The 58,542-nt window shown below is 40.3% G+C and overlaps 7 protein-coding genes and 1 long non-coding RNA gene across 14 annotated transcripts; 5 read left to right on the top strand and 3 right to left on the bottom strand.

Moving 5' to 3' along the window:
- Positions 1-3,274: 3,274 nt before the first annotated feature.
- On the bottom strand, positions 3,275-3,833 carry LOC115742515 (glutaredoxin-C13-like). The gene has a single exon (XM_030676848.2). It carries the CDS (start codon positions 3,752-3,754, stop codon positions 3,434-3,436), a length of 321 nt encoding a protein of 106 aa, XP_030532708.2. The 5' UTR covers positions 3,755-3,833; the 3' UTR covers positions 3,275-3,433.
- Positions 3,834-12,080: 8,247 nt separating this feature from the next.
- Positions 12,081-12,592, bottom strand: LOC115742505 (glutaredoxin-C11-like). The gene has a single exon (XM_030676828.2). The coding sequence runs from the start codon at positions 12,510-12,512 to the stop codon at positions 12,204-12,206; it is 309 nt and encodes a 102-aa protein (XP_030532688.1). The 5' UTR covers positions 12,513-12,592; the 3' UTR covers positions 12,081-12,203.
- A 2,381-nt stretch (positions 12,593-14,973) lies between these two features.
- On the bottom strand, positions 14,974-36,596 carry LOC115742413 (BTB/POZ domain-containing protein At1g03010-like). Of its 4 annotated transcripts, none has more exons than XM_030676686.2 (5): positions 36,044-36,595; positions 35,047-35,113; positions 33,619-34,809; positions 32,939-33,526; positions 14,974-14,989 (listed from the first exon to the last, which is right to left on the bottom strand). In XM_030676686.2, the coding sequence occupies exons 1-4, from the start codon at positions 36,133-36,135 to the stop codon at positions 32,987-32,989; spliced, it is 1,890 nt and encodes a 629-aa protein (XP_030532546.1). In that variant the 5' UTR covers positions 36,136-36,595; the 3' UTR covers positions 14,974-14,989; positions 32,939-32,986. The 4 variants fall into 4 exon arrangements, with proteins under 4 accessions (XP_030532546.1, XP_030532547.1, XP_030532544.1 ...); XM_030676687.2 differs by lacking the exon at positions 14,974-14,989 and adding an exon at positions 32,306-32,569 and having other exon boundaries at positions 32,976-33,526; positions 36,044-36,596; XM_030676684.2 differs by lacking the exon at positions 14,974-14,989 and having other exon boundaries at positions 32,835-33,526; positions 36,044-36,594.
- Positions 18,643-20,880, top strand: LOC115742580 (taxane 13-alpha-hydroxylase-like). The gene is made up of 4 exons (XM_030676969.1): positions 18,643-19,064; positions 19,322-19,890; positions 20,162-20,349; positions 20,572-20,880. Exons 1-4 carry the CDS (start codon positions 18,643-18,645, stop codon positions 20,878-20,880), a joined length of 1,488 nt encoding a protein of 495 aa, XP_030532829.1.
- LOC115742414 lies at positions 22,442-26,511 on the top strand. 3 transcript variants are annotated; one of them, XM_048282352.1, is made up of 5 exons: positions 22,443-23,261; positions 23,424-23,881; positions 25,677-25,870; positions 26,070-26,136; positions 26,188-26,511. In XM_048282352.1, the coding sequence occupies exons 1-5, from the start codon at positions 22,520-22,522 to the stop codon at positions 26,251-26,253; spliced, it is 1,527 nt and encodes a 508-aa protein (XP_048138309.1). In that variant the 5' UTR covers positions 22,443-22,519; the 3' UTR covers positions 26,254-26,511. The 3 variants fall into 3 exon arrangements, 2 of the variants coding, with proteins under 2 accessions (XP_048138309.1, XP_030532549.2); XM_030676689.2 differs by having other exon boundaries at positions 22,444-23,261; positions 26,201-26,511; XR_007199233.1 differs by lacking the exon at positions 26,188-26,511 and having other exon boundaries at positions 22,442-23,261; positions 25,717-25,870.
- Positions 23,890-25,663, top strand: LOC125315930. Its single transcript, XR_007199234.1, has 2 exons — positions 23,890-24,637; positions 24,668-25,663. It is a non-coding gene; the product is annotated as an uncharacterized LOC125315930 (long non-coding RNA).
- Positions 28,927-31,977, top strand: LOC115742415 (OVARIAN TUMOR DOMAIN-containing deubiquitinating enzyme 5). The gene is made up of 3 exons (XM_030676690.2): positions 28,927-29,040; positions 29,668-29,787; positions 30,754-31,977. The coding sequence occupies exons 2-3, from the start codon at positions 29,684-29,686 to the stop codon at positions 31,619-31,621; spliced, it is 972 nt and encodes a 323-aa protein (XP_030532550.1). The 5' UTR covers positions 28,927-29,040; positions 29,668-29,683; the 3' UTR covers positions 31,622-31,977.
- A 7,759-nt stretch (positions 36,597-44,355) lies between the features above and the next one.
- Positions 44,356-49,916, top strand: LOC115742526 (spermatogenesis-associated protein 20). 2 transcript variants are annotated; one of them, XM_030676867.2, is made up of 15 exons: positions 44,356-44,650; positions 44,925-44,997; positions 45,122-45,143; positions 45,237-45,315; positions 45,434-45,466; positions 45,749-45,897; positions 46,052-46,208; positions 46,566-46,806; positions 46,949-47,190; positions 47,806-48,069; positions 48,284-48,394; positions 48,646-48,870; positions 48,968-49,171; positions 49,264-49,440; positions 49,528-49,916. In XM_030676867.2, exons 1-15 carry the CDS (start codon positions 44,387-44,389, stop codon positions 49,723-49,725), a joined length of 2,439 nt encoding a protein of 812 aa, XP_030532727.1. In that variant the 5' UTR covers positions 44,356-44,386; the 3' UTR covers positions 49,726-49,916. The 2 variants fall into 2 exon arrangements, with proteins under 2 accessions (XP_030532727.1, XP_030532728.1); XM_030676868.2 differs by lacking the exon at positions 44,356-44,650 and having other exon boundaries at positions 45,132-45,143.
- The last annotated feature ends 8,626 nt before the right edge of the window (positions 49,917-58,542 follow it).

Here is a 58,542-nt window from a genome sequence, read left to right as displayed (position 1 = left end):
CTCAACGTTGAGAACATAGTTGATATTATCATCATCGTTTACTCAACATGTAAACTCACAAGGATTATATTGATCATGAGATTGAGGATAATCGGATTCCCTCATTCCCATTGGCATTGAGTTGTTTGCCCTATCACCAGCTCAACTTCCACTTGCCATTTTTGTCGAGAAAATTGAACGAAAGCAAATTCAAAAAATTGACAGAATTGAGCGGGGATTGTAAGCGGATTGAGAGAATTTGAGAGAAATTATGAGAAAAAATGAAAATGGAGGAATGGTATTTATAAGAAATTTAAAAAGGAAAACAAAAGGAGGAGGGGGAACAATTGCAACAGCCATAAGGGGGTATTTTTTTGTTATGGGCTGTTCGAATCGGACCTAGTCAACGGGCGGGTTCCGATTATTCCACGGGGCCGGTTCCGGGTCCAAACCGGCACGTGGCCATGCCTACCTTTGGGCGTGATCCAGAAGAAAGTGAGGGCGTCACGATAGATGAGGCAAGAAGTAATGGGGAGAGACCTTAGCGACGAATGCCAATGTCATCGCTAATTAGCAACATAATTAACATGAACAATTAGCGATGAATATTTTTGCGACGAAATTAGCGATGAACCTTTAATTTCATAGTTCTGTAGATGAAATGCAATTTTACGACGAACATTATTTTGTGGCTAATTAGCGACGAATTTTTTGCGACGAATTTTTTGCGACGAACCTTTAATTTCACAATTCTGCGGATGAAATTCAATTTTGCGACGAACGGTTTTTTGTTGCTAATTAGTGACGAATTTAGCGACGAAGAATTTTGCTCCGCGCATGAAAATCAATTTTGTGACGAACATTATTTTGTTGTTAATTAGAGACGAACATTTAATTTCACAAATCTGGCATGAAAATCAATTTTGCGACGAACGGCATTTTGTCACTAATTAGCGACGACCAGTTTTGCGAAGAAATTTTAATTTCACAATTTCGTAGATAAAATTAATTTTGCAACCAACGGCTTTTTGTCGCTAATTAGCGACGAATAATTTTGCGACGAACGATTTTTTGTCTCTAATTAGCGACAAATTTTTTTGCTACGAAACATTTTGTCGTCAATTAGCGACGACATTGTTGGTCGTCGCTAAGTTTGCGATGAATTTTTTTTGTCTCTAATTAGCAACGAATTTTGCAATGAATTTTGCAACAAATGCGCCACAAAAATTATTTTCGTTACTATTTTCGTCGTAAATGAGCGACGAATTGTTTTTTTTGGTAAGGAGCGACAAATTGTTTTCATCTCTATGTTTGTCACAAAGTAGCGACGAATTTTGTTTCATCGCTAATTTTTCGTGGCTAAAATGTTGCTTTTTTGTAGTGTCGGTTTATAAGTGTGATAGAAAGTTTCATCGTTTGAGCTAGTTTTGGGATGAGAGAGGCCCAAGACCACCCAACACTAGTATTGGAGCCCACGTTATCAACAAGTCTGGACCCAACAATCACACGGAGAGATATGGAGTTGTTGCTCCTCCAACCCAAGGCCCGATGTATGAGAGAGAGATTATTGGGGTTGTCCCACTTCGGTTGTGGAAGGGGTTGGAGGTCGGTTTATAAGTGTGAGAGACTCGATGTGTGAGGGAGAGATTGTTGGGGTTGTCCCACATCGATTGTGGAAGGGACTGGTGGTCGGTTTATAACCGTGAGGAAAGCCTTATCCTTTGAGCTAACTTTTGGGATGAGAGAGACTCAAGACCACCCAACACTTTTCACGTTGAATCAAACCTTCTTCCTCAAATTGGTGAACACATACACATCACAGTCGCAGATGGCGTCGTCCACGAGCAATGGCACGTTTGGTAACGTTTTCGATTTTCTGTTTTTCTGTTCTTTTGTTTCTCGAAACAGAAAAAGAATAGAAACCCTTATGTAAATGTAAAATGATTTTTGGTTCCCGAAACAAGGTTCTACTTCTCGAAAACAGAAACAAGAAGTTAAAAAAAGTAGCCTTTTTGTTTCCGAGAACAAAAGAGAAATAATGTCATTTTCAAAAAACAAGCTAATTGTAACTTAATACTCATGTTTACAACCACGAGTCCACAAAAGCCGCTGGTTGTTGGTCGCTCGCCGCCTCCACCGACATTTTTATAATTATATAAAAAAATTGAGAATAGAAATTTTTAGGATCGTACAAAATGCATTTCCGTTCTTTCTTTATTCCGGAAATACAAGTTTCGTGTGATTACCAAATGCGTTCTTCTGCTCAGAAGATATCCCTAGAAATAAAATTAGCTTAGAAATTGTTCCCCGAAAATAGAAACGTTTGCCAAATGCACCCTTAATTTCCATTCTCTTGACTCGAAATCGACATTCTCCGATTCTTGCTCTTTCTATATACTTGGACTGAAAAATTGAGCAACACGATTAAAGGGCACACAAAAATTGGACGATACGGGCTGGCCTCTGCTCAATTAATTAGGACATAAGGATTAAGGATGCGCAATAAACTCAAACGTGGATTGTTTTTGCATCTAAAAACTTAGATTGAATCTATTTCTCGAATATCTGGTTTTGGTCTCATCGCTTTAATTTCACTGATTAGCCGCAGTTTTTACGCGATTATGAACAACACGAGTTCTTGCATAACTTTCCAAAATGACAATCGTGGGTCCCCAGCATGAATATGAATAACACGAGTTATTGTGCTTATTTTTTGGTTTTTCTGGAAGCTGAAGCAAATTCTGTCAAATTGATCTATGAAAATTCGTCTAGTTGGCTTGGAATAGGCGAATACGATCACCTCTTGCATAATCACGTTATCCGTTTACACCACATGGCAGTGACATGTGTAATTTCCAGCGTGCGGCCCGACTTTTTCGGTTCGCATCTGAAATTACGAAACCCCATCATGAAATCGTGATCGATTGAAGCCTTAAGTAGTAAAAAAAAAGTGGGATGCTGTATTTCTACGAATTGGATTTCATATTCGAATAACCCTCATAATCGTAAGAAAGTAGGTTTTTCAGCTATGGGCCTAAGATTAGCATACAGACCAAATCCGTCACGAGATAAACTATCGCGGCCCGAAATCGAACATAGACAATAATGGTAAAGAGCATATTTCTTGCAAATTTTTCTCCTTAATTTCTAGATAGAAAGTGGGGTGTGTGTCATCATCCTACTTAGAGGGCTTGGATTAGGTGACGATAACGAGATGGAATGATCTCCACACCGAAACTTACGAGGCTAATTACATTGCAAGTACTAAGGGGGGAAAGAAGGAAAAAGGAACTCCAAGCTCCATGTATTTCTAGCTAAAAAGGCTAAAGCTATAAGCTACATAAAAAGCAAGCCACATAGGAGACCTCAATCTCCCCAACCCAACCCTAGCCACCAATCCCATCTTAGAGCACACCTTGATCAGCTGCCATGCCCGATTTCCGAGTCACTCGTTTCAGGACAGAGCGTGATCCGCGTGGTCCTGATAAGGCGCGAGGAGTGGGAGGAGCGCCCCGCCTAGGTGGAGGGACATGACCTCGTTGGTGGACCCGACGAGGCTCCCGCCGACGAAGACGGCCGGCACGGGCCCACTGCACCCGAGCCGCGCCAGGTACCTCTCCATCTCCGGCCCCTCGGGGTCGAGGTCGATCTCGTGGACCTCGGGCTTCACGCCGAGCTCCCGGAACAGGATGCTCACGGTGTAGCACAGGCAGCACGTGCTCTTGCTGAATATCACCACCCCTTTCTCCGAGGCCAGCCTCACCACCTTCTCCATCCCGAATGAGGGGTACAAGAAAAATGATTGTGCCCCCCCTTTTCCTATTTCTAGAGAGATTAGAGTAATTTGAAGGCAATGAAGATGTACAGTTTACGAGTGGGGACTGAAGAGTTCTAGCATTTATAAGGATATGGCTATGGTGGACTTTCATATCAGTCTTTTGGGAAATTCACCTCGTGTAGATTCCCCTCTCTAAAAAAAAACAGTTGATAAAGTTTGCTTTTCCGAGATAAGGACTACCGTACTCGGCATTGGACGGACGGACTTCACGTATAAAACTACAAACCGATTGCTGGTCCAGGAACCCGGAAAAGGTTTACGGGAGGGTCAATTCTGACTTTTTGACTTTTTCAGTGAACATAAGTGATATCTTTGGATGCCATTTTTTTTTCCCCGAAAGAAAGATCTTCATTTCATATCAAAGAAACGTACACCAATCAAAAATAAAAATAAAAATTTTACAAAGCAAGTAAATATAGAAAGTGAATTAACTTGGTATAATCTACAAAAACTCGCTCATTCCTCAAGGACGGATACGCCATTACGTCCAAGTACCACCGGTGGCTTATCATCGAATCTAGCATCATCATCAGTGATGAACACATACACACACACACACACCGAAAAATCACTCTCCAATAACTACGATTTTGTCAAAAGGCGATACTTGCTTAGGTTGGATGTCCCAAGCACCATCACCTTCCAGAGATAAGAGCAACACAAATAGGTTGAGGAAGCCCATAAGACACCTTGCAAATCTCGGATCTATATCTATATCGGGTTATAAGAGCACCCAAATTTAGTTTTAACTCTAGATCGAGTGAGAATAATTGCATGGACTGTAAGCTGGAATCACATGTATGAGTTGGGTGTATGTAATCAAGTTCTTGAATGCAATGTTCGGACCAAATACTGCTTGCAGCCCTAAAATTAATCCGGATCATGATTAGGTAGGAGGTCTTTGTAACTTTCGAATGAGACCCACCAGATTAAATGTCAAAGTGACCCACCAGATTAAATGTCAAAGTCTATGGTGAGATCACTCAATCATAAGTTTGGAGACAGGGGAAAATCAATCTGGTTCAGTTTTGGGAAAATTGTCCAAAAAGTTCTAAACCTTTTCAAATTTTACTAGTTGAATCCATCTGATTAGTTTTGGTCGAAAATCATCGACGTGGATAATTTTTAGTAAAATCTAATATTTTTATTATTGAAGATCTGGCAAGGGCTGCCTCTCCTGTGACCGGAGGGGCCGCGAATGCCCTCGGCGTGATGGCCTCGCCTAGTTGTTATAATAACTGGACCAATTTTCCCTCTAATAACTTATACAAATTCCTAGAATCGTAACTCTTTCTGCTCTGTCTCCCCTCCACCACCAACCTCCTTGCCGTCGTGCCTCACATGGCTAGCTCTTTCTTCACCACCAGTCATCCATTGCACCCTGCCGCCATCGACGCTCGTCAATGACCAACCACCTCTCTCTCTCTCTCTCTCTCTCTCTCTCTCTCTCTCTCTACGAACGAAAAAGATTACAATGTAACGAAGGTAACTGGAAAACAAAATTTTGTTCTTGGCTGAGAAGTGTGTGAAGTCGCTTTCTTAAGGCGATCATTCTCCCACTACAAAGGGTAAGCAAATCACCTCAGGCACAAATTTAGCTTCTCAATCTCTCTCACTGTAAGCACGAGGATGAAAAAGATACACTGAAGGACGGAACATGGTACCATGTAAGTAGCAAGGAATGTATCTCAATGTCCGCTTGAGAGCTCGTGTCTTTAAACAATACCTACTCCAGTGGCTGCTATATTTAAAACCAGTTAATTTGCTTCTGTTCTTCCTACGTGGGACTCTTTTCCACACATATTCATTACAAAACTCTTTGATGCATTGTCCAAAAATTCTTAGACCTATTGCATTTTTGCCAATGTAGTTCTAAATCTTTCAATTTTGTTGATCGAGTCCTAAACATTTTCAAGTTTTGCCAATTGAGTCCATTCAGCCAATTTAAGACCATGAAAGAAGGTTTATGATTGAATTGGCAAAAATGCAATATATTTAGGAATTTCTAGGAAGTTTTTCCTGTTTGAGAGAGAGAGAGAGAGAGAGAGAGAGAGAAGGGAGTATTGTGATGCATATGTGAGTTATGTTAGAGAAGTCCCACATCAGAGAATTGATGTGGTCTGGAGTAGTTAATATATCCAAGTTGGTCCATAACTCGTTGGCTTAAATTTTTGAGTGAATATGAGTTCAACTGAATATATTGGCGGTTGTAAAGGTATTGAACTTCTATTGCCCCCTTCCAATAGGGGGAATAGTTGCGGGGAGGTCAAGGCGGACACGACGATGATGCGTGGTGGGTAGTAGACCTAATCACGGGTCGTGGGCTGCCCAAGCAAGATTGGCCTGCAGAGCACTTTTGAACAGGTTTGGACAAGGCTTTTTAGTTGTAAAGCCTGGCCTGGATGGGCAATGGCCCCGACCCGACCCGACTTTGGCGGTTCCATTTCACTATCTAGGAGATTCATAAATCTACGAACTCCCAATCTGTAGACGAATACAAGATTCTCAAGGACGTGTACAGCCTGTGAACCGTTTGTTTTGGCACTGTCGGGGAGATACAAACTCGCAACGGAAGGAAAGGCAAGACAAAAGGCAATCCAAAAGCTAGCAAAGAGAAAGTAAAAGAGAGGTAGTGTCAATTCATGGGGAAGAGATTCTATTCCGACAATCAACTTCCCAGAATCCAATGTCCGGGAAAAAAAGAGTTCGGAGAGAATATGAGATGCCGGCTTTCGGTGCGCGAGCAGATTCTTGCTGCGGCCCCCACCTTTCAGGGAAAGATACTCGCCTCGGGTTCGATTCACATGGACATCATTCGTCACCCATGTAGCACGGACACGACATGGGATACGAGACACGATACGCCGACACGCGAGTTCTTAAAAAATAAAAAAATTTGACATGCTGGGACATGTCACATATTAAATATATATTTTTTAATATATTTTTCTGTCAGCATGACAACATAGATTCTGAATAATTTTAAATGTTAATTTTTTTTTTATGTTAAATCGGATTGAAATCAGATCAACGGACCAAACAACTGAACCGGTCCACTGGCCCAGGATACTGATAAGCCAACCCTAAATTCGCCTCTTCTTTTCTCTCTCTTTTCCTCACTGACCCGCTTCCCTCACTCTCCAGCGGCACTCTTTCCCTTCTCACTCGCTCTCCAAGCGTGCTTTCTCTGTCTTGCTCTTGGAGTCGGGTCTTCCTTCTATCTCTCCTTCCCTCCCTCCCTCCGGCAACGCCCCTCTAGGGTTTTTAGATCTGTGGACTTCTCCATGCATTTGCTATTCCAAGGGGAGGCGGTGAGTTGCGACTGAGTCGAGAGCAGTGACATGAGAGAGAGGAGCGCGACAGGTAGAGAACGCGAGAGAAAGAGATTAGATCAGAAAATTTTGGATTTTTTTTTTCAATTTTGACTCACCTACACACCGGACATGCGAGTCCCACGCTTGTCTGTTCGGTTGACCAAGTGTCGGAGCTCAGACATGTGTCGGACACGGAAAAATCTGCCTAATAGGCTAGTCCGTGCTACATAGTTCATCACGATTATTAATCATATGTGGATATCACGTGGATACAATATATGAATAAACCTGCTTTCTCCCTTTCGATACGTATAAAATGTTATTCTTTAAAGTACGAGCACATCAAAGCCTCTCGAAAATGCTCATAACAAGTGTAGCACATGCACTCATGAGGAAGTTTATATCACGATGCACGCACCAGTTATGTTAGAGAAATCTTACATCGGAGAATCGATGTGGTGCGGAGCGATTAATAACTTAATATATCATAGTTGGCCCACAACTCATCAGCTTACATTTTTTCAATGAAAGCGAGTCCAATTAAATATGTTAAACGGCAGCTCCCTCTTTTTTATGGAGCATATGGTTATTAGAGAGCGACATGAAAGAGTAATATTAATCGCGGTTATGAAATTCTGCCGCATAATGAAGTTGATACAATGAACTATAATGTGTTGTTGACGTACTTATAGATAAATTATTGCTCGTTATTGTAAATTAAATTTAGTACTCGTACTTTAGATATTACTAAAAAGATGCAATATCTATAACGACGTTATAAATATCTTAAAAAAAGTTTCCTAAATTATTTCCTCATTCTCGTAAAGTAAAGTTTACTACTTCCACTAGAATTTTCCCTCCAAACTTGTACTTTTCTCGCGAAAACTGTTAGATCTTTATTTAAAAAAGGAGATTTGTTTCATCGAAATTGAATGCAATTAACTTTTTTTTTTTTTTGTCAAAGAGTGCAATAAAAGTCGATTTTAGCATCTTATATTAGATTAAATTGGGAAAGTAACATTATAAGTGCCATAACTTTTATATGACGCTCAATTCAGTGCCATAACTTTTTTCGTAACCTTTTGAGTTCCACATCGGTGAAAAACGATTATTTAAGCGCCTTGGGCAATATATTTCGGCAAAGAGTCGTACATGATTTTTTTTTTAATGGAATTTTTGCATTCAAGGTGTCTTTTTTTATATTAAATGAAGTCCAACGTGGACAAAAGACAAGGCCACGTGGCACTTCCGACTAAATCAAACTTCATTTGAGGAAAAACTGCAAAATCAACCAATGCAAGCGACAAAGATCAAGCTTCGCCACCCCAGGCCACCACCCCAGCAGGCTGCTGCCCGCCTTGCGCTGCTCCCCTGTTGTCGCAAGCTCGTTACCGAGCATTGAACGCCAAGCCATCGAGCTTTAGCCTCCAACCTTGTGCATCATCGCACGTCGGATCTGGGCTCAGAATGTTGGATCCGATGTCGCCGAGCCTAAATTCGGCCTTGCCGGCCATAGGCAACCTTAGATTTGGACCACGACCATCTACAGTGGTCGCGAGCCATGAAGAGAGAGACAAGGACATAAATCGAAGATTGGCCTGGCCGGTGGGCAACGCCTGGGGGTAACTGCCCAAGGATGAGAGTTGGTCCAGACGTATAAAGACTTGATCATTAGAGCGACAGATTCATTTGAACTATCAAGAAAGTGTCATAACATAGTTACAACTCAGAAAATTAATAGCAGGGAACACTACCACAATTCCTTTTCTTAAAATTTTCAGGCCAAAGCGAGGTGGCAAGAAAGTGCTCGATTTTTTTTACCAAATTGATACTCAAGCGATTGTTCGAAAGCACCGAAGTGAGTGCTGCTCGAAAGTTTTAGCACTTGAAGAATGAAGTATGGTCCTCAATTTGTGCCTCAAATGTTTTAAAGTTGGTAATAGATTCGAAATGATCATAATTATAAGTAAATGACATGATTTGAAAGCTCAAACTTTTTTAGAGTTAGACAGTTTAAGAAATGAATGTGTCCTTTCACCGTATTAGTTTTATCCCTTTAAATAATTAACAACGGTAATATCCACAGGAAATTTGATGGCCTCAATCAAATTAATCCATATGGCAAAAAATACCCCACTTTTGCTCATGTCGCTCATCGCAAGCCCCGCCTCTTGAGGGTGCGCATGACAACACTTCTGGAGCAGAAATTCGTTTGGTTATGCAATTTCATTTTCCTGCTAGTGGAGCATTTTTTTGCTTCAAAAGTAATTTTAGAACCATTTGAAGAAGTAAAAAAAAAAAAAAAACTTATCTTCAGAAGTAGAAAGATCAAATTCTGCTTAGAAGCATAAATAAAAAAATCAACTTTTGAAAAATTAACTTCTACTCGGAAGCGGGAGTAGAAAAATCAACTTATGGTCAGAAATTGATTTCTAGAGCGTAAGTGTTACCATACGCGCATTTGCTTACTACCCACCTCCGTGTGAGTTAATCAACTAAGGGCTTGACCTCCACAGCCGTGCGAGGGTGAGCATGGAGCTGTTGTAATGGCTCCCGGCGAAGGAGAGAAGGGAAAAGGACAAAACTAAAGACAAAGGTAAAAGGAAAGCAAAAGGGAGAAAAGAGAGAACCCATAGCTTAAATTTAGTTCATGATGTAAAGTTAATTCTTTCTCTCAAATTTAGAAGATCCCTATGCAATCAAATAGCTAGACGTAAAAGGCAACAGTAGCAAAGACATTGCATTTTCGTTAAATAGATCTCCTTCCAACACACTCTAAAATAATTGTTTTTTTCTTTCTTTTTATTTTTTGGCTAGAGAGGATCGCGGCTCTCGTTAGATTTGGGCGAGGGCCGCCTCATTCGCTGCAAGCCCTTGCTAGATCCGGGCGAGGGCCACCTTGCTCGCGGCCCCAGCGGCATTGGGCGAGGCAGCCCTTGCTAGCCAAAAATAAGAATAATAATAATTAGAAAGAATAAAAAGAGAAAAACAATTAAGAATTCAACTTTTTAGAAAGAATTGTTAAAAAATGTTTATGTCATTACTGGTCGCACCACATAGGACGGTTGACGCCATGTCGGCTATTTTTAGCCAAAATTGGCTAGATGGACACAATTGGTACAAATGTAAAATGTTTAGGACTGAATTGGTCTAATTAAAAGGTTTAGAACTGCCTTGGCACAAATACAATAGGTTTAAGACTTTTTTGGTACTTTTTTCCTATACAACCAAATAGAAAAAAGAGGTCGCCAGTAGCGACGCTGGCAAAGACATGATACTTAAAATAATCTTTATAGACAAGGATAAGATAATTTACATATTGGTGATTTAACAATAGCGAGCACTAATTATGTCATGAGATCAGAATGCTTCTATTTTTGTCTTAATTAGAAGAATGTATGATTTTTGTAGGTGATCCGAACCGTTCAATGGTTCTTGAGATTGAAATTTCTTTAATTGGACCTGAGGTATTTAAATTTCATCGTCCCTAAATCAAATGTCTAAAATACGATGAGAAACTACCGAGATAAAAATTAATTAACTAATTTCTTTGTTTTCTATTAATTTTATTTATTATTATTGTACGAAGGCCCCCTCCTAAGTCACAAAGAAATCTGTTCGCATGTCATCTCGAGGCCCTCTCGGCAGCCCAATAATCCGTGCATGAAACACCTATTCCTAATTTTGCATCCAACCTCGTGCAAGATCGATCGCATATAAGGATCTCAGCAGGCATCCGACGTACGAGCAGATCCCATCTCAACACGATCTCGCACATCGAAACTAAGCCCTTGAATCAGTTGGATCCCAACGCACATTGCGTATATCCAAGTACCTGATCGATTTGAGACAAGCTATTATTGAGAGCGTATAGAAGAAATTCGATACTTTCACTCAAGAGGATAGCTAAGAGTATGCCCAAGTTCGAGTCCGTCAACATATCTACTTGGACCTACCTTCAGTCAAAAGATTATGCCTATGAATTATTAGCTGATTGAGATATAGTAACTGCTCTACAACATACTAATTTTCCAATGTATGGTTTCTTTAACACAACTCACACGTGCATTTCAATAGCTATGACATGCCCTCATATAGAGTCCGTTGATCGAATGGCAGAGACCTTCACTATTTGTGTTCCCGTAACGAGTTTGAATTCGTCCCAACCCAGCTGTAGTTTTGCACGAATTTTCTCAGCTCGCCTCCTCGATTTGAAACTCCGCATTCGCCGCTAGGTACCCGGAGTTCATCTGTGACAGTCCATGAGTTCATACATACGATTCTATGATAGAGTAAGTCTGTTTCACCCACGCATGTCCGACTTGCTTTGATACCATAAGATGTTGGCGGCCGAATATAACGTACGCATCACCTTTGAGGGAAAAGATGATTGATGCATATGCGTTTCGCTACCATATTCTCTTTTCTGGATAGGGAGGAATTACTATGGGACTAGGGGCGAGAGAGACCCACAAAGAAAGTTTCAAAGCATCAATTTTTCTTCTTTTGCATGATGGAACTGCAGCATCTGACCCATCTGATCTCTAAGGAACACACATTTTTCAGAGAGATTTCATTAACTATATGAATCTTACTCAGCCGCGCCTGGTTATATCGAGTTATACCGATAAACATTTTCCGTCATTTATAATTTCCTTCTCCTGATGGGTGACGATGCTGGAAGCGATGCGTTATCGCGAACTTTCGTTTATCAGTATTCTCAAAGTCTATTGCCAGTTTAGTGATAGTCTTAACATACGTACATTGCATGCGTTCACGATAAGTAGATCTTTCCGCCAAGTTTGTTGGGCAGAAAACCTTAATTTCCTCGTCTCTAATGAAACCCTAATCCTAGTAGTAATTTCCATACCGTGAGATCTTTATCCAGATTCTTGCTTTGGTTTGGAGCAACGCATCCATGCATTAAAAAACGAAAACTCACGGGGGAAAAAAAAAAGAGCTTAGCTCTTGATACAACATTTAATTTCTGTTTGGGATGAAGCTTCTCATACATGGCACATGACAAATAGATTCCATATATGGAGCTTATTTGATTTACAAAGTCTGTCTCGCTAGAACCATATGGCCCTCGCGTCTATCAGCATTTGCTTCAAAGACCCGTCGACGTGGTAAGATATGACGTCCTTGGCCGAGCCGATGAACCGGCCGCCTATGAACACGGCGGGGACGGATGGGTTACACCCGAGGCCTCGCAGTGCCCACTCCATCTCCCTCCCGCTCACTTCGCGATCGAGCTCATGGATCGCGGGGCTCGCGCCGAGCTCATAGAAGAGGCTCTTGATGCTGTGGCACATGCAGCACGAGCTCTTGGTGAAGATCACCGCCGCCTTCGCCGACGCCAAATCCTTTACCCGATCCATCACAGCGAGAGCTAAGAAACGACCACTTGGGGAAGGGAGAGTGCTAAGGAAACCCTAGAGAATGCGGAAGAACTCTAATGAATGTGTGTTGGACTTTGCCTTGGTGGACTTTGTTCGCTTCATTGCTCCATATTTATAAGGGCCAGCGAGGGTTGGGGGGTTGAATTTTTTTTAAAATCCCCGCAATGGATAAAAGAGGATTTTCTTTTCAAATATTTGCTTTGGATAAGAGAAAACCTTGTCGACGATTTTCGGTGATTCCGACACACCAAATGCCACAAAGACAAGTTGCGTCGATTCATCATCTCAACATGGCGATCCTCCAAATCAACTGGGAATTGGAATAAGAACAACTCAGTAAAAAAAATTATGTGGCAAACACTTTCGGCTCTGGTTGGCAACAAAGTGTACAAGTATAGTTACTCGGCAGTGCATTAATATATGCTAAATGGGTTCTTTTGGTCTAGGAAGGAAAAAGGGGCAAGGTTCAAGAGGAATATCACGGTCGAACATAAACCTAACTTTATCTATCAGGGATAATTCTTATTTAGCCCGGATATTATCCTCTTTTAGGCTTCTATCTCACACACATATTGTTTGACATTCGTTTCTTTTATTCCACGGGTATTGACACGCAAGCCCATATTCAATAAAATGTGTGCAAGAGCTATTGCAAAAATGCAAAAGACTTAGAACTGAACTAATAAATGTAAAAGGTTTATGACCGAATATGTTACAAATATATCGTTTGACATTCCTTTTTTTGTTTTTGGCCCTGCGTGTATTGACACGCACGCACCTATCGCATAAAGTGTGCACGAGCTATCTTTTCCTTTTATCAAAGTTGAATGAATCTATGTCGAGGTTGCGTCATGTTTTTCGTAGTTGCATTGTCTTGCTGATGTGGAGAAAGATAAGTGTTTATCCAAATAGATGTCCAACTTTTCTCCTTTTTGGTCCTGCAGGAGCTTCCAGGTGGTTGGATTTTGTCAAAGTGGAGAACATCGAATGGGGAATAAAAGTAGAGTATCACATAACAATTGGTAGCGAGAGAGAGAAGATTATACCTCAATGAGTAACCACTTTATCCATCAACTAATGTTTTGAGCAGTATTCAAATCAAGATGCACATATGAGTGTGAGTCGTGTTAAAAAAGTCATACATCAAAGAATTGGTGTAATGTGGAGTAATTAATGTATCTTAGTGACGTATAACTCATGGATTTAACCTCTTGAATGAAGATGAGTTTAACCGATATGCTGATGAGCTCCGACTTGGGTTACCTCTCGGTGATCTCTCCAGGTGAAGGTGTTGGGTGTGTATTGTGCTCTCTAAATAAATGGCATCATAGTGTATGGTTGATTGGTAACGCGCTTACATCATGTACATTGGTGTTTTATGAATTTCTCAAGGAATGAATCTCATGACTAATGCAATTTTCGGGCTGCCTTTATAGTTTAGTCTAGTGAAAGAGACATGTTGCTTAGTCTAGAAACAAGAGAAGGAATTTCTATGCATGGTTCGATTGGACAAAAAAAATCTGTGGTTCGTTTTGGAGAAAAGAGACTGGGGATGAAGGCTTGTGACCCCAAAAACAACAAAATGGAGATTCGAGTCAAGAAATATTGATGTAGAAGGGCACTTGAATTATGAAGGAGCAGATCTAACACATGGAGAAATTGTTGAGATGCACTTGTGAGTTGTGTTAGCAAATTTAATATAAAAAATTTGGTGTGGTGTGGAATAGTTAATATATTCTAGTTAGCTCATAATCCATTGACTCAATTTTTTTAGAGAAAATTGGTTCAACGGAATTTATTGAAAGTTTCGGACCTTTATTGCACGATCCCAAAATTTTGATTAGTATTATTGTGTAGTAGAGATATATATCTTTTATTAAAAGTCCTTGGGATATAAAGTTTGTATGAATTAACACTTTAGAGAGATTATTTATCAATTAGTAAGTAGTGTGCCAAGAAATTCCAAAAAAATTGTATTTATGTTTGATCCTATAATTGGACATCTAATCGCATGCCGCTAAAGCTAAAACCCTCCTCTATTTGGGAGTATTAGAAATTCAGAAGAATTATAAAAAAAAATCCTAAACGTATTGCAATTATGTCAATTCAGTTCTACTTTTTTTTGTCAATTATGTCATAAACCTTTTGCATTTTCAGTCTATCCTGTCAATTTTGGCAAGAAATCACCGACTTGGAGCGACTTGTACCGACGTGGCTCGACCAATGCTGACATAAATAATTTTGAATTATATTTTATAATTTTTATGTATTTTTTCTTTTCTTTCTCTTTTTTCCCTTTCTTCTTTCTCCAACCGATCATCAAACTCAACGATCGGCCTGAGGCGACCTCACCGGCCTCCTGCGAGCTCGCCCTTGTCGGACACTAGGGAAGGTGAGCCTCGCCATTGTTGGGCAAGGTAGGCCCTGTACAAACCCCGTGAGAAGAAGAAGAAGAAAGGAAATGTGATTAAAAAATCCAAAAAGTTACTAAAAATTATCTACGTCGGTGCTAGTAGCGCCAGTGTAGGACGACCGCAGTTTAGGTAAGCGATTTCCAGCTAAAATTGACTGTACGGACTGAATTGACACAAATATAAAAGGTTTTAAGACTTAATTGGCAAAAAAAGGAAAAAAAAATTAGGAAAAAATTTAGGACTAAATTAGCATAATTGCAATAGATTTATGACTTTTTTTGTAACTTTCCTGGGAAATTCTCATAAAGGCAGGTTCGTTACTTGCATAATATTTGAGTTTGTGGAATAAAAAAGGAATATAAATATACACGAGACGTTATTGGATAGACCAAGTAAGATTATGCGATAAAATTATATTTAATTCAACTTATATCGATTCGGCAATAAAATATTATGAACGGTTTGTGCGAGCTTGTATTATGGCAGTGATTTATGATGTACGAGGCTGTTACAATGCACGTGATAAACATGCTACGATGCCTTGCAATTACTCATTCCATTCACTTGCGATTTTATCCATTTCGAGGCAGTCCGAGAGAGGAGGAGGAGAGGGAGACCCAGCTTCGGACTCATAAGGGTTTGTCGGATCGGTCCAAAAACGGAGACTGGCCAAATGGCATATACGATTTCGATTCGCACATTAGGCATTCTATATTCTAATTGCGGTCACTAAATTGTGGAAAATACATGCATGACAGTGCCGTCCGATTAGAAAGCTGCACGGTCAAATCTCAGCCACAAATTGCCGAGATGGAAAGAAAAGATTACAGGTCAAAGTGGGGTGTTCCTCTGATCTGCGGCTGAAGTTTCACCGTTATGCTGTCTGTCATTGTCATGCTAGACACTCTCTTCAATTGTTGATATTCTCAGAAGACCTCCACGCCGGACAACGATCTCCTTAAGAGTCTCCATTGTTGTTCGGATGGCATTGCATTTTTTCGAATAGAGCACATGTCGTCGGTTTACCCAATCTCTCGAATCAAACGGTATGTAAAACCCCTCCGGTAAAATTCTTTTTTACTCCGCTAGAGTATGCTACGATATATCTATTTTTTTCTTATTTGATCTCCATTGAAATTTTCTAGTTCTGGATTGGAATAGATGCCTTCATATCTGATCTTTGTTGGCCATTATCGCCTTCCTCTCGAGAAAGCTGAGAGATTCCTCTGCTATATGGGGGGCCGTGTTGTATCAAGAATCTGCCATGTCTTAATGCACACGTGGCATTTCGTGGATTGGTCGCCTTATACATATTCGTGCCAACTCATTCTTTACGACGTATTATATGGCCATGGCGATGAATGCCCACTTATGGCCATCCTCGTATTTAATCACCTATGTTTGCTATATATTTATATCAAACCATATGTAATTATCTTATAATCACCCATGCATTTATGGGAAATTAGCTGGGTCATTTGGGTTTCATTTATCTCTGGATAATTATACGTTAGGATGCACGGCGTAAGGCCGACATGCACTATGTTCATCAAGACAGATACACATCAGGAGTCTACCAAACGTTGTATGTCGGAATACATGGCCATAATTTGGGATATCTCCGAGAGAGAAGCCCAAGTTCAGGCCCCTTACTATGATCGGGACAATTAGAGTATATTAATTGTTCTACATCATAAAGTTTTCAAGATGCTGGACTTTGCCTAATACCCGCTCATATGTAGGTTCACCTCATCAATACACACTCACCATCTATTCACTAATATGAGCAAAACCTTAAACTAATCCCCTTCCTCTCCTTGCTCCCTCATTGACCTCTCTTTTGCGTTATCAACTCTTATTCGATTATCTGCAAAAGTTCATTTTTTTTTTCCTTCATTTATCAACTTTCGTTATTGGATTACCAAATATTATTCTTTTCTTATGAGAAACATCTTAAATTTATCGGCTCTCCGATGAATTTACCCACTATTAACCTTATATGAAAGACAAAAATCCGTTCGTCAAAATGAAATGTCGAATAAAAATGAAATAATTCACATATGATTATAAAAAAAGGAGCTTGGGCATGGATTTTTTTTCCAACTTCGATAATCTCTTGGTGGAAACAAGATGTAGGTTTGATTGAGAATCAGATCGATTCATTTACAGAAATTAGTTATCCCGAAGATCTTATGGGTTGAAATCCACATCTAAGGACATCGATAGCCCACGTATCCAATATAGCGATTGGCTTTGTCTATCTAATGTGGGCGGCAAGAATAAGATGAGTGATGGGTTTTCTACAATACTTTCTTCGAACAAATTAAGATGGCTCCAATTATTTTAGAAAGTGTTGAAAAACGTGGGAGTAATGTCTACATCCATACGTACTTAACTATGACAAGTCGAGAAAATTACCAAAAAATGTTTTGAAATATATTGTGATTGTGCCAATTTAGTTTTAAATTTACTTTTTTGGGCAAAATTTAGTCTTAAATCTTTTGAATACGTGCCAATTTATTCTATTTCGCCAATTTTGAACGAAAATTATTGACACGGATACCGACCGTTCCTACACGGTGGTCGATGTTGACGTGGACACTTTTCTAACAACACTTTAATGTCTTTTTGAATTTTTGTAATTTTTTTCTTTTTCTTTTCATTCTCTTTACTTCTTTTTTTTGGAGGGGCTAAGGGCGGGCTAGGGTCGTTGGCCACAGGCAAGGGCCGACAACCCTTGTCGAGACCGGGTGAGGGTAGTGGGTGAGGGTAGTGGGTGAGGGCCGCGATGTCCTCATCCGGTCCCGGCGACCCTAGGCGGCCATTAGCCCCTCCCCTCGAAAAAAAAGTAAAGAGAAAGGAAAAATTAGAAAAGCAAAGAGAAAAAAATTTAAAAAAATTTCAAAAAAATTATTAAAAAATATTGACTTCGGTGCGGGTCGTGCCATGTAGGATTGTTGGCATTCATATCGGCGATTTTCGGCAAAAATTTGATCAAATATACTGAATTGACACAAATGCAAAAATATTTAGTACTAAATTGGTAAAAAAAAAATATTTAAGACCGAATTGGCACAACAACAATAGGTTTAGGACTTCTTTGATAATTTTTCCCATCAAAGTCGAAAACTCGATTGATCCTTGATAGACTTTCAGTCTTGTCCGGTATTGGAAACGCTTGAACTCTTGTGTCTTGGCGCTTTCGAGAATGCATTCTTAAGTATGGACGTAGGCTTTATTTCTTGGAATGATACGTGATCTTAAAGGTCGGCGATTGCAAAGAAACTTCGGCTGCCAACAATGCAAGAGTTGGCCTTGAGCTTCCCGGTCCTTTTGGAATTTGGAGTACATAGTGAGGCACCAAGAGAGAAGGCGGGCAAAACATCTTTACAAACTTGAATCTCTTCCACTTGTTTCTGTACCATTGTTTGATTGTTGCTCGGCATGTTGAAATGGACAATCACTACAAGGACGTTGTTAGGGAAGAAAATTATGTGAACTTGTCCTGTTATTATGTCTCCATCCCATGCCTAATTTGTATGTTGTTGTCTGTTATCGATAGACTTAAAACATCGGCATCGCCAAACCGCGTGATCTTATCATCGGGAGAACCAAACTAAGATTAAGATCGTCGGATTTCGGTGACCTTATTCTTTGAGATTGCTACAATATATGTTCGCAAATTTTCTAGGATGATGAGTAAGAACTCCATCGACTGGTTGCTACAAGACTTGAACCCTCAAGCTATGTCTTTCTCTTATTTGATTTTGGCCACCTTCCTTTTAGCTTCAATCGTCTTGCTGATTATTTTCTCAAGGGGCCCCAAAAACAAGAGTCTTCCAAAAGGGTCTCTCGGGTTCCCGATAGTCGGCGAAACCCTGAGTTTTCTAATAGCTCAGAGAAAGGAGCAAGGCGCAAAATGGGTAGAGGAGAGGATTTCCAAGTACGGTTCCGTGTTCAAAACCTCTTTAATGGGCTCGCCGACGGTCGTCATCATTGGCCAAGCCGGTAACAAGTTCATACTCACTGCAGACGATGATGTCCTCGCCGCCCAACAACCCCCTACGATCCAAGCCATTGGTGGCAAAAACAATCTTTTCGAACTCACCGGATCCAGGTAGTTTAAGTTATCATCGTGACTAGTATTTTGTGATTTAACTGTTATGCGCTTGCATTCATGCTTTTGTGCAAATTAAGGAGGGTTCGCTCTCGAAATTTTGAAGTTCCATGCGAATTTTTTTTATCCTTTTGAGATCATGAACACCATCCATGCAAGTTCTAAAGCCTTACGAGGAAGCATTAGCTACGATAAATCCTCCAAACTCTACTTTCACGGATGATGAATTGTCCAAATGCTCGCATAATATCCTTCAGGTACAAGTTAATAAAGGGGGCGATGCTTGGCTTCTTGAAACCAGAAAGCCTGCAGAACTATGTCAAAAGAATGGATGACATAGTCAGAACCCTAATTCTCGAAGAAAGCAGAGAGAGAGATACCATCAAGGCCGTCGTCTTCATGAAGAAGCTCACCTTCAACGTAGCTTGCGACGTTCTCTTTGGCATCAAGGATGAGTTCACAAAGGAGAGACTCTTCGACGATTTCAATCTTTCCTTCAAGGCCATCTGGTCTCTCCCACTGAACTTCCCCGGCACCGTCTTCCGGAGGGGGCTTCAAGCTAGGTCGAGGATTGTGGACTGCATTTTGCCGATACTGAGGAAGAGGAAGGAGGAGATCTCGGCAGGAACGATGGACCCTAGGAGCGATGTGATAAGCTGCTTGCTGGCATTGAGGGATGAGAATGGTGAAACGATCGATGAAGGGACGGTCGTCGACAACTTTGTCATGTTGATGATCGCAAGCCACGATACGTCGGCGATTCTTTTGAGCTTGATGATATGGAAGCTAGTGAGAGATCCCAAGGTCTACAAGAGAGTCTTGGCAGGTAATCAAGAAGCAGTCCAAATACATCCCGGCTGTCCTCTAGCAAGTTTAAATGGGTATTATTCGTGTTATTATCATATCACACTAAACCTTTTGTGCTAAATTATATCGTATTGTCAATCCAAAAGCTTGAACTGAATGGCCGATCGAAGGGTTCACAACAAATTTGAATGGATGCTCGAATACTATGTTAAAGTTTCAGATGCGGTGTTTATATGATCGGTTCGCCGGTGATCAGTTTTGATGTAATGCTCGTTGTTATGCTTATGCAGAACATGAGGAAATTCTGAAGGGAAGAGACAAAGGAGGAGGACTTAGCTGGGGTGATTTACAAAAGATGAGATACACATGGAGGGTTGCTCAAGAGTTGATGAGGCTCATCCCTCCTGTGTTTGGCAGCTTTAGAAAAGCGCTTAAAGACATTAGCTTTGGTGGCTACAAAATTCCCAAGGGATGGCAGGTAATATTTCTCTGGCTGATTACAAAAATAAAAATAAAGTAAAATTAAGAAAATTTGCATGTTTACCTACTGAATCAATGTGAAAATAAGTATCTACGTGATTTTCATTCGTTGTCAAACTTCGTTAATCATTCATTTGTGGTGTCGAATGACGTGAATTTGCAAACGCGCCTTTCCCTTGCAAATGAAAAACATCCGCGTAAAAATGTTATTGTCGACCAGGTACTCTGGGTCGCTTGGGGAACGCACACGAACGGCGACGTATTCGAGAGGCCGGACGAGTTCGAACCGTCTCGCTTTGAGGGCCCGTCGAGGCCCATCCCGCCCTTCACCTACCTCCCGTTCGGGGGCGGACTCCGGACATGCATCGGGAACGAGTTTGCGAGGGTGGAGACGCTCACGGTGGTGCACAACCTGGTGACGGGGTACGAGTGGTCGCAGTTGGAGCCGGAGGAGGTCATCACTCGCCAACCCATGCCTTATCCCTCCATGGGCCTACCGATCAAGATCAGGCCCAGAAAGAGCTCCTAAGTGAAGTGGCTGCTGAGCATCAAAATGCATGTCGATTTAATCTGCCAAGCGTCTTGTATCTCTACATGTCTCATCTTTTATTGCTGATCTGATGGAAGATTTCATGTGTAGTTTAAGAGACAATCTTCTTTCACCCCCACTTGAATTCAATATACGGCTGCCTAGACGGAACCGGTTTGTGTACGAACCAGAGATGCCCGACCCCGTTTTCGGCTTTTCTCACTTTCCTCCCCTCTCTCCTTCCCCCTGGCTTCCCTAGGGGTGTCGAGTCGGGTTTGGGTTAGATGGAAAATAATGGAACTCATGCTTGACCCATTTAACCCATATTGAGCCATTTTTATGCAATACAGTTTTGATGACCCACGCCCGACCCAATCCACATTACTAGAACACGCCCATACTTAAGCCCACACATTAAAATAAATACCCTCCCATTTAACCCACTTTAATCAATTCATGTTAATATATCACTTAAATAAAATTTTATATCAAAATTTAAAAAGTAAAATAAACAAATACGAAGATGTAAGTAAATAAAATGAAAATGGTAAAAAAAAAAAGTTCCTATAAAGATTTAGCAAATTGCGCATGAATTGCGATGGCACGACCAACTGTTGTACATTTTGTCACGGCTTGATTCTTGTGGACCAATCAAACTTTCACCTGGAAGTCTCACATGGTCACTATGGCATCATTATCTAAACTAGAATTGCCACGGGGCGGTCCTAATCATTTGCATCTTTCTTAGTTTGGTTACAAAATTATTAGAATCAAAGAAATCCACTATTTATAATGAAATGAATACCAATTCTATCATTTGATAGTTCTCTGCACTCTATTTAGTAGATGACATTCATAAAGTGAATTTATTTGATAATTTCTCGAGATTGGTTCTTCTAAGAGCTCTATGTAGATTGAAGAGGCATTTTATAAAAGCATGCACTCCCATTCTTGGTTGGAATTCGGGAATTCCTTCTAATAATCAGATCGTTCAGGGGGAAAAAAAATAGACAAAAGAGGAGATCATGATGATTGCTTAGAAAAAAAGGAAAAAAAAATTCACAACCCCAACCATTTTTATTTTCTCTTTTGGCAAAATAACACAAATGATCCCCGAAACTTTGACCAAATATGTAAAGTAATCTTTGAGCTTTTAATTAGACCAAAAAAAAAAATTTTGATCAATATAATCCCCGAACTTTAACTTAATGTGCAATGTGATCTTTAAACTTTTTATTCGACCAGTATAATCCTTGAAATTTCGAAATATATACAACTTAATCATTAAACTTAAATCAATCGAAGACTACATTAAACATCTTCCTATAATTCGGAGATTAAATTAAATATATTTTGAAATTTCATATGGTCAAATTAAAAATTTAAAGATCATGTTGCATATTTAATTAAAATTTAAAGCTTATATTAATAAAAATAAAAAATAAAAAATTATATTTTATATTGAATCAAAGTTCAAAATCTATTTATGTTTTTATCCCGTCCCTTTTCCCTCCTTGAAAGGAAAAATAAATAAACTGAAAAATCCCCCTTAACCCCGAAGAACACAGCGGAGAGGAAACACGACAATCCTACATCGCGATAATCACCGGAGCAATTGCGAGCGAACCCGACGTCTCCCATGGAGATCGACCCCGACATCTCCCGATGGATCCTCGAGTTCCTCCTCCGCCAGCCCCTCCTCGACGACCGCTCCGTCAAGCTCGCCCTCTCCCTCCTCCCCCTCCCCGACTCCGACCTCCCTTTCAAGAAATCCGTCCTCCTCCGCTCCATCCAGTCCGAGATTGATGCCGCCTCCCTCTCCGAGAACACCCTCGACGCGCTCGAGGTCATCGAAGAGGTGGACAGGATGGCCGGCGGCCCCCCTGTCTCCGACGCCATGCGGGAGGCGTACCGCTGCGTCGCCGTGGAGTGCACCGTCAGGTTCCTGCACGGGCGGGTGGACGAGCGGGGCGAGTATTTCCGTGCCGTGGAGACCATCTGGCGTGGGAGGGTTCGGAAGATGGATGAGTCGGCCGCCAAGAGCGGGCTTCTGTCGCCGGAGTTGCTCCGGTGGAGGCTCCGCTTCGAGGCGGCCATGCATGACGGGGCCGAGCGCGAGAAGCTGTTGGCGCTGAACACTAGAGGTGATGCGTTTAGGTCGGTTAGGGCTTATTTGGGCGAGGCGTGGGAGGGGATGGGTCCTTCTTTCTTTGAGGTCGCGGCGAGGCAGATGGCCGAGGCTAATCCGGAACTGGTTGTCGCGAATGGTCGAATGGAAGCTCGCGCAGGTGAACGAAATGAATTGCCCGACACTAGAGCGAGTGCAGATCTGATTAGCCAAAGACCACCTACAAGGACAGAAGATGATGGGAAAATCCCTGGTTTGCTCTTTTGCGTTTATTTGCTCTGCTACTTTCTAGTGTTTTTTGGCTGGCTTGTGCTTTGTGATAAATCTTTTCTCTTTTAGCTGATTGTTACTGGAGAATTAGAAAAAAAAGTTGGTCAATTGGGTTTTTCGTAATGTATGAAGTTGTTCTTATTAGAAACATCAAAGCGGGATGAGGAATTGATCAAAACTAAGCAGCTTGCCCGCCATAGGCGATCCAAAGGGGGAGTTAAGATCATTGCTAATAATGGGGAAACCGGAACAGATGCATCACATAGCGAATTTGATACGCTCCTTTCAGCTGATGTAAATAGAGTTCAAGAAGCGCTCAAATCTAGTTCTGTGGAGCTGCGAGCAGTGGTTGCGGACCCGCTTCCTGATGCAATACGATTGGCCGACTCCCTTGTGCATAATGCTGCCAGGTCATCTACGAATTTTGAATGTGCAGAAGCACAGATTAGGGAAGATGTTATTGCATCCGATGCCTCCGCCGACCAAAATGTTGGGCCTGTTCCAGGTGGTGAAGTAAATCATGTTAACAAGTCAACCGGCCATCAGAATGACCAGTGTAGAGCTAGTTTGTTTGAAAGGAATAGCTCTGCTCGTACATATGAGGTATCTAATTGATGTTTGCATTTTGCTTCACCCCATCATACTATTTTCATAATTATGTGTATATGTGAATGTGTGCTTTTCTCTCCATGTGTCTGTCTCCTTGACACGCGAGAGTTATGGCTTGAATCATAGGAACAATTATGCGACTTAATTTGTTATCGAAACTCAGTGTTGGAGTTGGCATTTGTCTATCTAAATAAATAACTCTTCCTTTGTGTAAGATACTTTGCCGGCCTTTATGCAACTATGGGATGTTCTGCCTATATACCTTAATGCTTCATTTTGTTATTAGCTAAAAGAATGGGCAGATGCTTCTAGTTGTGAGACAAAGAAAATGTTCACTTCCAGATCTTGAAGATAATTAGTAAAGCAGGAAGAACAAAGGTCTTTTAATCTTTTGTAACATTGTTTTTTTTTGGGGGGGTTGTAGAGACTCAAAAGTCTGCAGATTGAGGAAAAATTACATCTACGTGTCATAAGAATGTTTTAATCTATGCGGACATACTTGCTACATTAGACTCAGGATCATCCTTGCTCGTCATCTCTGTGATAGGTGGAAATGAAGTGCTATCAAACACAAAGGATGTTGAGCCGCCCCTTTCCTCTTTATACTCACTTTTATGAGTTTTCTTAAGCAATTTTCATTATAAGAATCCTACCTCCATAGCATCAATTGAACCTCTGTATGGAAACTTAACTTGGAAAGTTCTTGTCTTGAGACGAAAAGAAGTATGATGTATGGTGCAGACATGATGTGTACAGAGTTGTTTTAGAATTTAAGTGGAGTGCCTTTGTTTGGCAAGAAGTAATTGGTTTAGTTGAAAATAATAATAGCCCAGTACATGGAAACAATGCAAAAGAAAGAGGAGCACTAGAAAAAGTTAATACATTCTTAGATTGAAACACACCAAATGGAAGTCAAATTTCTCTAAACTGAGAATTAGGAATCGAAGATTGATGAGTTCATTTTTGGAGGCAAACTTGTGAACTGTTTCTTGAGCTTCATTCGTTTTCCGCCATCTCAAGCATATTTGAGAAAATATTAGTCTCTCTGTTGTTGCCCAAATGGACCTGTTCATCGAAGGATAATTACTCCAAATCTGTTGGTGCTGAGCTATCTCTGCTGCAAAGTAATGTAATTATGGTTAACTGGGGACATTTTAGCAAGTTATGTCGAATTTGTGAGGCGTGCAAATTCTGGTACGTATGTAGTCAGTGGTCCTTCTGATCCGTCTATCATCTCATTCTCTCAGTTGAACGTTTGATCACGGAGCTGTACATCTCTCAATGCTTGCTGGCTCTTCAATTGATTCAATCTTTGAAGAAAGCCATTTACTTACCAAAGCAGCCTCAATACTGCTGCTTCGCACATCAGTATATCATGTGCGGTTCTTTCCTCCTTCATATTATTCCTTAATCTTTTTGGAGATTTTGCTTAGCTATTGTAGGATTCTTCATCTTACATTGATGAAGACAAAGGTGGTGATAGCTTTGATCTGCTGAGAGTTTAATCCTCTGTGGATTAATATAGAACTATATTTGTAAGTTGGCCAGCATAAAAATGAGGGCATCATGGAGCCATGTCAATCTAAAAGTATATCTAATAATTTATTTGGTTCTTGAAGCAGTGGAAAGTAAGCACTCTTAATGCTGATTAACTCTTGCAGATGAAGAAGTGTACTGATGCCTAATGCCTATTCATTATTGTGATCTTTTGGGGAAATCTAGTACGTTTGTTTTGACGATATGATAGTCATAGCTAATATTATGTTTGAAAATAATTTTTTTTTTCCAGTGGGACGATTCGATAGATGGCTCGCCTGAAGAACCTCCGGGTGACTCAGATAGGCTTCACTTACCCAGCCCAAGAAGAAGCGCCGTTTCTCCTTTGAGGAAGCCATTGACTCGGAGTTTGAAAGTTTCTGGACGGAGAAAAGTAAAGAGATGGAGTTTGGAGGAAGAAGAAACTTTGAGGAATGGTGTCCAGAGGTACAATGTTGATTTTCGCAGTATCTATTAACAGCATGAGGGTTTCTTTGTTCATATTGTTTTTTTTTTCTTTTAAATATGTATTGGTTGTCCATAGACTTTTGGGTGCTTTGGGGTTGAAGTGGTGTCATGCGCTTTGAGTCCCAAGTTGGTCACAACATCGCTGCATCTCGTTGCTATATTTGTTTTTGCAATATAGGTTTGGCAAAGGAAATTGGAAGCTCATCCTACACTGCTACCGCCACATTTTCGAGGAGAGAACTGAGGTAATGCTTGAATCTCATCATATCGTAGATTGACTGCATTATGAAATGGAGCTTTTCTGTTCAGGTGGACCTGAAGGACAAATGGAGGAACATGACCCGCTACTGAAGTGCAAATAGTCGGTGTTTCTCTCAGTGCTGGAGAGGCTTGCCGGCCCCTCCGTCTCTTGCCGGTGCAGAAGTTTGTGTCTTAACTTAGTCGTTTTAACCATTCATAATGTTGTCTATGTCCATTCGAGTGTTCAAAGCTTCCTCAAAGCTAGTTTGTGCTCAGTGAAGTACGTCAAGTGTACATTAGTAGAATAGGATGTAAGTAGGTGTAGTTACTCTTGGGGGCCTTGAAGAGCTTGGAACAATGAGAAAAAGGTTGTCTTTTGATGTTGTGCAAATGTATATCAAGCCAATCATTTAGACGTGCGTCGTCGGCTCAGTTTTATCCGAGTGCTCAGCCTCTCCTGAGAAACTAAACAGAGGTAACAAACAAAGTAAATAACAGCAGAAGTATTCTGAGAAATTCGGCCGAAAATTGGAGAATCTATATAAGTAAAGTCTGGACATTGTAACTCGGGTAACAAAGTAAATTACAGGAGAGGTATTCCGATCAGTGGGACAAACATCTAAGAGCTCTTCTCAAATCCAAGGCGCAGTAAGTGTAAGTATCATCGAGGACAACAAAGGTGGTGATAGCCTTGATCTGCTGAAAGTTTAAAGAGCAATATCTATGTGTAAGTTGGCTGGCGTAAGAACGAGGGCATCATGGAGCCATGTCTATCTAAAAGTATATCTAATCATTTGTTTGATTCTTGAAGCAATGAAGAAGCGCCATTTCTCCATTGAGGAAGCCATTGACTCGGAGTTTGAAAGTTTCAGGACGGAGACAAGTGCAAATAGTTGGTGTTTCTCTCTGTGCTGGAGAGGCTTGCCGGCCCGTCCGTCGGTCGCTTGCGAGGTGCAGAAGTTTGTGTCTAACTTAGTCGTTTTAACGACTCATAGTGATGTCCATTTCGATTTGTTGAAAATCTTCCTCAAAGCTAGTTTGTGCCCCGTGAAGCACGTCAAGTGTATGTTTGTACAACAGGGAAGTACGCAGGTGTAGTTACTCTTGTGGGCCTTGAAGAACTTGGAATGATGATGGAAGTTTACAAGAGAAAAAGGTTGTTTTTCTATGTAGTGTTAAGCCAATTATCTAGACATGGGCACTCCTCGGAAACTAAGCAGAGAAAATTCAGCGAAAATTGGAGAATCTATATAAGAAAAATCTGGACATTGTAACTCCTGTAACAAATAAAAGTAAATGACTATCGTAAGTAAATAACAGCATATAAATGTTCTGATCACTGAAGACCTCTTCAACTCGATCGTAAGCACAACTATACAAATCAAGCAATCTTGAGCAATGTGATCCGTAGAACTTCGCCATCAAGTCATAATTAGCCTTGTCGGCGAGGACGTCCTCTTTCTCCCACTCAAACAAGTCATCTCTAACCTTTTAACTGGAAGAACCCTTGCCCTACTCCTCTCGTGGATGCATAAATCTCTCCCTTGAATTCCAATAGATAGGAGTTTCCATGTCCTAATAGACTTATCCTTGCAAGGGATGACATTCCATTCTCTAACATGGAACGTACCTACTCTTCCCTTCAAGTCCACACAATTCAACGTGCCCTCTGCATAGACTACTTGTCAGCTTGAATCGAAATCTGGATTTACAAGGCTAAAATCATGCCGGATCCAACTTCTATCCGACCCGACGGTGAACGTTACAAGCATGCTCACGATGAAGACGGTGCAATTCGAGGATGTGGGAGGAGCGGTAAATGTCCCGCCGCGTATAAGCCAGTTGCGACGAGGGAGGTTGATTCGATCACGGTTATCGGGTTGAATAAGAAAATGGACGAGGTCTCTCTCGACGAGAGGAGTAGCCATCCGTTCGTGGAGGCAAGACAGTCGACTTGTGACACTCGAGCTCAGGAATTTGAGCCACGTTGACATGGCCTTTTATGGGGTGAAGGAATCCACTGGTCGTTTCGCCAGAGAATGTTCCGAGATAGAACAAGACAGGAGTTTTTTTGAGTGAGGCCATGGTAGGAAGTTCTAGAATATGTGATTTTGGGTAAGAATTATATATATAAAAGCTGTCTATATTTTAATTAAACTAAGATTTTGATAGTTTTTGAATATGTGATTTGAATTAGATTTGCAAATATTTCCTAATTCAATTTGAATATGTGATTTGATTTGCTACAATTCTTATCACCCAAATCACGTATTACAAAAATTTCTTAATTCAACACGGATTTTGATAGACCTAGAATATGTGATTTGGATGAAAAGTATATATGTATACACACACGTTTTGTAAAAAATATATATACATATCTAATTTCTCATCCAAATCAAATATGACGTTTTGCATGATCAATAAATTTTCATTTGGAAAAGTAAGCCTAAAAAAAAAAATGAACATAATTTTTTCACTTTGATTAATAACGTTTCATTTTCGAAAAGTGAGTAAATATGTATATCGATTAACCAGTAAAGCTCTTATCTGCTTAGGAACTTTTACCGACTGTTCAATAACTTTCCAAGATGAAACGTAAATTTAAAATCCTGTCGAGTATTAGTGAGGTTTAAACATAATTACTAACTATTCGTACACAAAATTAAGTCCGGGCCCGATGGGCCGGACTCATCCGGGCTTGGGCCGGTCCAAACCCAACAGACTAGGGTTCAGCCACCGACCCCGGCTGATTATCTAAAAATCTAAGAAATAGTTTAGCCCGAATTTAAAAAAAAAAAATAAAAACGAAATACGAAACCTCTTCTTAATTCCTCTGCCTCTTCTTCCTCTTCTCCCTCTTCTTCTCTCTGGACTTCACAGCGACCAGCCATCATCGACTGGAGCAGGTACATGATATAATTAGCGATGGAATCGTTGTTTGCCGACGCGGACACGGCGATGTTTCCCCACTTCGTTTCGAATGAAATCGTGGCCTGAGCGAACCCCCGGAGCTTGATCTTTTTTTTCCTTTCGTCGGTTCCAATGTTTCTCGTGATTTCTGTATCGTTTGCGTCTTATCTTGGCCTCGGTGTGGATGCAAGGCGACCTGGGGATTGATTTTTGATTGACTGTTTGCTGGTAAAATTGGAACAGTTTGTTGGGTCGAGCTTGGGCAATTTGTATTCATAAATCAGGTTACTTTCAAGCTTGTGTGTTTGACCATGCGCCCAAAATCAAGAGCTTCTCGAGCGTTACAACACAGTCACAGTCACAGTCACAGATATATTACCTATATTCCTGAAATTTAGGGTTGTTTGTGCATTGGAAATGGGCTAGCGAATGTTTATGAGTGGATTGTTGAATTGGGTATGGTAGAGTGCTTTGCATCGGCTATCTTTCGTCATCAATGGTTTGCTGTTTCTAGGGGCGTGAATTTCTGCATTCAATTGGTACATGTCGCTCGGATATTAGTTGTTGATTATCTGAGGTTGGCCATGGGAAGCCTGCCGTCACTGTTTTTGTTTCTGGTACAGGATAAGCGGTAGGCCAATGGATCAGACTGAAGTAGTTGAGGAGAAGCTGCCGGATGGCTTAGCGGACAGTGTACCTGAAGGGGAACAGGAGTCTCGTGATGAAATGCTTTCTAGGCACAGGTGTGCATTTTTTTTTCCTCTGGCCTCTTTTTTGCTGAATACACACGTGCAGTAGAATTTGGTGTGCTTGAGCTACCAGTTAATCTTCCACTGGGTCGATGTGCGGTCTAGTTTTTTCCGTCTTTTACAGAGGAACTTGTGTTTTATCCTCCCATTTGGGTATGGAATATGGCCCTCGAATGTGATTAAGATTTCTTTCTTTTTTTCCTGAATCGAATTGCAAACTCTCTGGCCCAGTTTAATAAAGCAATCGCTGTTGCATTACGCAAAGACTGCTATTAGGTTAAAGACACGGTTTATGACTTTTATACTAAATTCAAGTTATAGAGACAGGATTATTTGAGCTGTGTTATCTATAGGAGTGGCTAATGATGGTCATGGCTTTTAACCTCTAAGAAAAAGTGAAGCATTTGGGTACCTGTCACGGACAGAATAAGTATCCCTGACATGTACTGCTTTATAGAAAGGGGTCATATTTTCTGTTAATATCTGTTATGAGAGAGAGAGAGAGAGAGAGAGTGGTTGATACTTTGGTTTGTATATGTGCGCAGGTGTTTTTGTATATATGTGTGCAAGTTTGGATCCGTGAAACTGCAAATGAGGTTATTTGTGTGTACACTGTTTTGACAGTCAAGTTTCAAACCAATTTAGGGATTACATGAATGCATTCGTTCTTATGCAGATTTTGTATGTGACATTTGACCTGATTTTGGAATGTAATTCCTAGGTCCTTATTGACACTGATGAAGAGACAGAACTATGAGTTTGCTGCAGAATTGCTTACTGTAACTAGTTGGAAATTTTATTGTCAGCCTTATTATGACACTTGTTGCTCATGATTCCTTCTTTAAGAATCGGTTATGTTAGAGTATAAAGTGCCAATTGATTTGATTCTTCTTGATTGTTCATACTACCTGTATGCATTCCGGAATTTTGTTTCGATAAAGACTGGGAACAATGTTGCAGGAAAGAGGTGTCACAGCTACAAAACAAGGAAACTGAACTGAAAAAGGGAGCTGCAAAGGGCAGCAAAGCGGAACAGAAAGCTAAGAAGAAGCAAGTGGAGGAAGAAATCTCTAGGCTGTCCACTAAACTCAAGGAAAGACATGCTGAAGAACTCGCTTCATTAGGCTACATCGAGACTAATGGAAATGTTAAAGGCAATATCGACAATTTGGTGAAGGCCATAGCTGGGGTTTCTGTTGCCAGCCAATCGGAACATTCAAGACCAAGCAAGAGCTTGAAGAGACGCGAGAAAAGAGCTCAGCAAGAAGCAGCAAGAGAGCAGAGGATTCAAGAAGAGCAGCAGAATATCGTGAGCGACCGGATGCTAGAAAACGAGAAGTTGGAAAAGAAGCTCGAACCCCTTGGATTGACTACTATTGAGATAAAGCCAGATGGGCACTGCCTTTACAGGGCCGTGGAAAATCAATTGGCCTTACTCTCTGGAGGTTCTTCTCCTTTCACGTACCAAGAGCTTAGAGAAATGATCGCTGCCTACATGAGGGCACACACTCCAGAGTTTCTCCCCTTTTTCTTATCCGAAAATACAGTTGAGGGAGATTCGGAGAAGTCGGTAGCGGAGAAATTTGAGAATTACTGCAAAGAAGTGGAGTCGACAGCTGCATGGGGCGGACAGCTAGAGCTCGGTGCGCTAAGTCACTGCCTTAAAAGACACATAAAAATCTTCTCCGGATCATTCCCTGATGTGGAGATGGGGAAGGAATATCAGTCTGATGGCGGAAGTGGCTTGTCCGATTCAAGTATCATGCTCTCTTACCACAGGCACGCATATGGGCTTGGAGAGCACTATAATTCCGTCGTCCCGGTATGATGAGATACAGAAGGGAAGCACCTATGTTGTGGAAAAAATAGTTGAAATGCGTCGATGGCAAATGCGTGTTGTACTTCTTAAGGCAGCAATAGGTTTTTGCGGTACATTCTGAGTATCGAAACAGCAGATGCGAGCAGAGGTTGGAGCTTAACTTGACTCTGTGTGATGTTCAAACATGTTATGAGATGACACTTTTTTGCAGTGTAGTTGAGTAAACCTTTTCGCTTAATTTCATTTTGGCAATAATTAATTACTGCACGTGATTTCCAACTCAACGTTCTCATTGTATACATGAGTTTTGTACATATGAAGACTCGTCAGATTTCTAGAATAGAAAACAGGTGATCCTTCATAGAGCAAGTGATGAATAGAGCAAATGGCAGCCACGAGGTGCGCATGGCAATACTTCTACGCGAGAAATTAACTTTTACTCATAAGTTGATTTTTTTACTTCTGAAGAGACTAAATTTTGTTTATTTGTTCACGTGGCTTCAAAACTTCTTTTGAAATAAAAAGATGCTCCAAAAGTAAAAAAATAGAGTTGCGTAATCAAAGGGATTTTTACTCTAGAAGTTACGTTATTGAACGGATATTTACTTCATAATCACTTCTAAAGCAGAATTTTACTTTGGACGCGTTGTCATGCGCGTCCTTTCCACTCTTTGGCTAAGTGGTGATACTTTCTCACAAAATGTGGCTTGGCCGACAAATATTTCGAGTCAAAAATCAAACATGATCTTTAGCAGACCGAAATTAGTGGGAGAACACAGGACATCTCGTCATCAACGCTTTAATTGTCTAATAGAATCACGCATGCTCGCTTAAACTTTTGCATTAGCATGTACTTTCACTTTCATAATATCCAGTGGTTTCAATGCACTGTCTGTCTTCTCTTGCTTTACGTCATTGCTCGTCCCTTTTTGTCTTTCTGTTTAACTCAGGATCTGTGTACAGGAACGTAGCACTAGCCACTAGGCATAGATAATGAGGTCAAAAGTCAGAAGAGAAATTTATTCATCATCGGATGGAGAGATCTGGGGCATTGTAAGAAGTTAAGAACAACAGTCAACTCTTGAGGATTGAGGATTAGCTATCAAAAGTGAGCGTCATTTGTCGAATTGAGTAGCAATTTCGAACTCTGAACATCAGTTCAGACAGACACCACCCGGAGCGTTTCTTTTCTTGGTAACGTGTGTAAGATTCAAGTGCTTGCTCTCAGGGAACTGTCAACAAGAACGATCACATAACAGCAAAGCAAAGCCAATTCTCAAAATTATCAGCATGACACTAACACAAAAAAAAGAAAAAACCCCACTAGCTGTCATACTATACATTCACTCACTATTCACACACCCTTTACATGACTCAAGAAACCGAGTGCCGCCTCCGCTTCTGAAACAGGAACCGGGGCTCGGAGTTGGCCTTCCCTCCTAATGGCTTGATCGCACTTATCCGAAACAAAGAATGCAGCTTGCTCAGCTTCTTGGTGAATGATTTGAAGAGCTTGTTGCCGGGTTGGGACCGTACAAGTTCCTGCTTCATCGACACGTGGTCCTTCTCCAAGTCGGTCAGCCTCATTCTCATTCTCGCGACCTCGAGCTTCAGCTCCCGGTTTTCTCGCCTCACCGATGCGTAGTTGTCCCTTGGAGATATGGCTCCGCTCCCGGCGCCGCTTCCGGAACGCTGAGGGAACTGGCCCTGGAGTGATCCAAAGAAGAATTGGTTGTGGCCTCCATTCATGGCGTTCCTGAGCCGGATCTGCTCAAAGTACAGCACTTGAACTGCCATCTGCACGGGCAACCTCTCGTTCTGCGCTGCGTGGCTGCAAGCTTCTTGAGATAGTTTTTGGCAATCAATGGTTTTGCACAGGCGGTAGCGCTCCGAGTCCTTGATGTTCGGGTGTACCTGTTAGACAAAGGATTGAATTTTGGCCTCAATGAAATGAGTAATTTATCATCTGCACTCAGCGACATGCACACGCACAAACAGAGGGTCACCTTGAGAAAGATGTCCACAGCTCGGTAAAGTCCATCGCTCACTACACGGGCATGGTCCGGTAGCAACTCTGCCAAAGCTATGAACTTGGACGGCGACAAGTTCGAGTCCACCCCTACTTCCGTGAGATAGTTGTCCAACAGCTTGGACACCTTAAGAATCGAGCTCTGTTTAGGAGATCCGGGGCTGTCAAAGTCGTAAACCATTTCGCTTTCATCTCTCAAATGATTATCCTCATCCTCGTCCTCATCTAAGTTCAGAAAGATTGCGAAAATCCTCAAGACCAAGTCAGTGTCGTACATAGTGATGCCGTGGCCGTTCCCATGTGAAGTGGCGGGAATCAGGATGTCTTCCAGAATTGCCTGGTCGAGTTGAAGGCCGATCCTCCTCTCCAGATCGGATCTGCACGAAATAGAGGCCGATGATCCAATCGCAGTTTTTAGCAGGCTCGACAAGAACCCCATTGGAACGGGACTCTTCCTCGACTGCGTGGGAAGCAAGCTTACAATTGCTTCCACCATGACTCTTTGCTTCTTTATTAAGTCTAAATCCGGTAGGCTTCCTTTCATCACGTTCGGATCTCTAGCCAAAAGGCCTTGAAGAGAAGTTTGCGCATAGTTGATCAGAATTTTGCTGATCATGTCCTGTTTCAGCCCCTTCGACTTGACTGCAGATAGGACTCGTTGGAAGAAATCGAGATTAAGCACAACGAGCGATTTGCCCCACCAGTCGGAAGGCGTTTCTGGCTCCATCACTTTTCCCTGGAAGTTATGGTCGAGCTTGGAGAGGCCGGAGGTGAGCTGCTCTTTGCAGGCATTACTCGCGATTGCATTTATGAGCCTCGAGACGAGGTTTATGTCCTCTGCTACCGGCAAGAGCGTCCCACACTGATGGAGCACCGAGATTGAGTGGGATATGTTGGGAAGCACGGTGTCCTTGATATATGCTTCAGTTCGAGATCCTAGGTTCTTATCGGCAAATTCCTCGGTCATTTCCAGGTAGTGCGCGATGCATCGCAGCGAAGCAACGTTTGCTAATGTGATGTCGATGTTTATGCCGTAACAGAACTTTGCAGCCAGCTCAAACGCCTCTGCACCTCCCGGGACAGCGGCGAGATTTATCCTGCAGATTTTGGAGTCTTTTGCTTCCAACAGTATCTTCCGGATTCGTCCACTACGAGAGACGAGAGGAAACTGCAAAAGAGCCAAATCTGTGAGTGGGAAAATTTGAACAATGTGCTCAGGCATAGTAGTTACATCTTTCTTCTCTGGAATTGTTGTGCATAATCGAGTGCTTAGCGAGTGACGGTAGACTCGGTAGTACAGAATTTTCTTGGTTAACGGTCTGATACAGACTTATATTTACTCGATTACAGACAAGCTGCAACAGCCAGGCGTTTACGATGAACAATTAGCAAGCAACGGTAATACCTTGTGGAGAGCAAAGCTTGATGTTCCTACTTCCACAGTGAGATCGCTAGAGACATCGGATATCGGCCTGCAAGCAAACATTAGGTGAGATAGAAGCTTAGAAGGTGCGAATCTATTGCAGGTTCAATTTTTAATTTCTTGCATACATTTCCGGGAGTGCTAATAATTCAAAGACCATGCAGCAACTTCTGCTGCTATCAGCCTGAATTGCCATTTTTTTCGCCGTTCATGTTAGCATTATTTCGACAAGAACTCAACTTATACTGAATCAATTCATTGAATCTATAGAAAAAAAAAAAAAAGCAGGGTCCACCACCAACCGATGATTCGACCTGAATCGGTCAGGTCAGTGAATGACCGACCCTATAATTGATCAAGCATGAGACAGCACGGGAGGCAAGACGAAAGCAAAACAGCGATGGGAAAAATTGGAATCAAACTTAAGCGATTTCCGACAAGAACAGATTCAGATATGATCCACGCACGGGTCCCTTGTGGATCGATCGGATGTGCAAGTGTGTGAATCCAGGAGCTTCTGTCATGTTCCTGCAAACAGTACTCAGTCCGGCGAAGTCGGAGTCCGTACTAAGCTTGAGGGCCTGAGGAAGAGTTCAGTCCTCAAATAATTGGTCTAGAAAATGTCGACAGTCACAGTTCACAGGATGGGAAGGGAAAGGACCGGGACAAGACATGGACGTTTATCAACCGAATCTCGTGATGCTGTCGTCCCCGCGCGCGCGCGCGCAAATAGAAAGAGAGAGAAATGAACAGTTGACAATTTCCCATGATGCTAAGAGACTTGGTCCGTCTTGTTCTGTGGCCTAACTGTTCTGTATTATTACAAGAACCTGGCTTGTGCGCTCTAAGCATTTTTACGTACTGCTGGTAAAAAGCAGACTCCGGAGGTAAATCCATCAAAGAGATGATCTTGAAAACGACCTGGGAATTGCTGAACGACTTGACAGTTGAGGAAGGAGGGAAAACAAAGAGGATTTACCATTCAGAAGCATGGCGGACGCTGGAACTCGGACGAAACGACCTCTTCCCAGAAATGCTGGGCTTCAGATCACCCACAGTCGCAATGCCCATCTCTTTTCCCTTCCCCTTTATAATCTAAAAACGGAAGAAGTGATGATAGTAACAAAAACGATAACTTTCGATTCTTCTTCTTCTTCTTCACAACAGTCCGCCAACAAGAAGAAATTCTCTCCCCACAAATTCTCGGGGGTCGACAGCCAACAAGAATCTAATGCTGCTCTTTCAAGGGACCCGACCCTTTTCGCCTCGATCCACCAAAGCTCATGCTTCCTCCGTGGATTGATTACTCACCTCCAACACACACTCTCTCTCTCTCTCTCAGAAGTGAAGAGAAAGGTGAAGGAGGAGTGTGGAGAGGCGTCGCACGAAGCCATGCAGGAGGAATTAAAGGGAAGATGGTGATGACTTTGGAGTCCCCCCTCTGTCCATACTTTAATGGAGTCTTTTTACTCTCCTTTTCATGATGAGAAGGTGGTTTATTCCTCAAATCTCTGGTCCCCAGAAAGAGAAAAGTCGAGGAAAACAGGTGGGGATCGTGCGTGTGTGCATGCATTTTTTCAAGCGCTTTTCGGTGAAAGATTGTGAAAAGAGTCTTTTGTTCTGGCGCAAAATCGCAGGAATCCTGTAAGGCCTGTCTGCCTGTGTCTGTGGGTTTTGAGCTTTAACTGTAAATGGTAATGATGATGGCTAGAGAATGGCTAAGGGCTAAGCTACGCAAAGGGTTCGGTTTCTGTAATACGACCAAATCATTTGGACGCACGAACTGATCGCTCGTCACAAGCGGGGGACTATCATCGAGAACGTGAGTTGGACTTCTTCTTTTGCTAGAGTTGATTTTCTTTTCCATTCATGGGTTTCTACTCTTGAGTTAAAATTTGGCCAGATAACAAAATAAATCTCAACTTTTTAAAGGGTTTTCAATTTTATCGCCGCCCTTTTAATCCCATCACGAAAAATAGGTGCTTTAGCGTCATTTTCCGAGAGGGAGTTTTCCTTTAGATTCCTATCTGAATTTCAATTAAGTCCCTATTTTTATTTTGGCATAATACCCTACAAAACCTCAAATTTTAGCTGTTGTTCTAATTCTACCTTTTGGCTTTTAAAAAACCTCCAACTTTATATGCACTCCCAATTCTACCATAAATTTTTTTTTGTCCCGTAAAAAATCCCTAACTTTAGAACCGAAACTTTTTTCTGTCTCATAAAAAACTCTCAATTTAAGGTCCGGTATCGATTCTATCCTAAACATTTTTGTCTTGTAAAAAATCCCAGCTTGACATCTAGTTTCAATTTTACTGCAATTTTTTCCTCATAAAAGATCACCAACTTTTATTTGAGTCTTAAATCTTCTCTTATGCTTGGGAATGTTTCGTCTTTCACGGTCAGAGAGCTCGCACTCGGGACACTCGGGTAGCTCGTGATTAGGTTTTTTTCATTTCTCGGTTGTCAAAACTAGGAATTTTGTACGGATGATTAATAGGGGTAGATTTATGACTCAAATAAAAGTTTGTGATTTTTATGAGAACGTAAAAATTTTATGGTAAAACTGGGACTAGACGGTTAAATTGGGTCAAAACCTAAAGTTGGAAATTTTTCATAGGACAAAAAAAACTTATGGTGGAATTGGGACTGAACCTTAAGTTAGAGGTTTTTTATGAGATAAAAGGTAGAATTGGGTTGAAGGTTTTTTTAGGGTATCATGCCCTTTTATTTTATTTTTTTGTGCAATTTTCTTATGCCCCTTCTTTATACACGGCTTTATAATTTTCTAATTATATATGCAAGAAAAAATGACGAGATAAATTTTTGTAAAATAAAATATGGCCCTAATGGAAATTTTGCAAATACATGATGCTAAAAAATGTCAAAAGGGTAACCAAAAAATAGTTTGCGGAGGGACGCTAATATTGGGGTAGATCTCATATGAGTTCAAAAGGTGAGGACTTATTTGATAACCTAAAAAAATGGAAAAGAATTTGAAAGGTTATGAAAGGGTTAGGATTGTTATTGCAATTTGGCCCATTTGAAAAAAAAAAAATTGGGATTCTCCAAATTTTGGAGTAATAGCAAACATTCCTCCATAGTGTAGTGTGCACGAGACTATTCAGTGCACCCAGTACATGAATTAAAGTGAATACGAATCTTCCTCTATAGCATGGAAGGAGGGAGTTGCTATAGGTTATATCAAGTTGATCTATTTCTCATATTTGCACTGAATTGTAATGCTTCACGATTGATTTTGGTCTTGAATTTATGTACTTCTCTTTCGAGTGAAATGAAAATTTCCTTCCGGCAAAAAAAAAATAGTAATTTCGAATCGTCAACTCTGGCGTGACCCAATAGGATCCGCCAATTTCAATAATCCAAATTCCACGCCATAAATTTTCAGGTGCGCCCTACTGTAACCATCATGACATATGATCACAGCCGATCCGATAGCAATGATGATCGCATCATGGAGTCTTGCTTTTGGCTGGTGGGTTTTTCAATTCGCAAGAACGTATCCTATCATGTACTAACAACAAAGAATTAGGCCAAGCAAATGGCTAGGATAATTGAAACTGGCCCTAGTCCCTTAGTTTATTTTCCCCTATCGCCACCACCTTTAGCTAATCTCTTTTTTTTTCTTTAAAGTATAGTTTATGCTCTCTCTGCTTCTACAATTGCAGCTTTGTGAAGAAACTGCATGCTATTCTTTTAATCTTTTCATCATTCATTTGACAAAGTATGCGGTGTACATGATCCCCTCTGTAGCTTATGTGTGCCACATTCATCCAATTATATTGTCCTGTTAATTAACTGTCCATGGAACTTTTAGAAGAACCTTCTTTTTCATTTATTTTAATCTACCATGCGTGTCTTTCAAGAAAGAAAATGTCTACTAGCTAAGCCTATTGATTAGAAGCTAATTAGATCGACTTTACCCTTGATTAAAATAATTCTCATTATCTAGGATCTCTTACCATCACTTTAACAAAAGTTGAGGAATATAGTCATTATGGGGACAACTACCGTTCATATTTATCGTCCCATGACCGAAAGTGCCAGTGGGCAATAATTTTGATCTTTAACCATCTGATCTAACTTTATGGTAATTTTCTCTTTTTTTCCTATCTAACATTATGAGAATGCAAGCAAATTTAGAGTTACCAATTCACAAGGAAAAGAAAAAAAAAAAACGATAATATCCCCTCATTGAATTTCCGGCTCCCTAACATCTCTTAGCCACTACACATAAGATACTTAAGTCATTCTAGTAGAATTGTGGCAAAAGGTAAATTGAGATTAGCTTACAAATCGATACGGAGAATGTTATAATGTTATCGGGTATTCACGAAGGCGCGCTCATTTAAAAGCCCAATTAGTACACAACATCTTGTAAATCAATCTTGGCATACTTGAACATTATTCTTATGACAATTGTGCCTCCTAAATCACCTTGTTTTGTTCTCTCTCACCATGGCACTAATGAACAGCACTCCAAATTAATCAATAGTTCATCATTAAACCTTGGGTTTTCCTAGTACATGTCGATGTATCCTAGGCCATCTGCTAAGTGTTCACATCTTACCAAAAGTTTTGGCCTATGGTAATTGGCTTTTTCTTTTTCTATTTCTTTTTCATTTCTTTTTTATGAATATATTGTTGGGAAAATATTGTGTACGGATGTGAACAAATGAAATCAGACTCTAAGGTGTGATAGCACTCTCTTTAAGGAATTATTTGCTCCACAACATTACTAATGGTTACTGATAAAAATCCTCTAGGATACAACAGAGTCTCGTAATGAGAATAACTCTCTCAGGAAACAATAGAAAATAATGGTTGCATATCATTTAGAGAAACGAAAATGGAAATTTTATTTTTTGGTCAGAATGAAAATGGAAGCTGAAGTTGTGAACAATGAGTGAAATCGTGATATATATACACAGATATATATATAGAAAAAACCTTTGCGAAGAGACATGTTATTCCGAAAATGTCACAACTTTTCACGTATGAAAAGAATGCAACTTTTCGTATCTCAAAACTGTTAAAAACTGTTAAATTCTAATGCAACTCTTCATGTCCAAAAACTGTCATGTCCGAAAAGTCACATCCTTTCAAAGGTTGTAAGAACGCTGAATAACTATTAGGCAAAAATAAAAATTCAAAATAAAAATTCATAAAAATAATTATTGATTAGTGTCAATTATTATCCGCAACCGCCTTGTTTGGCATAATAATCGCGCAACCATACGCAAATTTAGTGGGGTCTAGGTCACTTGCCCATTTTTTTATTAAAAATATTACAATAGCCTTCTAACTAATAAAGTGTCATGTACTCTTTTATTTTTCCTATATGGGATAAGGAAAAAAATGCACTTACATATATAAAAAGAAAATTCCAAGAAGTTATAATGAGGCCACTTGCCGGAAGGATCAATGATGAGAGGCTTGCTTCAACGAAGGTGACATAAAAAGAAATAAGTTGAGTGGCCCTTTGCTAGGAGAACAATCTCAACTTGACCTGCAATTTCTTTCCTTCTGTAATCACTTTAAAGTACTTAGGACCATAAGCTTTTGGGGCTTTAAGGGTTCTTAAACAATTTATCAGTCATCATCGGCCTTCTTAATCACATTAAATTAAGCAATCCTAATCACGTCATTATAGGTGTCATTAGCTTCTGCTAGAAGCACAAGATCGGAAGGAATGAAGAGGGCTTTTGGCGTAATTCTTCCTTCTTCTCATCGAATTTGAATGTTAATTAATCGGCCTATTACATCAAAAGTAATAAGCTTGAAAATATACTCCTCACACAGTTTTCGATTTTGTCCATACTATTCCTTTGTAACTAGAAAATAAAACTTGAAATTCTAACGATCCTTCTTCGGATTGAACAACACAATGGCGGACGGTCGTCGAAACCTAAGTCAGTGTAGAAAATACTGACCGGCGTCGTTCAGAAACCACCTATATGGAAATCGTTCAAGTTTTCCCACGACACGAATCAAATTAACATTGCGAAATCAGAATCTCGTTATACATGCCTCAAAATGAGCATCAAAACTTTTGTCTCAGCCATGCCAAACGCATCTCTCCTTAGCAATTTCTTGGTTTCTTTTTCAAACCTCCTCCCGTTGAGACCTGCATCTTGTGATATCGTATCCACGCACTGTTCTCCTGCGAGAGCCAGCAGAGGATACGAAGGACAGAAAAACAGGGGAATTTTCCCAGGAAGGTGAAAAGGCAGAGTGAGCTGAATCATTGGGGCAGGTGATCAAAGCTGGTGGTCATGATTGTGGAGTACAAGAGACACTCCGAGCCCACCATTTTGAATTCTATGCCCTTTGTTTTTTTTTTTGGGTACGTTCATGGCCCGACATGCCAACAAGATTTTGGGGTTTGCATTCTTTGGTACGATTCACTTGGGATGTCTGTGAAGTTTGGCGTTAGGGTCAAGAGTTTGATTGGTGGTGCTCGATTGGTATTAAAGTCGGGTCAAAATTGAAATCCCATTCACCACCTAAAGTAATGTAAAGTGGGGTTTAGGGATTCCTCCCCTTTATTTCTTTTCATTTGCAAAAAACAAAAGAAAAAAAATTGAGTGATGCAGGGTGAATTTTCCAGTTTTCACTTTTACCCCTACGTACCTTACAGAGGAAATGCATTGCATGAAGACAGGGCAATCATGATTTTTTAGGGTGAATTTTGGGATGTTTATTTTAATGTGTTAAGGAATATGAACCCGTGGATCATCATGAGCCCGACCATGATCACCTTTAAATAGTCTTGCTCGAATTATTGTCTTATAAGTTCCCTAACGGAAGGATGCAATGGAGGATACTGAAAAAGTATTAGTTTTGATCAACTGGGAAGACTTTAAACTTCGTATGGATAAAACTTCGCCACACATAAGCTTTTTTGAAAAAATCGTGATCAGTCAGCCGATTCAGTCGAGTATCGGTGCCATGACTTTTGATCGATTATGATCGGATCGATTAGTTTTTTATTGGTTCATTTAGAATGGGGCATGATTCGATCTAATCTTCACCCTAATTTTGAAGACATTGGTACATATAAGCAATTCTATTTTCTTTTTTGCATGCATTAAATGGAAAATTCAGAACCTTTTCAGCATTTTCAGAATTAAGTGGCCATTAGCCAAGTTACATCGGGGAGCAAAGAATTGGGTACCCAATGCCCAATGGTTGATCCTCCTAAATTGCAATTAGCGAAAGGGAAGATTCTACAATTTCTTTTTAGTTGGGCCAATAAGTTGTGCACAAAGTCAAGACCCAGAAAAGTCAACGTTCTTGGTCTGGCATAAGGAAAAGCCCACCTTTACATGTACAGACAAGACGATATAACAAGAGTGCGAAGCATAAGCCCACTTGAAAAAGCCCAAAAGCTGTACCGGCTGTTAGCACCGTCTTTCAAGAGCAGCAGAAAGTTGGGTGGAGACGGCGTTTTACGCGACGGACCGATTAACAGTGAGATGCATACACACACCGCATCAATAACCAAGTAGAGACAGAATTAGCCGGCAAGACTATATTAGCAAATCGTCACATGATTTACGATTAAATTTTTATACTGAAAAGTCATTAGACATTATAGGGGCAAGCATAGATCTAGGGTAGAGCCAAGGATCAGACATGACCAATTTTATTCCAGGTTCCCGTGATCATATGTTCCAAAAAAAGGCGAAACCAGATCTGTGTGGTTCAGTTCTCGGTTTCTTGTTAAAAAACCGAACCAAGAATCAGGCTGGTAATCGAGAACCTTTTTATGTTACGTGTTTTGAACTTTTTATTATTTATTTTATTTTACGTGTTCAACTTTTTATACACTGGTGATATTAACAAATGAGAATTTTTGTTGTTGCGTCACTTTCATTTTGCTTAACTGAAAATGAAACCAAACAAGAAATAAAGAAATTGCCAAGTATCCGGGTAGACTTTGGAATCGATTAACATGATAGGATCCCGATCCCATGGTATGTAGCATATGTTTCAAATTTAGAAAATTGGGAAATCAATTTCAACAAGGAAGGGTCCAAGTTCTACCGATCTTACAACCTCTTACCTTTAATATAGTAAAGGGAAATTTTCATTTAAGGACCCGAATTGTCCTCAATTTCTTAAATAGAAGCCTAAAGTGGACATTACTTTAAATAACAGTTTGAAGTTGTCATATCACTCTCAAAAAAAGGTTCGACTCATTGATTGGTTAAGGGCATTCTTGTCATTTAATTTTTTTTAATTTTTTTCTTTTTTAAAAAAAATTAGAAAAAATTAGAAAAAAAAAAAAAAAAACACGGGTGGGAGGGCCTATCCTATGGCCGCCGCCTCTCACCAGCATCGATCCACCCACTAGGGCCCAATGGCCGGCAGGGTCGCTTGCGCCTCGACGAGGGCCTGCTGGCCCTCACCTCTAGTTGGTAGGGTCGTTTCCATCGACAGTGGGAAGGTGCAATAGGTGGGAGGTGTGTTTCTTTTTGTTTAATTTTTTGTTTAATTTGATTTAACTAAAAATGAAGTTAAAATTGTATATTGGAGAAAATGCCCTTGATTGGCAAGAATATTTAGTCGGTCGGCGAGGTCGGACTTTTATTTGAAATAGCCATAATCACTTCAGACCCTTATTTGAAATAACCATAGCCACTTCATGCCTTTTTTTTGAGAAAACGATAACACTTCTGTCTTTTATTTAAATTTTATTCCATATTAAATAGAAAAGAATAGAGTGAGGACTCACACCGGGTTGCGTTCTATAAAGACGAGGCATATCATATGCACAATGTTCGGACACATGCGAACACTATACTTTTCCTACCCGCTACGTATTTATATTTTGTCTCACTTTTAGTTATTTTGGAGTAAAAAGTAAATTATGTCTCACTTTTAGTTATTTTTCCAAATTGCCCTTATAAAGTAAAAGATTATATAAAAAGAATGAAAAAGATATTTCTAATGACTTCTTATTTTCAACCTCTTATTCATGTCTGACCAAAAAAAAAAAAAAAAGGAAAAAAACTCTTTTTTGTGCATGTTCATCAATTCTTTTAAATCACAAGCATCAAAGTTCACGCACGAACAAGCGTAGCGTCGAAAACATCGTGGTTTTGCAGCTCGACATCCTCCCACGAAGGCGAGAGCTCCAACAGTCGTGGATGCGCCACTTGCCTGCATCCCATGCGATCCACCCCTTCACCGCGATGACTCGCCATGTCCAACCCTCCAACACACATGACACGGCAGCCTTCTCCCCAACCGATTTGTCGAGCCGCTCTATCTGTCCTTCCTTCCTCGCATTTCTATGCTTCCCAGGCTGCTTCTACTCTCTTCCTCTCTGCATTCCTTCCCCGCACGTGGCTCCCGCTTCCTCAAGCACGCGCTCCCGGTGACTGACTTTCCTTCGCTTCCTCGGCCTTTCTCCGCGGTTTTCCCTCGACCCTTTCGCGCTCGCAGGGGGTTCGCCATGGCCGAGCACACGGACCCCTCGACGTCGCAGCCTCGGAGGCACGCGAATCGTCTCGCCTCTGAGCACAGCCCTTATCTCCTCCAGCACGCCCATAATCCCGTGCGTGAAAACGGTTCTCTCTCTGTTTCTTTTCGTATGAATTTATTTGAAGAATGAACTGTATCATTCTGTAGAGCTTGGGTCGTCGCTTACTAGCTTGTGCATCTGAGTTTCTCGAGTATTTCGAATTGATTTGTGAATAGACACTGTTGAATACCCCGTAATCTTGGAGTGACCTGAACAAGGAGAATAGGGTGGTCGGGAATTTTTACGTTCTCATCGCGTCTCGTAAGACGGCGAGTTTGATTAAAGTTTCGATTTTTGGTGATTTAAGGTCAACTGGTATCCGTGGAGTGAGGAGGCTTTCTCCGAAGCAAGAAAAAGGGATGTGCCCATCTTCCTATCAAGTAATATGAAATTCATTTTCGTTGCGGTTTTTGGGTCCGATTCTTTGATAACATCATGCACTGCGAGCTTACATGTTATTTTTGGGCATCTCTCGTTGGCATTGTTTTCTTCTTTCATTTGAAGTCGGCTACAGCACGTGCCACTGGTGAGACTTATTCTAATCTAGTGCACTTCTGCTTTATGCAATATCTTGGGTGGATGGTTTTTAACGGTACAGTGAACTTGTCATCATGAGTAGGTGTCATGTCATGGAGGTTGAATCCTTTGAAGATGAGGGAGTTGCAAAGTTACTTAATGATTGGTTTGTCAGTATCAAGGTACCCGAGGATACCGCCTTCTTTGCTTTACCTCCTTGGCTGCTACTCAGTGTTGTTTGCTACTTTTGTAGCTATTTTAGTTATTTGGCTCAGAATTTTTAACACATTTGTGCTACAGGTGGATCGAGAGGAGCGACCAGATGTTGACAAGGTATCTTATTTCTTACTCAGGGGATGTTCCTGAAAATTTTGGTTTATAATTGTCGTCATTCACATACTAACGATGTTTTTGTCAATGTTGTGTTTGGTTATGTGTTCAACTTAAATGAAAATGAAAGATGTCTGGGCAGTATATTGGCAATGATTAGAATGTTTCAGATATACTTTGGTATTATGGAGCCGCATGTAGAAATTAGGTGAAGCTAATGTGCCATTAATTTGTCTAGATTAGTGCTTGAACCCCTGATAAAAGAATTTTTTCTTCCGTTTCCAGGTATACATGACATATGTGCAGGCATTGTATGGTGGTGGAGGTTGGCCTCTGAGTGTGTTTCTTTCACCTGACCTGAAACCTCTAATGGGTGGCACTTACTTCCCTCCCGATGATAAGTTTGGAAGACCGGGCTTCAAGACTGTGCTCAGGTGAGAATGTAATCATTCGTATAATTGTAATGCTAGTGGTTTGTATGTGCTGAACGTTTCAATTCTAGGAGGAGTCTTGATTGTCCATACAAATGCTATGTAGTTGTATGCTTAATTGATGATCTGATCTTTGTCTGCAATCATATTGTTGTAGCAAGGTGAAAGATGCATGGGAAAACAGGCGGGATATGCTTGTTAAAGGTGGAGAATTTGCCATTGAACAGCTCTCAGAAGCATTATCAGTGAGTGCGGAATCGAATAAATTGTCAGATGGACTTCCCCAGACTGCGGTGCAAAAATGTGCAGACCAGGTGATGATTTTGTATTTGACATTTTCAAATTGTTATATGGAGTATATTGGCCGTAATTCCTATTGCCAATCTAAACAAAGCCCATCTTGTAGCCAATTATTCCTTTGAGCAAAATGTTTCAAATCCCGGTAAGTATTCAGATGATTTGGTGATTATTCTCTTAGAATACATATTTGCTGCATCATGGTTTTGAGCAATGGCTTCACAAAGAAGCGTGGTGGTTCAATTTATATTCTTGTCACCTTGACCTTCCTTTCACTGACCAAAAAGTTTGAGGCTTGGGTTCAAATTAAAAAAAAAAATGTTACTTGCATGTTGTGTCTTCCATTGTTAATGGGATATGCTTCTTTGTTTTAGCTTTCGGCAAGTTACGATCCAAAATATGGTGGATTTGGATCAGCCCCAAAGTTTCCCAGACCTGTGGAATCGCAGTTAATGCTTTATTATGCCAAAAAGTTGGAGGAGACAGGGAAATCAAGTCAGGCAGATAAGACTTCGGGAATGGTTTTCTTTACCTTGAAGTGCATGGCGAGAGGAGGCATCCATGATCACATTGGAGGTGGTTTTCACAGATACAGTGTGGATGAATGCTGGCACGGTCAGTTGCTTCCAAGGGGAAGAATTTGTCATTTTCCCCCTTTTTTGGGTTTTTTTCCTCCCTGGGGACAGATATCTCATGTCAGGGTTTTCTGTGAGATGTGAATTTGATAGAAATAACTGAAGTTCTGTTCTCTTTGCAGTTCCACATTTTGAGAAGATGTTGTATGATCAGGGACAGCTTACTAATGTATATCTGGATTCCTTTGCAATCACGAAAGATGTGTTTTATTCGTCTGTTTCCCGTGATATTCTGGACTATTTGAGGAGAGACATGACCGGATCTGAAGGTGAAATATTTTCAGCAGAGGATGCAGATAGTGCAGAATATGAAGGATCCACAAGGAAAAAGGAAGGTGCTTTTTACGTATGGACTAGCAAAGAGGTGAGTTCACAAGGCATCTGGCCTCATTTCCAAGTGATTTATTTAGACATGGACTTTCTGTAGTTATTCTGTAATCTGGATAGTCGAGCTATCGATATGTATTGAGTTTGTTTTCTGTGTCCTTTTTGGTTGTGCACCTCCTCCTCTTGTCATTTACTGTATATAAATGTGATATGAAATGGACTACTTGCTAGGCATCTCTTTTGTTCGTATCATCCCTACTCTGAAAATTCTTTTGATTAGCTTATAAACATGGGCTAACCTTGTTTGGCTTCAACTTTTCATTTTTGCTCTGTTGACAGTTCCAATGACTGTTTGGGACCAACAAAAAAGTATAATTTACACGGATAGAATCTTCTCACTTGGTTAAATTAACTCTCCAGGACCTACAAGTACATCCATAAACTTGACGGGTTATGATTACATTATGCGTATCGCTTGTTTGAGTTAATACAGTGATAAGGAGGAAAGAGTGCAATTACCATTTTCCTTTCCTTTCTGTTTGTAGCATCTTCATTTGGCTTCTGTGACTTATCTCTAGAATGAAGAGTTGAGCTATTGCTCAATAACTAATTTGCTTGTCTGAATTGAAAATGTTGGTTTGCTTATCTGAAGGTTGACGATGTTCTTGGAGAGCACTCGGAACTTTTCAAGGACCACTATTACATAAAACCCTCTGGCAACTGCGACCTCTCTAGAGCGAGTGATCCACACAATGAATTTAAGGGGAAAAATGTGCTTATCGAGAGAAGTGATCCTTCAGCCCAGGCATCAAAGCATGGCCTGACTATAAGCAAATATCTTGACATTTTGGGAGAATGTAGACAAAAGTTTTTTTATGTTAGAGCAAGGCGGCCTCGACCACATTTGGATGATAAGGTAATTTCTGGACATTAGTTGGATTCTTGCAAGCGCACAACTGTGAAAACTCTCCATGTAATGAGCGTGGAAAAAGACTAATGTATTTCTTCTCTGTGACTGAAATGCATCCCAGAACTATATTCTGCTTTTCCTCAAACCGAAGCGAAACATGCACCGAGTCTTTTCCTGTCATTTCTCTGTCATGCATAATTTAATTAGAGGTGCTTGCCAGGTCATCGTTTCATGGAATGGGCTGGTGATATCATCTTTTGCGAGAGCATCTAGAATACTCAGGACTGAAGCGGAAGGAGCCAAGTTCCATTTTCCTGTTGTCGGCTCTGATGTAAGATATGCTACCTTTTGAATTACTTAATGCTTTTGTCTGCCATGCATATATCCGAATGATTATTATCAATTACATGCATTCTGCTTGCGGCTAGTGGGTAATATAGTGTTCTTTATGTACTTCTATTTTCTTCATCTACTGGTAATTATGGGTACTGTTGTTGCTGTTTTGGTTGACTACCTAACATGCTTACTGGTAAAGCTTTTAGCCTGTAGACATGAACACACTTTACTATTTTCCATTTGCAGCCCAACGAGTACTTGGAGGCAGCAGAGAAGGCAGCCTCTTTTATAAAGAGGCAACTTTATAATGAGCAGACACAGAGACTTCAACATAGCTTCCGCAAAGGCCCATCCAAAGCTCCAGGATTTTTGGACGATTATGCTTTTCTAATAGCAGGGTTACTGGATTTGTATGAGTTTGGCGGTTCTGTGCAGTGGTTAAAATGGGCGATTCAGTTACAGGACAAACAGGCAAGAGCCATCAGCCAGAGTTTGTTTAGCGAACTGCAATTAAGTTGTTTGCTTTATTTATCTGTTTTGAATTCGTTCTTGTGTTGCGATTTTTCAGGATGAACTTTTCCTTGACAAAGAGGGAGGGGCCTATTTCAACACCCCAGGGGAAGATCCTTCTGTCCTCCTCCGCGTTAAGGAAGATCACGATGGGGCCGAGCCATCAGGAAATTCAGTGTCAGCAATAAATCTCGTGAGATTGGCATCTTTAGTCTCAGGAAGTAGGGCTGCCGGGTACAGGCAGAATGCGGAGCATCTTTTGGTAAACATTCACTTCGTCAGAATCTTTCTTTGCTTTTCTTTCCCACTCAAGAGAAAATAAGTTGCTTCAATGCTGCTGCTACGGTGATGTAGGTGGTTTTTGAATCGAGATTGAAGGAAGTGCCTGTGGCCGTGCCATTGATGTGTTGTGCAGCTGATATATTCTCGGTCCCTTCTCGGAAGCAAATTGTTGTGGTTGGTCGGAAAGATTCTCAAGAGTTTGAGAAGATGCTTGTCGCTGCTCATGCAGAATATGAACCGAACAAAACAGTATGTAACTATATCAGAATATAACAGGGGCTTTTTTTTTTTTAATGTCGTTTTGCGTGTATAGTTCCTAAATGCGATTGATGACAGGTGATTCACATCGATCCCACCAACTCAGAGGAGGTACAGTTCTGGGAAGAGAACAACAGTAACATCGCGCTGATGGCCAAAAACAACGCTGCTGAAGACACGGTGGTGGCACTTGTGTGCCAGAACTTCACTTGCAGCCCCCCGATCACCAGCGCAGGCTCTCTTCTAGCGAAGCTGGCGCCTAGATCAGCTGTCTGAATCGCGTCCTAATGGAGAGAAGGTTATGCAGCTATATGCTTTGCCAGTGCTTGGAGTAAATAACATAGTCGAGTGATGTTTAGCTCTGATCAGTAGATAATCTGGTGGTGTATAGAGATGAGACTGTTCATATACCCTGGTAGTGGTAGTCGTGGTAATACAAAGGCCATTTTGAAGGCTAAGCTTTGTGATATGAGTTGTCCCAATTCTCATTGTCCTCTCCTCTTTTTCGCTGGGAGATTGTCTCTTCTTTTCCAAGTCTATATAGACAAATTCGATAGAGGAGTTTCTTTGCAGGGTTTGGTTGCTTGTTCACAGTTGGATCAGCTGTTTGGTCAGCTAATATGGGAGCTTCTTGATCTGTTTTTTTTTTAGCTTCTGAACTAAGATTTTTTGTTCTTCTGGGTTTGGTGACCTTTTCAACTGTTCCTTCTGTTTGACCCCCCCCAAAAAAAAAAAAAACTGTTCTTTCTGGAGTTTATCCCAAATATCTCTAGAATATATCTAAAAAATCCTTAACAGACAGAATGGTTTAAGTCCCAAGTTGTTTCATGTTGGTGAGGTTCAAAATAGTTTGTAAGTTTGAGATATTTATCTCTGATGGTACAACATTGTATGGCAGAAAACATGATGGTGTTACGAAACGCCAAGCGCTTGAAAAATCCTAAAAGTCGCATGGCACGACATTTCACGATAGAGAATTGACATTTACATGTACGGTTTCAACATCTTCGAAAGGGAATCCGACAAAAAAGGACACACTGCTCCGTGATGAGATAGCTGAATATTTTTCTTTTCCACTACGTTTTTCTTCTCATTAATTTATTCCCTACCGTTATTTACGAAATTTATACACAAAATCCTTAGTTAGTTAAAAAGTCCCTGAAAGCTGAAGAGCTGGGTGGGATGATTGTCCTAAGTGTACTCAATTTTTTGTACAGTGGGTAAATTTTTCAACTATACCAATTTAGTCTTAAGCCATTTAATGATTCGTTAATTTATATTTTCAGCTAATTTTTGTTGAAAAAAATTACTTATGTGGACGCTCAGCCATCCCATGTGAATAATAATGTGAATATTATTTTTTGAGATTTGAGAAGCTACGAGCGTAACAGGATAACGGTGCAATTTCAATCATAAATGTTACGAATGGTAAAAATTATATTGTTATCATGACGAGACCCATCTCTGATCTTATGTCTCGCATTTCGCCGTTATATTGTCACATAATATCATGCTAACGGGGACAATTTTTTCTTTTTCCATGAAATCATATTTCCATGAAACACGTATGGAATGCTTGCTTGAAATATAAGCAAAGCAAAGTCCGTTTTGAGTTCGGTGAGCAGGTAGACGAGCCTGCAAGAAACGCGAATTGATGGTAAAGTTGATTGCTTCATCTTCTCAGGAGCTGTAGGAGTCAAGTCTATCACCGTCAAATCTCTCTCTGCGCTCGTTCGATTCTTAACCGCATGGAGAATTGCGGATCACGCCACAGCGATCTGCACAGTGGAGTTGAAGGGCATCTTCTCGAGCGGTCAATTGGTCAAAACTAGCGTGGAACTTCTGTTGGAAATAACCCACCGGCAACGCAGCTCCTCCTACCGCCGCTCCCGTCGTAATAGAAGAGAACTGGGTGTGCTGCTGCAGAGTGCCAAAAATGGCGGCTTCCACCATCTGGTAAAAGTGGGTCTGTAGCATAATGCTTGATTGGCTGTAAGTTGCTTTCGAGTGGCATCTTTTTTCTTCTTGGGGTTTAAACCAGTAGTTATGGAAGAAGAAGGTGCTTGATGTTCGTTGATTCGAGGTAATGGCGTTTGCTCGCTTGCTCGTTCTACGTGGTTAGGCATGGCATGGACCGATAACGATGCAGTGTAAGGGAGGAGGAAACTCCGAAAAGCGATGCGAGGAAACTGTCTCCTCTTCCCTTTCCTAGTGCTCAAACAAGCGCTCCTCTTTACTTCCGACTTGACGGGCGCAAAAGCTGCTGAAGACGACATCGCTTGCGGCGGCCCGATCACCGCCGCAAGCTCTGTTTCGAGTGGAGATGTCGCCTGGATCATCCCTCTGAATTACATCCTCGTGGAGCGGGAGGTTACGTGGCCTTGTGATGTGTTAGTACTTGTAGTAAATAATATAATCAAGTCATGGTTTCTGGATCGGTTCAGGTTTCACCTAAAACCTAAAACCTAAAACCTACTAATTGAAACCGATTCTTCAATTTTTCAAATGCGGAACCTATCCCGCATATCCTAAAATCTAGAACCTAACCCGTCACAAATTCAAGGGTCGGTTCCAGCTTTCGAGGTTATACTTAGTTGAGCGACTATAGTGAATCATCGCCTCTCTAACAATTATCGTGCAGAGAACCACAATTCATATTTAGATACACGAAAAATATAAAATATTAACAAAGTAAGGTATGTTAGTCATGTATATTATCGGAAATGAAAGCTCAAACTAATGATTCTAGATTACACACTCATTATCAGACGCCATGGAATACGGCAGGATCTCGCAAAGACATAAAATGAAAAAGGCACAAAAATCCGGCTGTTAGAACCAGTTTCCTAATTTTTGAAACTTGAAACGAATCTGGAACCGGACCGGCTGGCTCAGCCCCTAAATTGTTAGCTCGGGTCAAGATGACTCTGTTCATGTACCCCGGTGGTGTTTGTCACAGTAATAAAAAGGTTATTTCGAAGGTTTGGCTCTGCGATCTGAGGATCACGTGTCATTTGACTTGCTCCAGTTTTCGATGTCCTCTTCTTGGCCGGGAGATTGTTTCGTCTTTTCCACGTCTTGTACAGGACAAATTCGATGGAGGAGCTTCTCTTTCAGAGCCTGACGTTGCTTGTTAAAGTTGGGCCGGTTGTTTGTTCAGTTCAGCTACTGTGGAGCTTCTTGATCAGTTCCTGAGCTTTTTGACTACTAAGCTTTTTCTTCTCCTGGGTTTGGTGACCTTTCCAACTGTTCTTTCCAGAGGTTTATCGTTTGGCCGATGGTGAGGTCCCCAAGCGGTTTATAGGTGGAAAATGCGATCGTTTTGCGAGGGGCAAAGCGCGGTAAAATCATTAGAAAGTTGCTCGACACGACATTGCACGATAGGAAACCGACTCATTATATGTACGTTCTCGGAATCTCCGAGATCCCCTAATTCTTTTCGCCACACATCTCTTTTGATTAGTTTATTTCTTCGACTCTTGCATCGTCGATCTGTCTTTTGCACAGAAAGTGGAATATGACTGAGGAGTAACATAACTCCCAAGAATATTGGCTTCTTCAACTCCTTGTTTTTGTTCAAAAAAAAAACTCCTTGTTAGGAGCCTTCTTGATTTCAGACCATAATCATAATCTTCCCTCCTCTAGGGTCAAATACCTCCTTAATGTTTCCATGTCTACTTCTAAGCCGGAGTACTCGAAGCGATAAAGAATGTTTTGACGCGCTCGTTTGCACGATCGATCTAATGCAACCGGTCAATCATGTGCCGTTCACGCCATGTTCGCCTCTCGATTCTTATTCTTTGAATCGTGAAATTCCCGTTCGTACTGATGTTCACGTGTCATTGCCACGCAATACGTCACATAGGATATTTTCTCTCCTCGTTATGACCTTTTTTAATCGATTTACCCATAGCTTGCGCAAACCTTCGGCCGGTTTTTCTTTCGGCCTAACTGCGGTAGAAATTAAATTACATTTGGACTGTTAAATTTGGCCGGATTTAATCTGATTAAGCAAGTCCACATATAGTTTGGTGCATATAGCACACGTGTTATGAACTTTGCTTGGAATACAAGCGAAGCAAGAGGTTCGTTCATTTTCAGTTTGGTGAGCTCTGAGCGGCCAAGACGAGCCAGAAGGGAACGCGATGACGTCGAGTTTCCACTTTTTTTAATGGTGAAACCTTTTAATTTCTGAGGAGTTATTGGAGTCAAGTCAATCGCCGTCAAATCCCATCGTTTCATCCTTTTTTAATGACGTCATATTGTCATCAACGAAAGGATTATCTTCCAATCGTATTAATTATTGAAGAGGAAAATTGTCCGAAAATTTTTAAATATATTTCACTTTAACAATTCATTCTCAAATCTTTTAATTTTGTCAATTGAGTGTATCCGGTCAATTTCGATTGAAAATCGTTGATGTAGACAACAACCGTATTTCGTGGCACGATTGGCGCCGTTGTCAGTAAAAATTAAATAGTTTTAATATTTTTTTCAAATTTTTTATTTTTGTATTTCCTCATATTCTGTTTTCCTTTTTTACTTTTACTTTATTTTATTTCTTTGTTTTTTTTTCCTTTTCTCTTTTTCCCTCCGTCGACCATCGCTCGAGCTTGTCAACGGCAGGCGGAGGTCGTGCCCTCGCCAAACCCGCCAGCCTTAGGCGAGTTTCAACAATGGTCGACGGAGGGAAAAAGGAAAAATGAAAAGGAAAAGAAAAAGAAATAAAATGAACAAGTAAAAATTTTGAAAAAAATATTAAATTATTATTAAAAGTTGTTGACGTTAGTGCCGGCCGTGCAATGTAGGATTGTCGGCATTTACGTCGCCGAATTTCGATCAAAATTAACCGAATATACTCAATTGATAAACTGTAAAAAAAAAAAAAAAAGACTTAATCGGTAAACTTAAAAGATTTAAGATTTAATAAAAAATGCAATAGATTAAAGATTTTTCGATCAATTTTCTCGCCATCGGGATAATCTGTCATTGTATTGAAGTCAAGCTCTACAGTCAATTTTCCTTAGGAAAAAACTTACACGAGAATATTTTGAAGGATAATATCAATGTGCTCATGAATTTCTTTTTTTTAACATAAGTTATGTCGAAGAAAGATTAATAAAAGTATCGGGGAAAATTACAAAGTAAATATAGTTTTTTTTTTAATTCTAACTTTCCCTTTCTCGAAGATCCCGAAGTCCACGAATATTTGTTTCGTCGAATATACTATTTGTTCTACCGATATCCTCAAGGCGCATGCATAAGATGAATTTATATTATACTGAACTTGTTTGAGATTCATTTTATTGGTTGGTTTAATTTATAGAAAATAGATGTTTTCGCAGAAAAAAAAAAGGTGCTTCAATGGTCTTTAAAAGGAATTATGTTTTTTTTTTAAAGAAGACCAAATTAATTTAGTTTCGAAATGCTTTTGTTTTAAAAAAAATTAGAATATGTCTACTGTAACACATTTACCCTAAACTTTTTTAACACAAAAAATCACAAACTTATGGTTGTATGACACATTTACCATCCATCAAAGAGGACGGTTAAAAATCTACCTATATGGATACTGAGAAGCAAACAGTGTGATATGGCGCCAATAAAAAAGATGTTATTTTAGTTGGAAAATCATCCGACATAATATCGAAAGTATGTCATAATGGGCATAGTTTAGGGTAAATGTGTCGTACTAAGTACAACTTGAGGTATTTTTATGTCACGAAAAAAATCAACATAAATGTGTCACAATTGACATAATTTGAGGGTTTTTGTGGCTTTTTCCCTTCCAAATGTAGAAAATTTCAAACGTACTCAGTTCCAGAAGAACCTAAATCAATTTTTACTCTACTTTAATCTAGGAAATTGAGGAAAAGTGCGAAAATTCGGAAGGAAATAGGGGGAAAAATCTAATTTTTTTAGCAATTTTATCTCCTAATTTTGTGTCACTAGTGCCTCCAAACAAAGGACTTGAATCCACGGCCATCAACTTTTTGTCTCAGAGATTGTAACGTCCCGCTAGTCAATCTGCATCAACAAATTTATATTGAAGTAACGACAGGTTTTTGAGAAAATTTCAATAATTATAGATTCCGACAAAATAAAATAAAATAAATTGTAGGTAACTAATTAATTTAATAGTTGCATGTACAGGCACGATGGATGAAGCGAAGAGGTGCGTAACACGAGCTTAGATTCTAATGATTCGTTTGAAGGAAGACATGGATTTTCATGAATTTGTCTTAAACGTTCGGAATTTTTTTTTTTACTTTTTACCGATGTTGTCTTTATTATTAGGCATTCGGAGTGTAAAATTCTAGAGGCTCGCATTGATCTTTTATCATTTTGCTTATCGCATATTCCACGACCATGACTGCGACCCATTTCTCTTTTTTTTTTGGTTTATTATATATTTGGATACTATTATTTTTCGATTAATACTATAGTAAAATCACCTATCAGTCACCAGGTTAATATATTTCCGCATCATATCTAGGAAAAGGAAATTTTCTGAATCGAGTAATTTCTATACTTACAAATTTATTTCCTTTAGAATCAAATGGTTATAACATTAGGATCGTGTTTCATTTGCAAATTCAAAAGGTGAAGCCAAAAAAAAAAAAAAAGATTAAAAGAAAAGATAAAACCATTTGTCTGAAGAGATAATTTCGCCCCGGTCGAAGAGATGTCTACAACGTTTTCACAGGCTGGTGGTGTTCGTCGCAGTCTTTGAAGAACATGTCAGACCGACGCGCCTGCGCGGGGATGGGAGGCCTAGCACCACGCGCGACGGTTCGTGGCTCCAACCTTTTCGAGTGCGGGTGGCACCTCGTGACGGTGACACCTGGCATAACACGAGATGAATTAATGGATTTGGATCACTTGATATTGGGATTTTTGTAACATGCTTACCATTACTCAAATCAGGCCGTCCAAATGAAAATGGACAGCTTGATTTGAGAGAAGGTTGGGATTGAAAATTTTTCAAATCTTAAAAAAATTCTCATCCAATTTTTTTCCCTCCTCTTCAACAAATGACATGGCCCATTCTTGGCTCTCCATTTTTATTTGGAAAGCTTGATTTGAGTAATGGTAAGCGGGTCATAGAAACCCCAATATCAAGTGATTCGAATCCTGAATTAATTGCCTAAAATTTTTCAAACTTTTACTACGGTTCGAAATCCGTTCCGAATCCAAAAATTGTTGCCAATTTCGGGGCCACTTAAGAATCCACGTATTCATCAACACTCTCGCTTTCAGACGAGACAACATCAACCTCCTAATGTTGATAATTTTGCAGAAATCAATGTCAATTGGTAGAACTAGAGTGAGAGTTGGTAATTTAGTTCGGGGGAGAGTAGAAATTGGACTTAAATTTAGGATTTTTTTTTGTGTGTGGAAAATTAAGCCAAAATGAGGGATGTATTATGTTGGGCGTGTGATCGATACAAGGGGTACTTTATTAAGACACAGTGTGATTGGGCATGTGCTTCGCACGGTATCTTTAGAACCAGGGGAGTGTCGTCGACACGACTATTTTAAAGACATTGTGTGAAGCACGGATCAACGACGCAAGAGTCGAAGCTCTCATGACTCACCTTAGGAGTGGGAGATTATTATACCCGCTTATCTAGAGATAGCCAACCGAAGTTGACATGAAGTCTATTTTCTCTACCTTCACCTTCCTAGATTGAGAGAAAATATTTTTCTTCCATTTATATTAGAGAATATCCCCTAATTTTACCCCCCAAAATTCAAACGAAGTAATTTAAGAACTTGCCCAATTCCAAGAAGCCAAAGGGGGTGAAGGAATACTTTTTTAAGCAACATGTCAAAACCTGGTCATCGCTTGTCCCTTCATTAAAACTTGCGCTATTGCCATTCAAGACCTAAACATTGCAATTACCAGCAAGCGAATAAATGAGATTCTATCATCCAACATGGAGATTTACCGGACATTCTAACTGCCATTTTCGTCAAAGCCGTGATGAGCATTGACCATTGCAATTGTAATGGGATAGAGCCCCACTTTGGTAGTTAGGTTAATTAAATGAAAGAATTACGGTATTGTATAATTGGACAGTGTGACAGCGAATGAACATGGATTGATCTAAAGTTCGCTCAATGTTTTTTTTAAGAAATAAAAAATAAATGATGAGATGATAATATATAATCATTCCATGAATCACGATGTTACAAATAAGTAAGTACGTACATAAGTGGAATATATCAAAAATTTGTTAGTACAATATTGTAGTTAAATTATTCTCGCTACTATAAATCGCAGTTTATCAATGCGACCGCGATTATAAACTGATGTTTTTCAATGGACGCGACAACAATAGTTAAGGACTTTACGATATATTAACTGCTATTACAAGCAAAAAAACATAACGTGGAATAGACATAACTAATTAACTGTATCGTAATAAACCCACCTCACAAGCTGCAGCATTTAAATCAAAGATGCTATAATAACTGTGCAAAATGGTTAATCTCCCTTTAGCAGTTAAACTCTTGGTTGGTGCTAAAAAGCATGCGGCTCTGCTGGTAAAGAGATTGGGGAAGCAAATTTCTCGATGGAGGGCACACGACTAACTTGAAAAGTAATATTGCGCGCGCGCATGAAACGGGCTAATTCTTTAAAAAATCTCAAACTTTAGGTTCAATATCGATTCTACCCTAAATTTTTTTTGTTTAGCTAAAAACTCAACTTAGTCCACATCCGTCCCGAACTTTTTCTTTGACACCCCTCCCCCCACAAAAAAAAAAAAAAAAACCACAACTTTAAGCTCAAACCCAAATCAAATTTGAACTTTCACTCTAGTCCGACCTATCCCTATCAGCCCTATGTCCGAAAATCGCTGTTCGCCATCCCTAATTTCCCGAATTTTTATACCAAAGAATAGTTTCTTTTCGGAGATAATTTTTCACGTTGCATTGCCGATGTGGATTTGTTACCGATGTGGAAATGCCACCTCAGATAATTAATGAAGATTTTTTTGACGGAGGGTTAGCGGGGGCAGATTTGAGATTAGTTGAAAAATTGGTTATTTTCTTCGACAGAAAAAAAAAAGACGTTTAGAGTGGATT

This window comes from Rhodamnia argentea, chromosome 7, assembly GCF_020921035.1.
Source record: "Rhodamnia argentea isolate NSW1041297 chromosome 7, ASM2092103v1, whole genome shotgun sequence".
NCBI lineage: Eukaryota > Viridiplantae > Streptophyta > Magnoliopsida > Myrtales > Myrtaceae > Rhodamnia > Rhodamnia argentea.
The sequence above is the reverse complement of the archived record's forward strand: the minus strand, read 5'-3'. Positions and strand labels throughout refer to the sequence as shown.

Excerpts from the sequence above, each read along its gene's own strand:
- LOC115742413 (XM_030676687.2), bottom strand. The coding sequence starts at position 36,135 with ATGGGCATTGCGACTGTGGGTGATCTGAAGCCCAGCATTTCTGGGAAG. Across the intron at positions 35,114-36,043 it reads GTCCGCCATGCTTCTGAATG|GCCGATATCCGATGTCTCTA; the intron begins GTAAATCCTCTT and ends GTTTGCTTGCAG. Across the intron at positions 33,527-33,618 it reads CTGTGGACATCTTTCTCAAG|GTACACCCGAACATCAAGGA; the intron begins GTGACCCTCTGT and ends TTTGTCTAACAG.
- LOC115742414 (XM_048282352.1), top strand. The coding sequence starts at position 22,520 with ATGGAGATCGACCCCGACATCTCCCGATGGATCCTCGAGTTCCTCCTC. Across the intron at positions 23,262-23,423 it reads AGATGATGGGAAAATCCCTG|AAACATCAAAGCGGGATGAG; the intron begins GTTTGCTCTTTT and ends TGTTCTTATTAG. Across the intron at positions 26,137-26,187 it reads TTTTCGAGGAGAGAACTGAG|CTTTTCTGTTCAGGTGGACC; the intron begins GTAATGCTTGAA and ends TATGAAATGGAG.
- LOC115742526 (XM_030676867.2), top strand. The coding sequence starts at position 44,387 with ATGCTTCCCAGGCTGCTTCTACTCTCTTCCTCTCTGCATTCCTTCCCC. Across the intron at positions 45,467-45,748 it reads AGCGACCAGATGTTGACAAG|GTATACATGACATATGTGCA; the intron begins GTATCTTATTTC and ends TTCCGTTTCCAG. Across the intron at positions 48,070-48,283 it reads GACCACATTTGGATGATAAG|GTCATCGTTTCATGGAATGG; the intron begins GTAATTTCTGGA and ends GGTGCTTGCCAG.
- LOC115742415 (XM_030676690.2), top strand. The coding sequence starts at position 29,684 with ATGGATCAGACTGAAGTAGTTGAGGAGAAGCTGCCGGATGGCTTAGCG. Across the intron at positions 29,788-30,753 it reads GAAATGCTTTCTAGGCACAG|GAAAGAGGTGTCACAGCTAC; the intron begins GTGTGCATTTTT and ends ACAATGTTGCAG.
- LOC115742515 (XM_030676848.2), bottom strand. The coding sequence starts at position 3,754 with ATGGAGAAGGTGGTGAGGCTGGCCTCGGAGAAAGGGGTGGTGATATTC.
- LOC115742580 (XM_030676969.1), top strand. The coding sequence starts at position 18,643 with ATGAGTAAGAACTCCATCGACTGGTTGCTACAAGACTTGAACCCTCAA. Across the intron at positions 19,065-19,321 it reads TTCGAACTCACCGGATCCAG|GTACAAGTTAATAAAGGGGG; the intron begins GTAGTTTAAGTT and ends AATATCCTTCAG. Across the intron at positions 20,350-20,571 it reads AAATTCCCAAGGGATGGCAG|GTACTCTGGGTCGCTTGGGG; the intron begins GTAATATTTCTC and ends ATTGTCGACCAG.
- LOC115742505 (XM_030676828.2), bottom strand. The coding sequence starts at position 12,512 with ATGGATCGGGTAAAGGATTTGGCGTCGGCGAAGGCGGCGGTGATCTTC.